The 72,089-nt window shown below is 43.6% G+C and overlaps 1 protein-coding gene across 2 annotated transcripts; it reads right to left on the bottom strand.

The window, feature by feature from the left end:
- Nucleotides 1–15,836: 15,836 nt before the first annotated feature.
- On the bottom strand, nt 15,837–41,832 carry SLC34A2 (solute carrier family 34 member 2). Of its 2 annotated transcripts, XM_082635539.1 has the most exons (14): nt 41,803–41,825; nt 39,803–40,050; nt 32,725–32,839; nt 32,487–32,621; nt 31,314–31,442; nt 29,692–29,835; nt 28,164–28,275; nt 24,336–24,531; nt 23,451–23,546; nt 22,900–23,020; nt 21,570–21,737; nt 20,068–20,184; nt 19,843–19,967; nt 15,837–18,275 (listed from the first exon to the last, which is right to left on the bottom strand). In XM_082635539.1, the coding sequence occupies exons 3-14, from the start codon at nt 32,834–32,836 to the stop codon at nt 17,670–17,672; spliced, it is 2,061 nt and encodes a 686-aa protein (XP_082491665.1). In that variant the 5' UTR covers nt 32,837–32,839; nt 39,803–40,050; nt 41,803–41,825; the 3' UTR covers nt 15,837–17,669. The 2 variants fall into 2 exon arrangements, with proteins under 2 accessions (XP_082491665.1, XP_082491664.1); XM_082635538.1 differs by lacking the exon at nt 39,803–40,050 and having other exon boundaries at nt 41,803–41,832.
- Nucleotides 41,833–72,089: the final 30,257 nt, after the last annotated feature.

The following is a 72,089-nucleotide window of genomic DNA, read 5'->3' as shown; positions in this document are numbered from 1 at the left end:
AGAGGGGGCACAGGATTTGATCAGTATCGGAAAAGGGAAATTGACAGGCTGCTGAGCCTTGTTGTGGAAGGCAAAGCAGAGGAGGGAACTGAAGACAGCTCCCAGGTTTGTGGCTTTCACTACTAGGTGAGTGAACAACAATTCTAACAGCTATGGCTTTTGGGGACAGTAGAACCTGACATCAGAAACAAAGTGCTCATTTCTGCTGAAATAAATAGTTCCATATGATTTAGGTGGAAGCCTCAGTTAGCGAATGAAGGAATGAGAACCGGGAGGTGTGAGAGGTGTTTCTACAGATTTATCAGGCAGCCTTGTGGACCTTCCATCTTGAGCTACTCTAAATAATTCTGAGATCTTCTTAGGCTGTAAATGGAAACATGTGACTCCTCAGGGTTTCACCCTATCCACCAGGATCAAGTCCAAATTCCTCAGAGAGCATGCATGCCCTTCTTTATCTGTATCTGAGCCAGCTTATCTACCCTTCCAAGCTCATCTCTCACACGCTTCCACTTATAGCCCAACCTGCTACCCTGCAGGCAATTCCTCGAAAACTTTCTAATGTCCTGTTCTGCTCCTAGCCTTTGTCTCCCTTTTCTTAGAAAGCACCTCCTTTAGTCCCTCCTCCCTTCCTCAAGTCCTTTCACCTGTCTGATGACAGGTAGCTCCAGCTTCCTTGTAGTGTTCAGATGTCACCCCTCTGGGGAGCCTTCCGCCTCCCCCTGCCCCAGCCCTAAGGCATCGGGTCCTCTCATCTACTCTACGCTTCTCCGAATCAACAAAATTGCGTGTATTTAAGCCTCTTGAGAAGCAATATAATTAAGAATATCCAAGAATATCTGTATTTCCCTACCTAAATGTGGTATTTATGCCCCAGCAGGCACATGGAAATTTGCTAGGTGGACTTAAATTTTTACAGCTATGCATTTGTTTTAATGTTCATTTAAGAAAAAATAGGACTCACACATTAAAACCATGATTTCACAAATATTGATGCTTAGGAAGAAAAAGTGGGTGGCAACGTTAATGAAATCAATGTAGAAGTTTCAGGGAGATGGAGCAAGCGTTCTAAAGGAGAGATGCTAATTCCTGAGGCTTGCAGCGATCAATCGCATTTTAATCCTTAGAACCACCCTGTGAAACAGATGTCTTCAAATTTCTGAGATAGCAGCCCACAGAGGCCAAATAACTTGCCTCAGGTCACAGGTCTTAAGGAAGGTTAGAATTTGCTCTGAGATTGGCTTGATTCCTCCTGTCCTAGCAAAACTCACATGCTGGCTTTGTCTAAGTGTCAGTTTCTCTCCCTGGGCAGCTGAAGTGCCTTGAAAGCAGGAATGTGCCTTCACTGTGTATATGGACCACGCCCAGGGCATCCCAATGCACAGCAGAAGTTAGTAAGGTTCTGTGGAAAGCACCGAGGTCTGCAGGAGTGACTGCTGGGCACCATGCGCAAAGCATTTTCACAAGCATTTGCATTTAATTCTCCCAACCCTCTCGCAAAGAAAAGGTGATTTCTTCCTTTGCCGGCTTCACAGGCGAGAGTGCTGATGATCAGAGTCTTGCCTTCAAGCTAAGAGAGGGGCAGAGTGGGATCAAACTCACCAAGCTGCCGCAGAGCCGCAGGGGACAGTCTCGTGAGGCGGGAGGTGGGAGGTGGAGAGGGGTGGTACCCTGCAGACCTAAGGCAGGTGACATTTAACCCCCAGCACATTTTTCCTTTCCAGGCTCGGAGGTCAGCAGGCCCAAGCCACAGGAACTTCCTGCCCTGGCAGTACACACAGTCACTTGGGAGGTTTCTTTGGAGTCCCAGGAACAGCCCCCTGGTTACTTAGATACTAGGAGATGAAGACTTGTTCTTGAGCAAGGAGAGACACCAGGGTCATATCCAGTTTCCTAGTTGACACACTTCCTAAGAGTCATTCAAGTTTTTCTTTTCTTTATTATATATTTTTCCTAGTGACAAAATAAGTTCAAAAAATTGGGAGAAGGCCAAAAAATATAAATACAGGCATTTCTGTTTTCTTATATATTCATATATAATGAATATATATAACTATAAATAAATATATAATATATATAATTTTCTTTATAAATGTTTCTTACAACCCAGAAATGACTGTTAGCATTTCTGTGAGTGTAGGAAAAAGGAGAAGGAGAAAGGAAGGAAGGAAGAAGGGAGGGAGGGAGGGAGAGAAAAAGAGAAGGCTTGACAAACTATATGAAAAAGCATCTTGGGGGCTTCCCTGGTGGCGCAGTGGTTGGGAGTCCGCCTGCCGATGCGGGGGACACAGGTTCGTGCCCCGGTCCGGGAGGATCCCACATGCCACGGAGTGGCTGGGTCCGTGGGCCATGGCCGTTGGGCCTGCGCGTCCAGAGCCTGTGCTCCGCAAGGGGAGAGGTCACAACAGCGAGAGGCCCGCGTACCGCAAAAAAAAAAAAAAAAAAAAAAAAGCATCTTGGGACTTCCCTGGCGGCCCAGTGGTTAAGAATCCATGCTTCCACTGCAGGGGGCAAGGGTTTGATCCCTCGTCTGGGAAGTAAAATAACACATGCCACGTACCCAAAAAGGAAAAAACATCTTAATTTTTGCCCTTTGCTGAGGGCAGAGTCCCTCCAAGTATGATTTGAGAATTACCAGCATCAGAATCACTTGGGATATTTTCTCGAAATGCAGACTCCTGGCCCCCCATCTCCTGAGCTGCAGTGTCTGGGATGGGGCCTGGGGTTCTTCATTTTAACAGGTTCTGTGAAGTTGCGAGCACTCCAGGAACAAGTGGTCCACAGAAGTCATCCTGGAGACGGAACGATGGAGGGGCTGCTTTAGTGGAGGAGAACCTCTCCAGTGCTCACGCCAGGGCCTGGCCTGGACATCTGCATTTTTGAAGGAAGAGCCCCACCGTCCTGCAGAGCCCAGGGTCACTGTGCCTGCCTTGGCTTGCCTGGATGCTCATTGATTTGGGGCTTCCTCTGTGGACACCTGAGATGCAGGGAGTTTGGAGGTCCCTGGGCCTGGACAGAGGAGGGGAAATTGAAAGGAGGCTGCGATCTGAGCAAAGAGCTTGAAGAGCACCAGGGAGCTAGGCCAGGGAACAAGCCAGACAGGTGACCAAATGAGGCTCACAGACTGAGTTGAGGTGAAAGTTTTCCTTTTTGCGTTGTGTGCACTGTGACATTTTCAAGGTTTTAGGAAAGCCTGTGACTTTAACACAGTCTTGGTGCTTTGGGAGCAGGAAGGAAAGGGTAAAGTTGACACCAAGTAAGGAAGTAGTAGCATGACCTGGGGCTATGGGCAGGAGACAGAAGGTGCAATTTGGAAGGAAAGGTGACCAGTCACAACCAAAGGTATAAGCACTGCTGGCGATCCATAGAACTTAACAGGAATGAACCAGAATTCCTGTTATCCTGGACTGAGGGTGAATTTTATTTTATTTTATTTATTTATTTTTTTTGCGGTACGCGGGCCTCTCACTGTCGTGGCCTCTCCCGTTGTGGAGCACAGGCTCCGGATGCGCAGGCTCAGCAGCCATGGCTCACGGGCCCAGCCGCTCCGCGGCATATGGGATCTTCCCGGACCGGGGCACGAACCCGTATCCCCTGCATCGGCGGGCGGACTCTCAACCACTGCGCCACCAGGGAGGCCCTGAGGGTGAATTTTAAAGGAAATGTCTGGAGAATACAGTGACACCTGTGTATCAACACACACATCCCCAAAACACACACACACACACACACAGACACACACACACCCCTTACTTCTCCCTCTCTCCAGGTGGGCCCTAGGAAAGAGGAGGTGAAAAGTAAAGTTGGCCAGCAAAGACTCATTCCTGCCCTAGGCTGGGGCCAGGCACTCACTGAGAATAGTTGGGCCATTAGAAGCCCTAGGGCCCCAGAAGCCCAGTCTGCACACTATCTGGGATTAGAGGACTTTAACCAGGTGGAAAAATTTTATCACACAGCCTGCTTGCCCTCTGGTGTCTTTTACAGCCATCTAATTGCCATCAAGTTTCAGCTTGACTCACAGGAATTTGAACCCCAATCATGCAGCTCTGAATGTCACACTCAGGTCTGGATGAACAGAGACATATTCCAGGAAGTAGTATTTCCTAAAGAGTCTTGGGGAGAGGAGGGTATGCACCTTGGTTCCCACTCTATTCCTTTCCCAACTTGCCTCTCTCTCCTGACATTGCAAACTCATCATATTTTCAACTCCAATTCTAGGGATTTTTTAATTTTCTTGTTGTGGTTTATCTTTTTATGACCATACAGTTTATGCTTATGCTAAATGGAAAGTTTAGGAAGCTATAATAAAAAAGTTGCCTGTTACCTATGCACTTTTTTCTTTAATAAAGGTTACATTGCATATAATTTTGATTCCCCATTTTTCCACTTATCTTTCTAGGCTTATTTCTGCATAGCTAATGTCATTGTTGCTATTGTGAATGATATTTCTTTGCACTTTATTTAGAAATGGCTAAAACTTTTGGAATCATGGTAAATAATTGTGGTGGTAACCTGAATCTTTGTCTTGTTTCTGATTTTAATGGGAATGCTTTTGGTGTTTAACTTTTAAGCATGATATTAATTCTTATTTATACCTGTTAGATGTTGGATGTTGAGACAGATGTTCTATATCATGAAAAGAAAGTATGTTTTCTAAATCAAACTTTATTTTTAAGAAATCAGAAATGGATATTGGAGTTTATTAAATTTTTTCAAAACTGTCTGTCGAGAGGACAGATATTGATGTGAATTTTATGAGAAGTTTTATATTAAACCTTCCTTACCTTTCTGACATAACATCATTTGGCATTTTTTATACTGCTTGGCTTATTTACTGGAGTTTTGTTTAAAATTTTTGTCTCTATATAAGAAAACATTATCTATTTTTTTAAAACTTTTTGTCTGAATTGCTTTAAAACTGAATTATGACACAACCCATAGTTTCCTCTGTTCCTTGTCCTAGAAAAATTTCTTTATTGTGGGAATTATTTATTCCTCAAATGTCTTTTTTTAAAAGAAAGTTCTTTTATAATTATTTAGCCCAGTATTTTTTTGTGGAGACAATCAACTTTTCTTTCATGGTTATTGCTTTGTTTAGGTTATCTATTTCTTGAGTCAAGTTTGGTAATTTACATTTTACTCAGGAATCATACCCTTCATAAGGATTTTCAAATGTATTAGCACTGAGTTGCATGCAGAATATAAAATTTTCTGTATCTGAAATTTTATCCACTACTCAGTACCGTGTAGAGATTTAAAATGGCAGGACCTAAGATTTAGAGGTCCTGGTTTTAAGTGCCCATTCTATTTCTTATTCCTATGATGAGCTTAGTTAGATAAGTTACTTTGACTTCTTTGATCCTGGCTCTTGAAATGTAGAAAATGAAAAATAGAGCTATTAGTATTCTGTCTTTCATAAGGATGCTGGGAGGTGAGCTGGAGAAGGTAAAGTGCTTAGCTAGTGCCTGGTACATGGGAAATAGTTGGTAAATGTGAGCTATTTTATGCATCTAATATTGGGTATTTGAGTTTTCACTCTTTTCTTTATTATAAGGCCTTTTTAATAAGCCTTATATGAAATGTTATCTATTTTATTGTTGTTTTTTTTTAAATCTAAGACTACTTACTTATCCTTTCTTTTTTCTAATTCAATTTCTTTCTCTTTTATCTTTGTATTTCCTTTCTCTGGGTTTCCTTCAAGCTACTTTGCTTTCTAACTTTTTGAATTTCCTGCTTCATTCTTGCCTGTTTAATAATGAAAGCATTTGCTACTTTGAATTTGCTTCTAATTACAGCTTTGTCAGGTCTTATAGGGTTGCTGGATACTATGCTCATTCCTGCTGGTTTCTAAATATCTTACAGTTGCATTTTGGTTTCATATTTGACAAAAGAATTACTTAGGAGAGAATTCGTAAATTTTTTTATGATTGGGTCTTTCTGTTGGTTCTAGTTATGCTACTAATATTGGTTAGAGAGTGCTCTGAATAATTTGTGCTTTGGGGAATTTATTAAAATTTATTTTGTTGAACATATATAATTAATTTCAAAATAATCTGTGAGTAATAGAGAGCTAATGTTTGTAGAAAAAGGAAGTCCAATATTTATCTATTAAATTGATCTTATTGATCATACCATTCAGACTTTTTATATCAGCACTGTCTAATAGAAATATACTGTGAGCAACATATGTGATTTAAATTTTCTAGTAGCTATGATAAAAAAGAAAAATAGGATAAATTAATATTAATTAGCATATTTTATTTAGCTTACTAAATCTAAAATATTTTAACATGTAGTCAGTATAAAATATATTGAGATATTTTACTTTTTTTTTTTCATACCAGGTCTTTAAAATCCAAGGTGTGTTTTACAGCATGTCTCAATTTGGATGCTAAACTGTCATCAGTAATTGCTCTATATTTAGATTCCATAAAATTTACAGTTGAAAAAGTAGATTCACACATTCAAATTGATCTAAACATTCTTTAAAAATCATCAATACTGAATCAAGTATCATTTAAAAAATTATATATAAATTAATTAAAATTAAATAAAATTTAAAAAATTAGTTTCCCAGTTACAGTAAGCACAAGTGCCCAGTACTTGTGGCTGCTACTTGCTGTACTGGCGAGTGCAGGACTATTTCCTTTATTTTACTTATTTTTGACCACTAGATCTATTAAACAGAGGTGTATTAAAATGTTCAACTACTTTTAAGAAATTTTTGTTAATTTTTTTAGATGTGCTAATGGTATTGTATTTTTAAAAAATTTTTATTGAGATACAATTGATATATAACATTCTATTAGTTTCATGTACAACATAATGATTCATTATATGTTTTTATTACAAAATGATCACCACAATGTCTAGTTAACATCCATCATTGTGTATATATATATATATTTTTTAAAGTTTAGGATGATCATTTTTTTTATTATTCTCCTTAAGTTGTTTTTTTGTTTGTTTGTTTGTTTGTTTTTGGGGGGGTTGTTTTGCGGTACGCAGGCCTCTCATTGTTGTGGCCTCTCCCGTTGCGGAGCACAGGCTTCAGACATGCAGGCTCAGCGGCCATAGCTCACGGGCCCAGCCGCTCCGCGGCACGTGGGATCCTCCCGGACCGGGGCACGAACCCATGTCCCCTGCATCCGCAGGCGGACTCTCAACCACTGCGCCACCAGGGAAGCCCCCCATTGTGTATATTTTTTAAGCATTCTTATCTTTTAGAAATGCATGTTGAAATGTTTATGAATGAAATTATATGATCTCTGAGCTTGATTTCGAAACAATGTGGGAAGGGAAGAAGTGGGTTGGGGTATAGGTGAAAAAATACTGGCTCTGAGCTGATAATTGTTTAAGCATAGTGAAAGGCATGTTGGAATTCATTATAATTTTCTGTTTACTTTTTTTTTTTTTTTTCTTTTTTCACGTGGGCCTCTCACTGTTGTGGCCTCTCCCATTGTGGAGCACAGGCTCCGGATGCGCAGGCTCAGCGGCCATGGCTCACGGGCCCAGCCGCTCTGCGGCATGTGGGATCTTCCTGGACCGGGGCACGAACCCGTGTCCCTTGCATCGGCAAGCGGACTCAACCACTGTGCCACCAGGGAAGCTCCTTCTGTTTACTTTTTTAAGTGATTGAAAATTTTCATTATAAAAGAAATTTTTAAAAACATTTTGGATTAAATATTTTCCCTTTATGAATTTTTTCTATCAAAAGTTTCCTGTATTTTGCTTTATGTATTTCAGTGCTATATTATTTTCTGTTTAATTTTATGATCATAACTGGGAAATTAAATAAATATAATGAGTAATATATTTTACTTTTTTTCTCCCACTGATCTTTAAAACTTGTTCAATGGAAAGTTCTTTCTTTGCTTCCTCCTAAAACCCCCCAGTTTTTCTAGTCCTTGTTAGGTTAATAAAAAAGTCTTAACGTGAAAACAACCTAAATGTCCATTGAGAGATGAATGGAGAAAGATGTGGTATATATATATGAAGGAATATTACTCAGCCATATAAAAGAATGAAATAATGCCATTGGCAGCTACATGGATGGACCTAGAGATTACCATACTAAGTGAAGTAAGTCAGAAAGAGAAAGACAAATACCATATGATATCACTTATATGTGGAATCTAAAATATGGTACAAATGAACCTATCTACTTTATCTATGCAACAGAAACAGACTCACAGACATAGAGAACAGACTTATGCTTGACAAGTGGGAGGGAGGTCCACAGAGGCATGGACTGAGAGTTTGGGACTAGCAGATGCAAGCTATTATATATAGAATAGATAAGCAACAAGGTCCTACAGTATAGCACAGGGAACTATATTCAATATCTTGTGATAAACCATAATGGAAAAGAATATGAAAAAGAATATATATAACTGAAATCACTTTGCTGTACACCAGACACTAACACAACATTGTAAATCAACTGTACTTCAATTTTTTAAAAAAAAGTTTTAGCTTAGAGAATGAACTTATGGTTACCTGGGGGGAAGGGCGGGGGGGATAGATTGGGAGTTTGGGATTGACATGTACACACTGCTATATTTAAAATAGATAACCAACAAGGACTGTATTATATATAGTAATATAAAAAATAATTAATTAAAAAAGAGGAAAAAATAAATTAACCATTAAATGATAAAAAAAGGAAACAAAAACAAAACAGAAAGCAAAACTATATGTGAATAAACATGTTTTGATATGTTTGAGCATCAAAAAAAAAAAGTATACTTCAAAATGTTGGCACCAGTTATCTAGGAAGGGGAAGGAATGAGTTCTTTTCTTCGGTTTTTCCTTTAATGTCTCTGTGTTGTTTGCTTGGGGGCACTGACTCTATATTGCTTTTGTTGATAAATGGAAAATTCAATAAGATATTTCTTATCAAAAGCACTCAAAAGAGGAAGGCCTCAAAGTGTTCCAAAAAGTTTTGTTAGAAAAAACTACGGGTCTTTTCCTCCCCTTTTAAGTGAGCTATGGTGACCTGTCAACCGTGAAACAAATGAGAACTTGTGAAGTTCTTGAGCTCACTTGCTTTGTCCTCAGGTACTGAAAGTTATTCCCTGTGATGTTGTTGAAATGATTAACCTGTATTAAGAAGGAGGGACTTTCAAACAAAGGTGAACTTCACTGCTGCCTAAACTATACCTAAAAATTTGCTTGAAGTGTTCTGAATATTGAGATTAGAAACGTCCAATCAAAAGATCCCCTACGGCAATTCCATCATGTAACCGATCCACTAGTTAGCATTCCTCTCAGTCCCAGGAGGAACCCAAAGCAGCGCCTCAAATATTGTCCTTGGTCTCTAGGGGTTTATCATGGAGATGAAAAGTCTAAATACGCATAAAAAATTAGAGAATGCAATGAGACAAAAAATGATCTTTCTGCGCAGTGTCCACTTTCAGTGCTGTAGACATTCGAAGAATGAACAAATGAATAAAGGCTGCCAGATTTGGATAAACACTACAATGAAAATGTTTGCATAACTAGAAATAAAATACAAAATAAAATTAGAATAAATAAACAAATAAAAAAGTCTTAGGATCACTTAAGTCACAAAACTAACAGGGTGGATTAAAGATGGCTGCAAATTCTTTGCAATTCTTCCTTATGGAATGGTGGAGTCTATTCCTCTCCCCTTGAATTGGGACTGGCATTGCTTTGAGCAATAGAATGTGGCAGAAGTGATGCTATATAACTGCTGAAGCAAGGCCCTATGTAAGAGATCCAGAGCTTCTTCTTCCCCAGTCTTGGTACATTCCCCTTTTGAACCAGTCATCATGTTTTGTGAAGCCCAAGCCACATGGAGAGGTCACATGAAAGAGAACTATGGCACTCTGGTTGACAGTCCCAGCTAGACTGGCAGCCAGCAGCTATGTGAGTGAGCCATCTTGGACATCATTCAACTGTCTGTCAGAGGGGACTGAAGTTATTTCTCAGACACAGCCTTTTTCTCTGCTGCCACCAGCTACTTTTTCTGACATAAGACGCGTCCCTAATTGCAGGACACTCCTCACTCGCTCTCTGAGGGTTCCATCGAAGCCACCCCACAGACCTGAGTGAGAGAGGAAGCAAGCCCATCTGGACCAGCATTCAGACAGAAGCATGTGAGGGGGGCGGAGAGCAGGAGTTAATGGTCACAGCCAACACTCCTCAGCTTCCACCTGGGCCACCAACTACTAGACCTGCTTCTACTGTAACTTGCTGCTCTATCTAAAAAAAGTCGCCTGATAATATTTTCCCTCTACCACACCTAGATTCTTAATACCTTCCTTCCTCAAGGAAGTTATCTTGAGGAGCAAAAATGAGAGTCATAAGAACAAAGAAGGAATAAGATTTCTTTACTGTTTTCAGACAGAATGAGGAGAGCCATGGGTAGGATCAAGGCAGGGGATGTACACACTCCCTGAGCAAAGCTTCCCTCTTGGCTAATTGGGACTAAAACTCCAGGGGGAAGAAACATGCATTCATTTTCGCCTCAGCCCTGGGTGTTTGGGGAGCGACTTGCTGCCTTGACTCATGATGTGTCCCACAGATACTTCACTTGAGGACCAGGGCACCTGTGAGGACTAGGGAGCTGGCCTTGGGGGTTTGATAACGCCCCATGGGGGACACCTGTGGCATTTATATCTGCCTGTAGCTGGGTTAATAAATTGGTTTAATTCCAGGGTGGAATGTTAGCAAGATTTTTCCCCCTTTGCAAAGCTAAAAGTCACGTCTTACAATCAGCTTCCTTAGTAATAAAATGGATATTTTCATCTCCATAAGTCTATCTTCTATCTTATTTTTCAATTGATTTCAAATTCTGTAAGGGACAAAAGGGACATTATTTACTAACTCCTAAGACTCCAGTGAAGAATGTAAAACTAAAACCTCAGCACTAACAGGCAGATCTCAGAACCCCTTTGGATCCTATGTAATGAACTTGGACCAAATAAGGAAGCATAATTTTATTTTATTTTATTTTATTTATTTTTTGGCTGTGCCAAGTGGCTTGCAGGATCTTAGTTCCCTGACCAGGGATCGAACCTGGGCCCCAGCACTGAGTCCTAACCACTGGACCACCAGGGAGTTTCCTGGGGAAGCATAATTTTATATCATGGCAGCATAATTTATCCTCTATTTGCAGCCAATATGTTAGCCTGTACCTGAGGAGGATGATTTATTCTAATATGACACCCCAATAACACTGAGCTGAAGCTAATGATTAAATAATGCACCATTGGTGGAACTGTAGGTCTGCCCTACCACTCCAGGCCGGACATAGGAGACATTCTCTGAAGGAATTAAACCAAAACAGACATAGTAAGAAGGGGTGCTTGAAAATGAAGTGCAGGAAAAACACTGGACTTAAGGAAAAGTCTCCGCTTTGGACAGTTGGGTTCTGTATCAGTTATCTAATGCTGTGTAACAAACAACTCCGAAACTTAGTGCCTTAAAAACAATCATGGGACTTCCCTTGTGATCCAGTGGGTAAGACTCCATGGTCCCAGTGCAGGGGCCCCAGGTTCGATCCCTGGTTGGGGAACTAGATCCCGCATGCTGCAACTAAGAAGTCTGCATGCCGCAACTAAGGCCCGTTGCAGCCTAAATAAATAATAAAATAAATACTTTAAAAAAAAATGAAGGAAATCCTAAAAAAGAAGAAAAATCATGATTTTATTTGCCCACATTATAGGTCAGCAATTTGGGATGGGCTTTTTGGGCTGCGAAGACAAAATAAATTCTCATGTAAGTATGGACTCAAACTTTTTCTTTCTTTTGTACCCTGTCTTGGGTAATCCAAGCAAACTAGAGAGTAAAAAAATCAAATATGAACTCGAGAAAACAGGGTAGCCATCCTAGGAGAGTGGCAAAGCCCAAGATGACAGTTGTTTGAAAGGCAGACAGAATCACTATTCCAGACTGAGTCAAGAGGATAAGAGTTTTTAAAAGAAAGAAACCAAAATGTAATCAGAAACTTTGGAATAATAAAGAAAAAATATTTACAGATATGACAGCACTGATGTGTTATTGAATTATTTTCAGCTCAAGAAAGAAAATAATGTTGGCTCACTATTTAGTTCTGCAATTTATCATAATCATATAATCACAATAATATAAATATTGATTATTGGTTTGGAAAATGAGCAGCAGTGGAGGGATAGTGTGAAAGCTAAATCTCATATACCAAAAAACAGGAATAGATACATTGAGAAAAAGCCATTATAATCATATGATGGTTATGGAGCAATATTCCAGAAGAAAGCACTATAAGAATTGGAAAGGGTAGCCTCTGGGGAACCAAACAGGAATATGTGGAGGGATGGGGCAAATGACAATGTCGACAGTTATAAACTCTCTCCAACTATTGGATTTTTAACAAAAATAATGTAAAAATCCTTGTAAAACAATGCCCACTACCATGTCCTTGATTGGGACTAGAAAGTGAGTCAGTCAGAGGACAATACAACAGTTTCCTAAAGGCTAAGGGTTCTTTGCATCCTGTATCCCCCCTCCCCCCACCTGCTTGTAGCCCTGTCCCTCAACTGACCCAGGTCCATTTGGAGACTCATCATATGACACTAGTCTAGCTCATGCTAATAATGAATCCAAGGCCAGTTCTGGCCTCTGTGGCTTGGGTTTGATAGTAACTTTCTTAACTTTGTATGACACTTTGGAAATACTCAAGAAAAATGCAAACAAGCGTGGGAAGTGTGTCTTGTACAACTGCCATGGGTGTTAGTCCAGTACACTTTTGAGGCATAACTATATGCCAAGCACTTAGAGTAAACCAACCCAGGGCTAAACGTTTATATACACTGCCTCATTTTAATAACCATAGGAAGCCAAGGGTTTCTGTCCCATATTCCAGAAGAAGAAACTGACATTGAGAAAGTCTAGTAGGTTTGCTAGTAAATGACACAACCAGGGATGGAACACAACTCTTCAAATGATCCCAACCTCCAATTTAGCATCACTCTGTGGTGCTGACCCAGCCCTCTGCACATGCTTCAGCTGCCCTAGAGAGTTGCTACCAACTTATAGTCTTCTTGCTCACATTCCTTAATTTAAGTCAACTTTTCCTTAACACTTTGATTGGTATGGGGTGGTGGGCAGGGCCAGCTTCTTGAGCATGCAGTCACACAGCAGGGCCTCATTCCTGGCTGAAATGCTCTGCTGTTGGGGTCCTGAAATTCTTGACAATTTTATCTTTTAATTTAGTTTTTCAAATTAAGTCCAATAGGGCAATGGAGCATGCGTGTGAGCAGAGGCAAATGGGCATGGTGTGTGCCCACAGTTCTTTGCCACTCCACTCATTTGCATAGAGCATTTGCAATGCCTTATGAGTACAGAACTCCAGTAGACACACAACAAGCGGGAGTACAGCAAGACTCAAACTACAGGCGTGTTACATCTACAACTGATCAATCAGGGGCCCCCAAGAGATCATGCTTTCCATTCAAACCAGAATTTTGTCCAAATACAACAAAAGAAATAACTAAGAAGCCCTATCACATCCTTCCTCACTCATGTTACTTTCCTGCATTAGCAATCCACTCAAGGCTGAAAATGCTGATGCAGAAGGAAAGGACAGCCAGGAGTTCTTCTCCCTTCCATTGCTTCCTTACTCATCAGTAAGGTAAGGAATGTCAGTAAAATACGCACAAACAAGAAAAGAAATTTAAAAAATTGAGTGAGTTTTGTGCAGTGTCCCTGCTGGTGGGAGCAAAATACGTGAATGAGCCACAACATATGAGTTGTGTACTTCCAGCAATACTGCATTTGAGTTAAAAAGTTCTTGCTTGTATTTAAATCTGGCACCACACAATATAAAGAGGAACCATAAAAATTCATGCTACGATCAGAAATAAATGAAAAAGAAATGAAGGAAACAATAACAGAGATCAATAAAACTAAAAGCTGGTTCTTTGAGAAGATAAACAAAATTGATAAACCATTAGCCAGACTCATCAAGGAAAAAAGGGAGAAGACTCAAATCAACAGAATTAGAAATGAAAAAGGAGAAGTAACAACTGACACTGCAGAAATACAAAGAATCATGAGGGATTACTACAAGCAACTATATGCCAATAAAATGGACAATCTGGAAGAAATAGACAAATTCTTAGAAAAACACAACCTTCTGAGACTGAACCAGGAAGAAATAGAAAGTATAAACAGACCAATCACAAGCACTGAAATTGAAACTGTGATTAAAAATCTTCCAACAAACAAGAGCTCAGGACCAGATGGCTTCACAGGCAAATTCTATCAAACATTTAGAGAAGGGCTTCCCTGGTGGCGCAGTGGTTGAGAATCTGCCTGCGGATTAAGGGGACGTGGGTTCGTGCCCCGGTCCAGGAAGATCCCACATGTCGCGGAGCGGCTGGGCCCGTGAGCCATGGCTGCTGAGCCTGAGCGTCTGGAGCCGGTGCTCCGCAACAGGAGAGGCCACAACAGTGACAGGCCCGCATAGCACAAAAAAACAAACAAAAAAAAAACCCAAAACAAAACAAACCAAAAAAACTACAATGAGGTATCACCTCACACCAGTCAGAATGGCTATCATCAAAAAATCTACAAACAATAGGGGCTTTCCTGGTGCCGCAGTGGTTGAGAGTCCGCCTGCCAATGCAGGGGACGCGGGTTCGTGACCCAGTCCGGGAAGATCCCACATGCCGCGGAGCAGCTAGGCCCATGAGCCATGGCCGCTGAGCCTGCGCGTCCGAGCCTGAGGCCACAACAGTAAGAGGCCCGCGTACCACACACACACAAAAAAATCTACAAACAATAAATGCTGGAGGGGGTGTGGAGAAAAGGGAACCCTCTTGTGCTGTTGGTGGGAATGTAAATTGATACAGCCACTATGGAGAACAGTATGGAGGTTCCTTAAAAAACTAAAAATAGAACTACCATACGACCCAGCAACACCACTACTGGGCATATACCCTGAGAAAACCGTAATTCAGAAAGTCATGTACCACAATGTTCATTGCAGCTCTATTTACCATAGCCAGGACATGGAAGCAACCTAAGTGTCCATCGACAGATGAATGGATAAAGAAGATGTGGCACATATATACAATGGAATATTACTCAGCTATGAATTATTTGTAGTGAGGCATATGGACTTAGGGTCTGTCATACAGAGTGAAGTAAGTCAGAAAGAGAAAAACAAATACCGTATGCTAACACATATATATGGAATCTAAAAAAAAAAAAAAAGAAAAAATGGTTCTGATCAACCTAGACACAGATGTAGAGAATGGACTTGAGGACACAGGAAGGGGGAAGGGAAAGCTGGGACGACGTGAGAGAGAGGCATGGACATATATACACTACGAAATTTAAAATAGATAGCTAGTGGGAAGCAGCCTGCATAGCATAGGGAGGTCAGCTCGGTGCTTTGTGACCACATAGAGGGGTGGAGTAGGGAGGGAGGGAGGGAGATGCAAGAGGGAGGGGTATGGGGATATATGTATACATATAGCTGATTCACTTTGTTATACAGCAGAAACTAACACAACATTGTAAAGCAATTATACTCCAATAAAGATCTTAAAGAAAAAAAATTCATGCTAATAATTTCTAAATTTCAACTTAGAATAGCATTAAATAGCAATTTTTAAAAACGACAAGTCAAGAGAGAAACCGTGGAAGAAAGGAAAGCTTGATATTTTTAGTACTTATGACGGCACTTTTCCCACTGGGGCTCCACAAATTATATAGCTGGTGCTGTTGGTCAGTAGTGATATTAAATGAGAAAGACCTCAAATTTTTAGGAAATAGATCCAGGAGGCCCTCATTTCCCTGTAATTGAAAGCAACCTGTTCCTTTTGGGCTTGATTATCATTTTTTATTTTTCATTTCCCACAACCAGTAAAAAAAAAAAAAAAAAAAAAATCAATGCAGGTACAAGGATCCAATTTTTAAAAATCATCGGGAGTATAAAGAAGGCCACAGCCCTGCCCAGGCTTAACTTACATATTTACAGGTCGTGTGACACGGGTGTGGCTGCAGAAGCAGTTTAAAAGGCAGGATTACAAAATATACAAAGTTGGTCTTTCTTAGTAGAAGCCAGCCTTGTTTCCAAATGAGCGCTTCATGACACAAATCACAGAACTATTTACTATATAACTTATGAAAAATGCTGTACATTGCATGAATATAAATATAGAGTATCAACGGCTCTGTTTGGGAATCCGTATCTACACAGGGAAGGTCAGGGGAAGGCTCAGTTTGGTACTACCTCTGAAAGTGATGGAGAAGCTAGGATGGGGGGAGGGCAGGGTCTGGGAGCACGTCTGCACTGACCCTTTTTCCCAGACTCGGTTGAAGCTCACTCACTCTCTGAGGAGACCTGGGGTTGTTGAGGATGAGAAGCAAGGGAAAGAGGAGGTGTACATACCACAGGGGGCTCTTGAAGGCACAGAGAAGGCATCTGGGGCAAGAAGGAGCACACTTCTTGGTCCCACAGACACACAAGGACCCCACCGCCACTTGATGACATGCCCTGGTTTCTGCCCTCAGTTTTGAGCTTTGCAGACATGGAGAGTGGGCAGAAAATCAAAGTTCTTCTATCTATGGGAGTATGGGAGGATGCTGGGAAAGAGGTTCTGGCTTCGATGGATGGACAGGTGGGTGGATGTATGGACATAAGTTGACCACCGAAAGCTGACCCGGATAGTCATCTTGCACAGGACAGAGAGAGGTACAGAGCTGTTCCATGCTCAGGTGCTTCCTGTGATTCAAGGGGGCACAGTGGAGGGGATTCAGAACCTGCATATCTTATTCCGGACTCAGCAGGGATGATTTTTATCAGCACTAAGCTTTAGCCAGAATGTCTGCCAGTTTGGTTTCTAAATTAGCCAGGTTAAGAAGCACCCGAGTCCTTTGTGGCAGATGAAACATCTCCCCCAGATGTTCCCCATTTCCCAGCTCTCATCCTCCACCTGCCAGCTCAGGGATAGGACCACTATCTTCTTATGAAGACCGGAGCTCCGGGTGAGCCAAAGCTCTGAGACCCTCTCTGTAGCTCTGATGTGGCTCCCATCCTGGAAACTTGAGGGCACAGCAGCTAAACTACTGGAACTAACCCTCCCTGCCCGGGTGAGAAAACCCTGACAGGGGACGTGGGGAGCACTGAGAAGGGGGAAGGGCCCACATCTATGGTCTTCACCCAAGTCCCCAACAATTACACCATTTCCCCTGAATCGGGCTGCTCTGGGACACGTGGGGGCAGCTGCTCTTGGTTCAAGTTGGTCTTTGGTAAAAGAGAGAAGTCTGAGCTGGATCATAATAAAGAAAAGTGTATGTGTATATGCACCTTTGACAAAGAACCTGCCATAAATTCCTCCCTTGGGGCTTTTCCTTTGCAAGGGGATGGTCTGAAAAAAAAAGTCCTACTGACCAACCCAGCTGTGTGTGGCAGCGGGTGTGATCACCTCTCTGGCCAGGTTTCACTATCTAATTCTCTTTCAGTGTTGTTCTGTGCCTTTCCAGGCCTGGAAGACCCAGGGAGCATGGGGCTGAGATGAAACTGCTGTGCGGGCTGATACGCTGGGCCAGGGAATGAGAGTCGGGATGGATGTCATTTCTCAACGGGGAATAAATGCTCCCGAGGTGGAGGAAGAGGTGGAGGTGGGGCCCTCCTCCAGCCTCCAGGCAGCTCCTACCTACAAGGCTGTGATGCTGGAAATGGTTTTGGTGCCCGAGGCATCCACCTCGGACTTGGGGACCCCGTCCTGGGCCTCTTTGTCCATGGCCATGTTAGCAAAAGCCTCGGGGGACTTAACGGGGATGTCCTGCACCTCCTGCAGGTCTTCACAGCACTTGCCGCCGCGGCAGCACTTGGGGCAGCCGCACAGCAGACAGCAGGTACGGCAGCAGCGCCTCTGGCAGCAGCCGGTGAACGTGGTGATGAGCTTGTCCCAGGGCTTCAGCGAGTGCATCCACAGCGGCAGGAAGTTCCAGTTCTGGAGCTTGTGGGGCAGGACGCGCGGGCACTGGGACTGCAGGAGCCTGAGGACCAACACCAGGAAGACCACAAAGATGATGGGCGCCCCCACACCCACCAGCACTGGCCAGCCGACCAGCGAGAGGCCAAACACTGCCAGAGGGATCAGGAAGAAGAAGGTGACCAGGTAGAAGACGGCAAACCAGCGGTACTCAGCTGAGATGCTGCCCAGCCCTTTGGCCAGGCGGATGGGCAGGCGGGTGAACGGGATTGGGTACCACAGCAAGATGCCTGAGATGTTGAAGAAAAAGTGGCACAGGGCAATCTGAAATGCAAGAGGTTGGACAGGTGAACGGGTCTGCTGCACGGTGGGGTTGGGGAGAAGATGGCGTCGTCTAGTAGCGGAGGCCTGAGTCTTCCTCATCTTCATAGCTCAGCCCAGAGTGGGACCCGTATTACCTGAGGTCCTACTACGTGTCTGGGGGGTAAGGGAGGGAGGGCGAGGGAGGGCAAGGGGGGTGACCGGCTGAATCACAGCTCATTTTTCAGGGCCTGAAGTCCTTTAGGCCAAATCTAACAATGAACTTCATGAATGTGCCCGCTGCCACCCAGTGCCTTGACCCTGCTGCTTCCAGCTGAGCAGTTAAGAGCTGGTGAGGCAGAAGGAAAGGTGTGCAAGATAGCTGGCTTTCTTGGCTCAGTGGCCCTATTTCAGGGAAGGGAGAGACAAGGAAAGATGGCTACAGTTAATAAAGATAATAGCAGCAGCAGCTGATGTTTATAGAGCGCTTACTAGGGGGGAGGCAACAAGTCCAAGCACTTTTATGGATTACTTCAATCCTCAAAAAATATCCTGAGTTGGCAACATTATCTCCACTTCATGTAGGAGGAAACTGAGGCACCACGAGGTCAAACTATTTTCCTAGAGTCACACAGGTGGGAGATGAGATTCAAACCCAGGTAGCCTGTCTCCAGAGGCCATGCACTTTGCACTTTGCTAGGTGTGCCCACCAGGTACCAAGCATGATGCTAAGGGCTTTGGACCAGCCCTGTCCGATATATTAGCCACTCTCCATTGAGATGTGGCATAAACATAAAATACACACTGGATTTCAAAGACTTAGTCCAAAAAGGAATGTAAATGATCACCATATTTTTAGATCAATTACATGTTGAAATGATAATGGGTTCAATCAAACACATTATTAAAATTAATCTCCCTGTTCCTTTTTTACCTTTCGAAACTGTGGCTACTAAAAAATTTCAGATTTCATGGGTGGTTCACATATTCTATCCTCACTCTATATTTCTATCAACAGCATGGCTTTAGACAGTGCCTCATCAGATCCTTATAATAATCCTAATGAGATAGGGATTATGGCTCCCATTTTTCAGATGAGGGAATTGATGCTCAAAGGTTAGGTCACCTAAGGGCACTTTATGTGTAAATGGTGGCACAGTGATTCAAACACCAAAGGTCATCTTGCCCAAGGTCACCTAGTTGATCCAGGCAAGGCAGGTCCCCCTGACTCTTCTCAATGCCAGGCTCAAGACACAGGTGACTTCTCAGTGCCCAGTCAGAGTTCACCAAGAGGAGGGCAAGGAGACGGGAAATGGTATCTATGCTTCCTGAATACCCTTTCTGCCTCTAGTAAAGTGGCCACCCCACCTTTGTTTAAACAACCACTGGTGATGGGAGTCTGACTACCACTCTAAAGAGGAGATGGCTTTGTTCTCAAATCTGTCTCTCCATGGCTTCTCCACATCACAGTTTTGGACATAACAGAGAAAAGCTTGGCTTGGTTTCTTGGTTAAAAACCATCTGCATACAAGACCATGGATAGGGTTGGATCCCACCCACAGAGCCCCTGCCCCATGCAGCATTTCCTGACCTGAAGCGAGCTCTTCAAAGTACTGCCTGGGCTAGCTAAGGCGGCCAAGATGGCGGTGGTGGTGGTACCGATGTTGGCGCCCAGCGTGAGTGGATACGCCCTGTCAATGGATATCACACCGATACCTGGGGGGGGGGGGTGAAAATACAAAGCCCTTAGCATCAGCCCCAGAGGATGACAGAAGATGGTAATGTCGACCGGAGGGAGACCCAGGGAGAAACTCACCGATCAGAGGGGTCATAGCAGACGTGAACACAGAGCTGCTCTGAACGATGAAGGTCATCCCCGCCCCCACAAGGATGGCCAGGTAGCCAGTCACCCAGGCAAAGGGGAAAGGGAAATCTGGAACGCAGAGGATAAGAGATGCGTCACAATCCTTCTGGGGAAGGCATGGGTTGGAGGCCCAGCTGGCATCTCCACAGGACCCAGGGTGCACGGCTGGGCCAGAGGTTGAGGTTGTGTAAAATCCTCCCCACCCCATACCAAGTCTGAAATTGCAAATTGGATTTTCAGCGTCCTTTCACCTTGCATATTCAGATGGTAGAACCAAGGATGTGGGTACGTGTTATGAAGACAAAAGTACATTTCACTGGAGTTCTAAATGCTGAACCCATCTGTTATGGACAGAATGTTTGTGTCGTTCCCCCCTCCCCCAATTCATATGTTGAAACCCTGACCCCCTAAGGTGATTGTATTAGGAAGTGAGGCCTTTGGGAGGTGATTAGGTCATGAAGTTGGAGTCCTCATGAGTGGATTAGTACCCTTATAGAAGGCAGAGCTTGCTTCCTCTCCACTCTCTCTTCCATGTGAGGACACAGTGAGAAGGCGGCCATCTGTAAACCAGTAAGTGGGTCCTCACCAGAACCCAACTGTGCTGGCACCCTGACCATGGACCTCCCAGTCTCCAAGACTGTGAGAAACAAATTTCTGTTGTTTAAGCCACCCAGCCTACAAGAATTTGCTACAGCAGCTGAATAACGACAAAGCGTTTGGAGCATTCAGACCTCTATCTTTCCTTCTGTCCTGGTCTCCCAACACTGCATACCCTCCACCTTTGTTTCCACCTAAAAGAGCAGTGAGGATATGAAGCAGCTTGGAAGCCCTACAGACCTCGCCCTCGGCACCACCAGCATAGGATCAGGCCCTGCACAGCCAGCAAGCATCCAGGGCACGGGTACTCAGCTCACCCTCGTGACAACCCGGAGAGGTAGGTATCCTCGGCCCCATTTCACAGGGAGAGTTTACAGGGTATATTTTCATTGGCCAGGACGCCATTCTCAGCAGTGGAGTCTGACTGGCTGCCTCAAAATGCTGACGTATTTATCCAGAACCACATTTTCTTCCCAAGAGTCAAAGGGAAGTAGGGACCATGATGGACTTCCGTTAACCTTCTCCTAAGGTATCGTGACAGACCCAGTAAAGTCCTGGGCAAACAGGGAACCTGCCAGGAAGGAAGGCCTATCTCACAGCTCTCTGGATTTGAGCTGGCTCTCTCTCAGGACCTTGCAAACATCTGATGGAAGCTTGCGCTTTCTCCCCAGGCTCCACCCAAGACACTAGGGAAGATTTCAAGGGTGAATGGCATCTTAACTTCCGCAACTTATCAGAGCCCAGAGAGGAACTCCATACAGAGGCCACGGCTAGAGGAGAATCAAAAGGAGCGCCCCTGGAGGGACCACAGTGACACTATCCCCTAGAAGGTCCAGAGTGGGGGGCAGTGTGCTTACCAGTGTTGATGGTCTTCTTGATGACAACAGCTACCTGCCCCCTGAGCACAGAGCCCAAGAGCTTGACAATTAGGATCAGGCAGCTACAGAGGACCAGCAGGGCGACTACCAGCAGAATGGTGCCCACAACAACATCTGGGAGGTTGAAATTCACGAAGATGTGCTGACCTGGAGAGACCATAGCATGCCCTTGTTAGGAAGGCATGGAACCCTTGACAGCCACAGATTGTTACTTATTCCCCAGCATCCTTCTGTCTCAGAGTAACAGAATCTTGGTTGTCAGCTTGACACACAGCAAGTTAGCCCAGAATAAAGACCACACTTTCCAGCCTCCCTTGCAGCTAAGTGTAGCCCTGAGGCTATGTTCTGGCCAATGGGATCTCATGAGGGTGAAGATGTAGTGAAATCCAGGGGCAGACCCAGGTTTCCAGCCCCATTCTTCTGCCTCTAAATCCCATGTTGTGTTTTACTCATGATAATGAGGATGCCTACAACAAAGTATTTGAGGAGCAAGGTGGGGTAGGATGGGCAAGTCAGAGTGGGAGCTATTGTTAATTATAAAACTCCTTGTGTTTTTTAAAAACCCCTGTGTGTCCCCATGATGATTCCAGAAAAACATGGTTATATCAATGGATATTATAGCACCTAGAACATGGGAGGTGATACGTTCACTTGATTCTGTGAGGTAAAACACAACTGGAGTATTAAGGTATATGGCTCAGAATTAATGTGGGGTGCACGGAGAGGAGGAGAAGCAAAGATGTGCAAATGGGCATATAAGGAATAAATAATTAGAAGAACTAACGTCAGGGCCATAAAAGAGTCCAGAGGCAACAGTATAGCTTCTTAAAGAACTGGAGCATCATGCAGCTCACTGCTTTGTTCAGTGCTATAGCCCTGCCATATGGGGCCTGCTGTACCATAGGGACTGATGACTTGAGGGTGAATGTGTTCTGTGTGTGCCCCACATCTCCTTCAAATCAGGCTGTCATCTCCCTAGAGGTACTGCCAAAGAGATACTGAAGCACACAGAAGGAGCACTCTGGTATCTGTTGATGAGTTCTGAATCCGTCTGGAACTGCCAGAGGAACTGAGTATCAAGTCCTAGTTCTGCCCCTTACGGGGGGACCTTGGGCCTGTCCCCTGCCCCTAAGCCTTAGTTTCCTCTGCTGTGAAAGCTCACAGCTCATTGGCCAGTGTAGGATTAGTGTTCAGTGAATCTCACTGCCCTTCTTTCCTTCATTTACTGGGGCTCCACACAGATAGGAAACACCTATCATCACCCCAGACAGCCTGTCCTGGAGGCTGATGCTCTGTGAGTTTCACTCACACTTGGCAATGTTCTCCTGGTGGGTCACGTTCTTGATGGTCCAGGTGTGCAAACCATCCGTCCAACAGAGGGAAGGAGAGGTGCAGTTGTCAGGCGAGGGGACGGTGACATTGCTCTCAGTCTGGGTGGCAAACATGAGAAATGCTATGTACAGTCCATAACACTCATTTCTGGTGGGGAATGGCAGGAAATGTGAGGCGTCAGGGGAGACCCATATCAATTCGTGCACCGTAAGCATGATGCACTGCTCCCATGGGTCCCTCCATAAATGAGAGCAAGGAGGCAGCCAGAGGTAAGCCAGGAGACATGAAAATAACAAGCCAGGAATAATGGGTCCATGATGTGGGTTGGTTCTGTCTGTCCTACTGTATAATGTCTGTCCATCTAGCATTCAAGAACTTAAGGATTCTCACTGGCTAGTTTTGATTTTTCAGGAATCCCTGATTTTTCTTTCCCCTTACCTTTTATATGCCCAATCTAAATGCAAGATCTTGCTTTATCAAGTATAGACACAAGAGTTCACCCACCCAGCAATATTCTCAGAAACTTACCATGTTGGTAAAAGTTTTACACCAAATCTTGATCATACTCTTGTTTTTGGCTGTTTCATCATTCATTGCAATTTGGTTGATAACTCTTTTATCCAGCTGAGGAAGGCAATGGACAGAAGAGAGTCAGCACGTTCTCAGAACTGATGTGGGACAGATGTTAAGCTGTTAAAAGGGGCTGAGGATGTGAACCGGACTGTGAGGGTGTGAACTGCACTGAAAGGGTGAGCTGGGACTCACTCTATCTGCACTCTCAGGGCAGAGCGCAGCACCCAGATGTCAGTGGGTGCTCAATAAATGAATGATTGTATGAACAATGAACCCGTATCTAAGAAGCATGCAGTAGATATTCATCAGATGACTGAATGACAGAAAAAAAAAACAGAAGGTAAGAGTGAAAGGGCAAGGTCCAAACTGGCCCCTTCTCCCCAAGGCAACATCCACAAAGCCTTCTTTCATTTATTTCAATAATATGGACAGACCCTAGTGAGCAGAGGGGTGAGATGGAAGGAAAGGCAGTAAACTCTTCCTCTTTGGCTGGGAGCAGGGTGCTACTTTAATCAGTGAGCCCATGGGTGCTGAGGCCAGTAGTGGGAACAAAGTGCCCAGGTGTCCAGTAGAGAGTCCTTGAGTCTAGAGAAGCGCTCACCCCCGCCACCTGCCCCCATCCTAATAAAGATGATACACTTGTTGAAATCAAGGAGATAATAAAGGCTAATTACTCCATCTCATCGGGTGTCCCTGAAGTTCTGCCTCCCTTGGCTTTTTTCAGAGGCAGCCAAAGGGCAGTTTTTACAGACCCTCATCCATCTCTTCCATCCCAGCCCAGTGAGTGGGGAGCAGGGGAGGGTGTTGGGGCCTTTCCCTCTCTGCAGAAAGACGAGTTACCTGGATAATGAGCTTCGTGAAGGGATCTGTGATAACTTTCAGAAGCTCTGGGGCATCCTCTCCATTCTTGAAGTTGAAGGTCTCCACTACCAGGTTGGTCAGGCGCTCCAGGTAACGGGTGGCAGCCTCCAGAGGCAGGAGCACCAACACAGACAGCCAGTTGAAGAAGTCATGGACGGTGGCCCCTGCAAAGGCCCTGCAGGAGGGGAACCCCATCCCGAGCCAGATTAGTCAACAAGCGACTGGGCACCATCTAGGCAGGTCATCACTTGTATCACCGGCCAGGTGCCACCTATCTGAGTGCATAGAGGTGTACAGTCTCACTTTTGTTCTCACAACAATCCCCAAAGTGAGTGGTATGAAGATCTCCATTCAGCAGATGAGGAAACTAAAGGCCAGTGAGCACGGAGGAATTGAAGACCACTGCAGGAGCACTGGGTCCAGGACCCTTGTCTCCCACTGTCCAGCAGAACCTTTCCCACCAGATCAGACAGTACAGTTTGCCCTGCTTGGGGAAAAGGGAACTAGATGTGTTTTGGCTGCAATTATTAGTTCACGGAGCACTGTTTGAGAAAACTTCATTAAGACCAGTTTCAAATCATGCATATGGAAGACGACCTTCCTTTTGGAAAGGCGGGGGCCAGTATGAAGGTTACCATCAGAGCCTTCTACACAATTGCATTCTTAACTGTAAGATCTTGAGACTTTGATCAAATATTTGAACAGTCTCTACAGAAAATAAAGCTAATATATACCACAATTTGCATCTACTGGAGAAGGTTCACTGATTCCCCCTGAATTCCATCTTACCTATCTCCAGATTAAAAAAAAACTCTATAGTTTTTTTCCCTCAATGAAAAAATGTTCCTTTAAAAAACTCTGCATGTCAAGAAATACCCAAAACAAATAGAAGATGGGACATGAGGGACAGAAGCTATTAAACATGTAGGGGGAAATGCTTAACTTCACCAATAATAAAAGAAATTTGCAATTTATTTATTTGCAAGTACAAATTTTCACATACCTTTTTTTTTTCTGAAACACTGCAGAATCATCACTTACAGAGGATACAATGATGTCATTTGGCCTGCTTTCTGTATGCATGCATCATTTAAGCATTAAGGCATCCTCTGTGTTTTTTTTTTTAAACTAACAATTAAAGTAGTACTTCTTGGTATCAGTGTGAGGATAAATGCAGACCCAGAAACAGAAGTGTAGCAGTCTTAACTTATAAAGAGGTCATCCAAATTATATTGAATATGTCTGTATTAATTTAAAAAATTTAAATAAAAGAACACTAGAATAGTTCTCATATGGAACTTGAGGACCTCTGAGGATATCTGTGGACTACTAGGGGCAGCATATGCTAAGCTGAGAAACACTGAACTTGATATAAAATATCAAATTTCAATAAGGCATGCCTTGCCTCACAATACTGGACATCCTTATGGATGCACAAGATAATTATATTATTAAACCATAGCAATAATTAGTTGGATGTTTATTAATGGCTCAGTATCAACCTGGAGGGAGGTTTCTAGTGGCATGGTTTGGAGCTCTATCCTTAGATTTATTTTGTTCTATCATTTCATCTAAGTCACAAATAAAAATGTAGAATATGTGTTAAACAAAGATCAATGATAATCTGGAGATGAAAACAAGTATGTTGCATACAGAAATATCCAAAACAACCTCTAAACCATCTCCTCTTAAGATTTGATTTTTATGTCATCAGATGTCTATTCTACCCACTACCCCACCTGTTTGCAGTCATGTACTGACCCCCGGTAGATCACTCCTCCTCATTTTTGTCACTCTCTCCAGTAACACTGCTGTCTTTTTTTTTTTTTCTGCTTTATAACAAAGTGAATCAGTCATACATATACATCTGTTCCCACATCCCTTCCCTCTTGTGTCTCCCTCCCTCACATACCATTTTAACTAATATTTTACAAAGTTAACTTATTCTTCCTGGAGAGGGTGATTTAAGACATTTTCATACACTGCTGATGCAAAGTGATACAAATATTTCTTTGTAGTTTGGCAAAATGTTTAAGGAGCCTTATAGGTGTGTCTGATACAGTAATCTATCCAGGAAAAAATAACCAGGAAAGAATGATACACATTTCCAAAGATGTTACTGAAAGCAATCTATTTAAATATCCCAAACAGGGGGTGAGCTAGGCCAATTATATTCCTATGTGCAGGCACTTTCACAGATCATATATTTACACATCCAGAGGTAAAAATTAGCGTAACAGTGAAAAGAACCCAAAATTTCCAATAAGAAAACCTGGATCGAGTCCCAGCTATGCCCCTCAGTGAAGTTACTTAACCTCTTTGTGTTCCTATATTAATAAAATGGGGCATAGAAAAGTCTGCTTAGCTTCTTGAGAAGATCAAATTAGCAAACACCCTGGGTAATGTGTATTATTATTTAGACCTCAGAACATTTCATCAGGGTCCAGACTTTAGCCATGGTTGAGGGAAAATGAATGTCTCTGAGGACATCCACTGCCACCCATGGATGAGGGATGGTGTTAGCTGACCCCCAGCCAGCCAGTCATCTGTCTGATGCCAAGATGTCTCATGATGTCTGATGCCACAGTTGAAGTATAGTTGGTGTACAATATTATATTAGCTACAGGTGTTCAATACAGTGATTCACAATTTTTCAAGGTTATACTCCATTTATAGCTCTTATAAAATATTGGCTATATTCCCCACAATACATCCTTGCAGCTTATTTTATATCTAATAGTTTGTACCTCTTACTCCCCTACTCCTATCTTGCCCCTCCCCCTTCCCTTTCCCCACTGGTAACCACTAGTTTGTTCTCATATCTGTGAATCTGCTTCTTTTTTGTTATATTCACTAGTTTGTTGTATTTTTTAGATTTCACATATAAGTGATATCATATAGTATTTGTCTTTCTTTGTCTGACTTATTTCACTTAGCAAAATGCCCTCCAAGTCCATCCATATTGCTGCAAATGACAAAATCTCTTTCTTTTTTTGTGGCTGAGTAGTATTCCATTGTGTGTGTGTGCACGCGCGCGTGTGTGTGTGCATCACTCTTCCATTCACCTCTTGATGGACACTTAAGTTGCTTCCATATCTTGGTAAATAATGATGCTATGACCATTGTGGGGCATGTATTTTTTCAATTTAGAGTGTCTGGTTTTTTTGGATGGGGACTGCTTCTCTATTTTAACAAGCTGTGGAAAAAGCCCATCACCAGTTAGAAGAGAGGCTGGGAAATGTGCTTAATTTTTGCATGAAACTTTGGAAGAAAAGGGTTTCCTTTGCCTGTATTTATCCTGCCCCGTTTTTAGATCTTACACATTCACAAAGGCTCTATGTTGCCTTTTATTGGCATGTGAGTGAAGAAGAAAAAGTGGCACGGGTTGAGCTGGCCAAAAATGGAAGCTTTAGGAGGTAATAATGATTTCTAACTGAGACAGTAAATCCTATTCTAACTGGCCTTGTTTTACACCACAGGTCAAGCTTCTAGCTCAAGCTTCTAGCTAGGACTTGTATTCAGGCAGCCCTGACTGTGTGCCAAGCACCTTGATAAGCATTTATCTGCATGATTGTGTTAACTCCTTTAGACAACACAGCAGTGATAGATACTATTATCCCAGCCCTGCATATCAGGGAACTGAGTTTAATCAACTGATAAGTATGTGATCCCAACCCCAGCCATACTCCACTGTGTCTATTTCTAAAGAGGTCTAGGGATAAGAAACATGCTCTAACGTTTAACGGTCGTTAGGACAACCTGGTCAATCCCAATGGGTGGTGCAAAGGCTGATGCTGAGCCTCCTACCTTCTGAACTCACTCCGGTCTCCTGCCTGCATGAGCGCCACAATGGTGTTGGTGATGGAGGTGCCAATGTTGGCCCCCATGATAATGGGGACGGCAGCCTGCACATTCAGCACTGGAGGGTGGAAAAGAGTAAGTTATCAAGTTAGTAAGTTGAGGAAGGCAGCTCGGCCATGTTCCTGGTGTGGCCCAAGGCAAGCTGATCACATTCAGGCTGGCAATCCCCTAAAGCATCAGTTCTTAACCTCTTTAGGGTCTGCACCTCGCTGTGAATCTGACAAAAGCGTGGACAGCTCACTATAGAAATATGCACATGTACCAAAAAATTAAAAATAAAAAAATAAGTAAAAAATTTTACTTTCTGTAAAATATTGTTCAGTTTCAATTTCTAATTCCTATGGATTAAAAATAAAATCAAACAGTGTGAAATAAAAAAAAAATTTCAGCACTTAATTACAGGGAATTCAGAGTCTCCATATAGCCCTTTTGTGGACCCCAGTTTAAAAGTTTCTTTCTAAATTCCTCTGTCCTCCCTATTACAGATGCAAGGGTAGCTTAAAAGAGACCTTACAATGTGTAAGGACTTGTATATTTATTATGGCAAATTTATGGCAGTATAATTTCTTTTTCTAACAAAGTTAATATATTGTCACATGTTCTAACATATGAAAGTATTTTGGAGAAGTAATGAATAACTTTTTCTAATTTGGACCCCGAAAGTTCTAGTTAATTTTAGCTAAAATGATGGTTTGGGCTGAAAATTAACCAGTTCAAACTGGTCCACCCCAGAGGGTCTGTCTCAACTTAGCCAGGGCAAATGTTGAACAGGTTCAAGTCAGCTCCCCGAACTCAGTTGCCCCAAAGCCAGTGTGTGATGTGATTACACGGTTTTATTCTTAGCCCTGACAGCGGTGATGGAAATGTTCTAAATCTATGTGGTCCAATATGGCAGCTGCTAGCCACATATGACTACTGATCCCTTCAAATATAGCTCTCGCAGCTGAGCAGCTGAATTTAAGGTTAAATAAAATGAAATAGGGGGCTTCCCTGGTGGCGCAGTGGTTGAGAGCCCGCCTGCCGATGCAGGGGACATGGGTTCGTGCCCCAGTCCGGGAAGATCCCACATGCCGCGGAACGGCTAGGCCCACGAGCCATGGCTGCTGAGCCTGCATGTCTGGAGCCTGTGCTCTGCAACAGGAGAGGCCACAACAGTGAGAGGCCCGCATACCGCAAATAATAATAATAATAATAATAAATAAAATGAAATAGCCACATGTAGCTAGTGGCTGCTGGACAGGATAACACAGTTCTAGAGAATTCAGAATTGAGTCTTCAAGCTTTGGGGCCAATTTTCAGACTCAGTTATGGGAAGGGAAACAGGAGACTGCCTATGATCTAAGCAGAACACATCATAGTTAGACAAGAAGGTAATGGTGATAAGCCTGGACACATTCAGAGTAAATCCCAGCCTCCCCAGCTGAACAGGGAAATGCCTGAAATGTTATCTGGGCTCATGGGTTCTTGGACTCACATGAGGAGGCCACCATGCTGACGACAATGGACGAGGAGGTACTGGAACTCTGCACCAGGACAGTCACTAGCACCCCGATCACCAGCCCCGCCACAGGGTTGGACATGATGGAGTTGTTGCTGAAGAACTGCCCGGCCACCTTTCCTGAAAAACAAACCCATGGCCACGTGATGGGGGTTAGGTGGGTGCTGACTAACAGAAGTCTCGGTCAAGACCAGCTGGCCATAGGTACCAGCCTCCAGACTTATCTTGGGCATCTTGCTTCCTCGGGCTTCTCCCCAGTGCTTCTCTGATGCCCTGACTCTGACTCTGTGACCTAGTTCCCCATCCACCCCTGTTCCTCTTGTCCCTTCACCCTACACCCTCCCATCCTTCAACCACTTTCATCAGCAAGTCCCCCTCTAGTCTTCTCTTTCCATGAACCTGGCCTCAACTCTGTACTTGGCCCGATGAGTGCCAGTGCAACTCCTGATGTCCTCATTCTTGTCTCTGGGATGTATTCCCAATTCAGAAGATTTACCCAAGTGAATCTTCTCATTCTTTTCTATCTACCTTCTTAGACCCCAGCCCTTAGCCCCAGCCTATAATTGAATTCTGGCAGTGTCCTTTTTGAGAATGTGCCTCTAGGACCATCAATCCACCCTCCAATACATTTTTTAAAAAAGACTGAGGCCCAGAGAATGGAGAGTGGAATGACTTGTCTGAGATAGAGTGCAAATCCCCTTACTGATGCTGCCTTGGACCAGGGGGACCAGAGTGGCATCCAGCAAGTCGGTCTGCTCCTCACACTTTCCCAGTTCTCCCAGGTCACAAAGATGAGTTCTCAAGAAAGGCACCAAAGGGTGCAGAAACCTATGGTCTTCCATGTCACTGGATCTGAGTTTAAATCCCACTATGGCAATTATGGCTGTGAAACTCAGTGCAGGGCGGTGACCTTCTTGAGCCTTGGCCTTTTCCTCTGTAAGTGGGAAGGACTTTTGGGATGGAATGTTTAAGACAATGCCCCTGGAAGTGCCTACCTCAGTAGGCATTCAAAGTGTTGGCTCTTACTGTTGCCGCCCATCAGGGATACACAGGTGACCAAATGTATGGTGATTACATTCCAGGTCCCCTCACCCTCCATAGCCACACTCAGTTGTGGGAGGTGTTTAGGCAACTGCTCTGAATGCAGATCCCCTAGCACAGGACCCCTATCCTTCTCCAGCAAAGGGCCAGCTTTGATTTTTAGCAGTGGCTTTAGCCTAAGAATACTTTTATTCAATAATCCCCTTAGGTGGGGAAGCCCAAAGACAGTAGGGATCCCTCAGATGAACCTTTAGGTCAAACAGCTTCCTGTCCAGTGTTCATAGACAAACACACGGAGCTGATCACTTGGGCTTGGCTCTAGCCCTGGCTCTGGTCTAAGGCACTTCAGCCAGCGAGTCATAGCTCTTTCATGGGCCTCAGTTTTCCTTTCTGTAAAATGGGGGCATGACTTCACAAGATGATCTGAGGTGGCTTCCAGTCCTAAAATACTCCAGGAGGCTGCAGCTGGAGAGGGCCTGCTGGAGTTGTGACTTTCCAAACCAAATTCAATGAGAACACCGCCCCCAACCCAGACTTTTGACCTCTTCCATCCATACCTCCAACCAGCTGGAAGGCACTGCTGAGGACATCCAAGGAGCACACGAAGAAGTAGAGAAATACCAGAAGTAAAATAAATTTCCCAATCCCTTGGAAGACACAGAGAATCTTCCCTTTGGTGTCTCTCTCTGGGGGGAGGGGAAAAGGCATGGAGGCTTTTAGTGTCTGCAACACTGAGAAGTTTGACAATGAGCTCGGAACTCCCCCACCTCCCCTCCCAGCCAGGCAGCTGTAATCTTATGGATCACAAGACCTAGAGATAGGTTGTGTCCACGGCTGCAGTTTTCAAAGCAATTACCACTGTACTCCATTTAATTGAAACCTGTGGTGAAATGTCTCTAAAGCATTTGGCTCTGGGAGGAGGGGTCAGTGGGCCCTGGGGCACACACAGGCCAAGCAGGGCACATGCTTGTGCTGGGCTGAACCAGGGTCACTGATAAGCCGTTAAGAGCACTTGCCCCTTGCTAAGGGTGGGGTCAGAGATAATGGCTGTCCTAAGCACCTTCAGAACCGCACAGAATACTTTCTACAAAGTGGCCGCAAGGCAGCCATCACAGCCTCCATCTGGGAGGGCTTGGGCCCTCATACATCCTGGAAGGCTACCTCCTTGGTGGCTGTTTTCGACACTCACTTGTAAAGTGGTTCTCACCTCCTCCCAGCTCCTTTACCCTCCCAGCTGTCTGATCCGCACAGACCTCACACCCTGCCTGGAAAAGAAGTACAGCATTTGCTTGCACCCCAGCTGTTCTGTCTGTATAGTCTGTCTTCTGCAAGCCTTCCCTGATGCCCACATTTAGGTGAGGGGACTCCTCTCCCCCAACCCCCGGGGCTCTCAGAGGCAGGGCCTCATCTATTTACTGCTGCATCTGCAGCACTGGACAGTACCTGGGTTCAGCACAAAATGGATTATAAAGAGCAGCACAGGGTCTGGCCTGGTTATAACCCCAGTGCCGGCCCACATTTGTTGAATGAATGAATGAAAGAACAAAAACATCCCCCGGTCATCACAGGATGCTTGACTCTTAACCTGGGTGGCATCCCCTAGCCAGGACCTTTGCTTAAACAATGGAAGGGAGAGGCTGACATGAAGGAGGTGACGCTGTGAAGCTAGTAGCCTCAATCCCTTGCCGACGGGCAGCCCCTTCCCGCCTGCCCCAGCTGGCCTCATTTACCTGACCACTTGATCCCTGTGTCCTGAAGCTCGGGCAGGTTCCAGGGGTCTTCCACCTCTGTGGGCTCCTCTATCAGTGCCGTGGTGGAATAAGAGGGCAGAAGTTCAATCTTGGTGACAGAGGTGTTGGTGTCATCTGCCCAAACAAGCAGTGAAGACCATGAGGAACGAGGAACCAAGCCTGGGTCTCCTGGTGTCCTCCCAGGGGGCCAGCCCAGGGCTGGAGGGGTGGCACTTACTTTTGCCAGTCTCCTTGCCTTTTGCGGGTGTGGTGGACTGCTGACCGGCGGCCCCTTCGATGTATTTATCAGAGTTAGACTGGGCATTTTCCAACTCAGGCCAAGGAGCCATGGTCTGTGGATGGGAAAACAGCTTACAGAACTAGCCACTGAAAGGAGGCACACTCAGTTTCTGTGACAAGAAGGTCCAGTGGTTGCAAAGATTTGGGGGAGTTAAGGGATTTCGTCCTTATACCTTCTGAGTATGGACCCTTAAGCACCATATTTCACACCTCTGTAGGCCTCCCTCAATCACTCACCCAGGCTGTCACTAAGTCAAACCACTGTTTCCAATTTTTCCAAAGCCACAAATCTATATACATCAGTTGATCTTCCTTTGATTGCTCTAATGTCTGTCTTGGCCTCTGTCTTGACTCTCTCCCTTAGTCTGAAAGGGAACACGGACCCATTCATCTTCATCAACTTGTGGTACCACCAAGTCCTCACAACGCTCCAATGGTCTCCCCACCTGCTGCTCATTAAGGGACAAGTTCAACTGCAGATCTGTGCCAAACCTCATCCAGTGGACTTAACGTCTATGTATACGCTCATACACATTCTACCTGCTTTACCTGCTACTGGGTCTTCTATGAGAAGCATGACACATTAGATCTGGTTCAAATCCCACAGGAGCCGCTTCTCAGTGGGTGTGTGTTCAGGCAAGTCCCTTTATGCCTCTGAGCGATCTATAAAATGGGGACAGTTCTTCATGCTTTGCAGGGTTATGAGATTAATAGTGATGCCTAAAAAGTGCCCGGTAAATAGTAGCAATGATTACTAGGCTATGCTGCCTGAATTAACGACCCTTTGTCAGAACTACATTCTTCCCAGCCTTTGATAGAGACTTCCTCATAACCCATTTTCTCAACAAAGGCTTTCTCGGTTCCATGGAGAGGAAGCCTGGCTCCCCGACAAGCCAGGACGCCCACTACTCGCAGTCCTTGTCCTGACACATCAGACAATGCAGCCCAAAGGACTGGAACGAACAATTCACAGGAAAGGAAGTGCAAGTGGCTAAAATACTTATTACAGAATAGGAGTTCAGCCTCATCAGCGACCCAAGATATGCAAACCAAAACAGTGAGATAACTTTCAACTATCAAATTAGCAAAAAATAAATAAAAATTTAAGTGTAATATGTCACTCTGGAGAAGATGCAGTGAAATAAGCACAGCTGAAGCTCTGGAAAGCAGTTGGCGAAATGCCTCAAATGCCCTACACTTTTCAAACATCTCTGACCCGATAATTTCACTTCTAGGAATTAAGAATCTAGGAAAAATGGATAACTAATAAGAACCTGCTATATAAAAAAATAAATAAAATTTAAAAAAAAAAGAAGAAACTAGGAACATTTTTTTTTCCTCAGAAAATCAAAACTACCTGCCTTGCTCTGATCATCTCTTTCGAGAGGGTTTCCCAGAACCTTTGTCTATTCGTTTCCTTTCCTATTTTTCTTCAATAGATCTATTTCCTGCCTACCAGAATGTAAGCTCTACCAAGAAAGGGGGCTTTGTCTTACTCATAACTGCATCCTCAGCGTCTACAGCTCTGCCTGGGACATTGACAGTGCCCAATAAATATTGGTTGATGAATGAATGTGATGCAGGCCAAAATGCACTATAATTTACAGAGTGAAAAATAAAAACAGGAAACTATTGTATTAAGTATGGTACATCCATGCAGCGTAATAGCATGCCATTAAAAATGCTATAAAGAACCAGCAAAACAAACCAAAAACAAAAAAACAAAAAACCCAGGAAAATGCTTTAGATGAATTGTGAATAAAAGGCACATTTATGTCCCATTCACAGTATGATCTCAATAAGGAACCAGCAATGTTCCATGGGGTTCAGAGAGGGTGATAGGATTGTCTGTGATTATTTTCTTCTATCTGAACTTTCCATATTCTTTTAAGAGATGCAGCCTAACCCCAAACCCACAAAGGTAAAATGGCTCAGGACACCTGTATTGTTACTGTCACTCATACTGACAAAGCTAGAAGTTAAAAGAAGCTGATTCTGTGAGTCCCCATCATGAGAGGATTTCATGAATTTGTTTGGCCCAGGGAAATTTTCGACTTTCCCCACGCAGCTGCAGTGCACGGCACATACTTCTGTGATCACAGGGAACATCCTGCAGTCACTGGCTTCCAGGAAGGCATAGGCCAGGTTTTTCCTTTCAGCTTAAGAAGCACCCAGCACAGGGCCTGACACACAACAGGACTCGTGCACTTTCTGAGCAGGATGCTGGGACCTGCCTTGCCAGCAAAAGCCAATACTTATCGAGCCAGGCTGTGCCCCACCTCACTGCCACACATTCGGGGAGGTGTTTTTATTCTCCCATGATACAGATGAAGAAACTCAAGCACAAGGAGACTTATAACTTGCCCAAGGTCCCTCATGGTAGAGCCTTGGACACAGGTCAGTTTGAATCCAGAGTCTCCTGAAGCCACTCAGGCATGTGTCCTACCGGTGTGACTCACCTGGCACTCCATCACACATTACTGCAATACCTTTTAATTGATTTCTGATAACAACAACTCTCACTTTAATGAGTACCAAAGAGGTGCCAGGGGCTGTGCTGGTGCTTGACACATATTATGTCATTTAGTCTTTAGGCAAGAAAGGGGTGGTGAGCACTGCCATTTACAAATGGGAAAAAACTGGAGCTCCAAGACATTTCAGCAACTTGTTCAAAGTCACCCAGTAGGTGAGTGACAGAGCCAGTTTTTAAACACAGCTCTCCACCTGTCAGTGAGGCTATGGGCCATATCCCCAATATCCTTGGCTGTGACAGACATATCTTCCTGGAGCACTGCTTTAACCCACACAATTGGGGCAAGGGAATGTTAAATAATGTGACCAGTAGATGATTTACATTTGACTAATCCTATGAAGGGTTATTGTGATGATCAAGTGTGTCATGTTTTAAAAGCTCTCAGAACAGTGACTGACATAGTGTAAACCTTGTGTGATTATCAAGGATCATACTAAAATGAGCATGGACATATTATAGTACAAAATGCAAGATGTATAATTAAAAATTAAGGAAAGAAAACAGAGCACAAAAAACTGCTTTGAGCTTGCAACTGGCTGTTCTGGGCTTACTCACAGACCTCCAAGGATTTAAATATCTGCCTTTCTGCTCTTGGGGGCATTCTGAAGGAAAAATTTGGAAATTGCCACCTTCTACCATCTTTCTCTCTCTTATAATCTTAATTCACCCTAGGGTTGTTCTCCTATCATTTATGCACACTTATACTGCCTTCTCAACTAGAATTTAAGTTTTAGAGGGCAGAAACCCTGTTAGGATTTTCCTCCCAGCATTCAGTAGACTACACATAGTAGGTACTGTACATTTGTGAATGGAGGAGTCAACATATAGCGTTTGCTGAGGGAAACCCTAGAAGGTTTGCTGTGTCCTAGACCCACATTGATCATGACCAGGAAACAAATCAAGCCTGAATCTTACTGATGAGTGCTGTTCCTCATCACCATATGCAAGTTGGGTTGGCCAAGATCTGCTGGATGGAGCAACTGTATCAAGAAGCTGCAACCAGGATGTCACAGCAGTACCACCTGGGAAATTCGCATCAGCAGTAAGGTGTTATTATTTAAACTGTTTCTGGTGACTGGATTTCTGACTGATCAGAATCATTTTCTTTTAAGAAGTGAACAAAGCGTCTAGCGAACTCAGAAACAGACACAGACACGTCTATGGTCTGACATCCAAGTAATTCACAATAATACAAGCAACAGAATGGGCAGACACCCATTTCCACTGAACTGGACAGAAAGGAGTAGAATATGGCTGTAAGGGATCCCACAAGCTAGGGCACCTTGAATACTTCCTCTGTGCGAGCCCTGTGCTGGCTTCCTTCCCTTCCAGGTCCTGGGTCCTCATTTACTATTAATCAGCATCACCAAGAACCAAAGGCAACTTTCTAATGAAATTCTCTACTCTTCCTTCCTGGAAATCTTGCTTCCCCTACTCCAAGTTCAGCCATCTGTCAGAAGCCCAAATCCCCTTTACAAATTTTCCCTGATGAAGCAATCATTTCTCCTCATCCAGGTCAGTAGGCCCTCCTTATCCTTGGCTTCTGCATCTATGGATTCAACCAACCACAGATGGAAAACATTCAGTGGAAAAAACATATTCCAGAAAGTTCCAAAAAGCAAGAGCTGAATTTCCAGCACACAGGCAACTATTTCCACAGTGTTTACGTTGTATTTACAACTATTTACATAGCATTTACACTGTATTAGGTATTATAAATAATCTGTCTAGAGATGAGTTAAAGTATATGGGAGGATCGCATTGGTTATGTGCGAATATTACACCATTTTATACACGGGACTCTGGGAAAGTCCTGGAATCAATTCCCGCAGACACCGAGGGACCATTGTTCTTCATTTCCTGGTACATTCATCTACTCCACCATCACTCACTGGGCTTTCACTGTGCTAGTCGCCTGCAGGTAAGGAGAGGAGGTGCAGGTCCACACACCGAAGCACTGTCCCCCAGAGGGGCAGGCAACCAGGAGTCATCTAACTCAGCCCAGGACATTCTGAGGCAGCTGCCCCACCTTCGCCGGCTCCCAGCCCTCCCCCCCCCGCACCCCCGCACCACACACACACACACACCCCCCCCGCCCCGGCTCAAGTTGCTCTTCTCAGGACCTGGCAAGTGGGGAAATGCAGGCCACCTGGCACCCAACCATTGCATTAGGCAGCGTGGCTGTGGAGCCCCATTCCCCCTGACTCCCCAGCCAGCAAAGCCCCAATGCTCCAAGTAGGCTCACCCTGCAGATTTGGAGTAAAGGAGAGCTTGGAGCAAACGGCCCATGATTAGTCCCGAGACTAGACAGCTGTTCAGTACGCTGATACCCTAGCGCTTGTCACATAGCACTGGGAGAGAGAGAACCATGCAGTAGGTGAGGGCCTTGCAGAGCCCTGTGACTCACTGTGTGTGACCCTGAGCCTCGGTTTCATCATCTCAAAAATGGGGAGAATACTCACTGAGCTGTTGTGAGACTAATTGATTAATGAGTGTAGGTGAGGCCCCGAGCAGAGTGCCTGGCAGAGTGAACACTCAGAACTTTGTGAAATGAATTGCATCCCAAACAATGAACAGCCTCAACTCCACTTTGCCCCAGAGCATAAGTTCTTCATCTCAGTGCACAGCTGAGTGGACCTCGGTAAATATTTGTGCTGACAAATGAATCCAAAGCACCTAAGAAAAAAGGATCTAACGTTTGTTTTGCCATGGGGAGTGTCCTATGTGGTCTGTGACCTCATTAAATCTTATAATAAGGAAGTCTTCTTTCCAGTTTACAAAGAAACTGAGGCACAGAAAAATTTCAAAAGTCCCACAGTGAGATTTCCCTGGTGGTCCAGTGGTTAAGACTCTGCGCTCCCAATGAAGGGAGTGTGGGTTCGATCCCTGCTGAGGGAACTAAGGACTCACATGCCCCATGGCAAGGCCGAAAAAAAAAAAAAGTCCACAGCTACCTAGGGACAGTCAGGATTTCAACCCAGGACTGCTGGTTCCAAAGCCGGAGAGGTTTTCAATAGAACTCTCAGCCACGTGCCAAGACAGGAAGGAGCAGTTATGCTCTGGGCCGCATCAGAGCAGCAAGGCGCCTCAGGTCCAGGCTCAATGGGGGCTCTGAAGGTGTCTGAGATAGCTGGCTGGGCCCACACCTCTGCAGGGGTCACTCTTGCCTAGTCATTCAGACAGATGGAAATGCCAGCTAAGATGCTCTAACAGCAGGCTGCTGATTCCCTACAAAAGCTCAGGCATACCAGAGGCCTGAATTCGGCATATGCCAAGACTTTTAGTAGGCACTGGCCAGACAGATGTAGCCTGAATCTGAGGCCACTACTCCCAGGGGTGTGGCAGACACTAGCCTGTCTGGAACCCGATTCCCTTGGGAAGGGGTTTGGGGGCCCGAGGGGTCCTTGGAGCCTGTGTTCCCCTCCAAAGGCTTTCTCCCATCCCTATTCCTCGGATTCAGCTGTTCCCTCTCCCCGCCTTCCCCCAAGGTTGTACTCTAGCACTCTCCTGCTACCTGCCAAAAGCAGAGAAGGGTAAAGTCACCCCTTTTGGCAGTTTGGTACTAATACCCAGAAGAGTGTTTTTTATTGCCCAGGCACAAGATTAGTGACTATGACTGCACATCTGTTCCCTTGCCCCCGCCCCAAGCTCCTCCCTATAATTTGAGCTGGCTGTATTGATAACTCTTTTGGCTCAATTTCCTGCATCCACATGTGTACCCAATGCCAAGAGGAACTCTTGTAGGCCAAGGAAAATAAACTGCTCAGCCTTCTCAGACCTGGGCAGCAGGGAAATGTAGGGCACCTGGAAGTCACCCAACCCCTATGGTCTGCATTGTTTGAGCCTCTCCAACCAGGACCTGTTCTGGGGCCACCTGCGATCCGAACAGCAGCAGCTCAAGGCCATCTGAAGAAGTGGGGAGAGGAGGAAGGAGGCACGGGGCATCCTCCTGCTGAGAGACCTCAATACGCAGGCATTTTCCCACCGGGCTGTGGCCTCCACAAGCACAGGGAGAATGACCTTGAGCTCCCAGCACGCAGGACAGTGCAGACAGTGTCTGCCAGCCAAATACTTATTGAGTGATTTGTGCCAGGCACTGCAGTAAGCCCTGTTCACAAATTAACCTGTTTAATCTCACAAGCACTTGATGTATTCCTGTCCATTTGCTTGAAGTATTTATACCTTAGTACCAATGTTATCCCCATTCTACAGAAAAGGAAACCGAGGCACAAAGAAATGAATTGCTTCAAATCGCACTAAGCCTTCAGAGACAACTCAAGCTTGGGTATTCTGACTCCAATGTTCTCAAGAAATATTACCTTATACTTTGAAAGAATGACCAAGACTTCAGAAATTCCCAAGAGGGCAGTGGTTACTTTCCTTCAGCTTCCTCTAGCCATCACAAAGCAAAATAATCCCCAGAGAACACGGTGGTGGAGGGGGGGAAGCATGTGAGACAGAGAATCAATTGGCTCAGTTTTACCTTGATGAATGGCTTTAGACTTTGGAAGATATGCACTAATAGGATTTTAAAAAGATGTTTAGGGCTTCCCTGGTGGCGCAGTGGTTGAGAGTCCGCCTGCCAGTGCAGGGGATGCGGGTTCGTGCCCCGGTCCGGGAAGATCCCACATGCCGTGGAGCGTTAGGCCCGTGAGCCACGGCCGCTGGGCCTGGGCGTCCGGAGCCTGTGCTCCGCAACGGGAGAGGCCACGACAGTGAGAGGCCCGCATACTGCAAAAAAAAAAAAAAAAAAGATGTTTACCCTGCTGCTTTAACCTAAGGCCCTCTTACCAAACCACACCCTCCCTCACAGTGTGCTTTCAATCTGTATTTATGATATTTTAAAATAAATCCTGCAATTAACTTTAACCATATCAATTATTTTGTAATTTTGGGGGGCAGAGGTTTAAAAGGGCTAATTTATAAAAGATAAGCATCTATAAACATCTTGCAATCTTTTTGCAGCCTTCTTTCTGTACTGTTTTGCATTTTTAAATTCACTGGGATGAATTAATTCTCTGGGATGCCCTGACTACTCCCAGCTGATACTGCCTTTCTGTCCCCAGGGTGGAGTTGGGGGGAAGGCAGGAGGAAGGTGGGGTGGAAGGTAGCTAAAAATGAAAATTTTATTCTAAATCACTGATCCTGAGAAGATGTTTTCTTCATTAAAGTGAATTCAGGCTACATTTATGTCTGACTCGTGTCTAACAGCAATAACCCAGACATCCATCCTCCCGCCACTGGGGACTTGTTTCAGTGAAACAGTTGAGTGACAGGGTGGATTTTGGAGGGTGGATTTTGGACACCCAAACCTTTACAGAGCATGCAGTTCTCAAAGTTACAAAAATAGAGAAGAGATCGTTATCAGCTAGTTGGCCTGGCACGGGCGAGAGATTCAAACACACTTAACAATCCGAAACAATGGTTACTGCCATGAGGCACAACTTTTTCAAGAACACTCAACTGACAACAGGTTAAAGAATTCCAGCACAGGGGCCAGGAAAGGAAAAAGTCAAACAGGGCTGGAGCAAGCAGAGCTAACACAAATCTCTTGGTGAACCTAAACAGGCAGGAAGAGGGGATTCTAAGTGATGAAATCCACAAGCCACCTCCGTGAAACCAACAAGTTTGAGAAAGTTGCCTCCTCATTAAGGGAAAAGGAGAGACTCTCTTCACCTCAGTACCAGCTACCCAGGGCATCTGAAGACTGAATTAACTCCACTCCACATGCCTCCCTTTCTGACCTGGAGGTGCTTGAGCTCCCCAACACAACCACACCTTGCACACATCTCCCCAGCCCGCCAGCCTGGTACCTTGACTCCGAAAACACTGAAAAATTGTGGGCTCTGTTTTCCAAAGACAAGCGGAAGATTGTCTGATGCTGCCTGCCCTGATGGGACCAGCAAACCAGGACTGTATCTTGCAAGTCACTTTAGATAAATAACCCTGCAAACCAGAACAGTAGCACGTGGAAGTCACACTGGGGGAGGGACGGCATCACCGGACAGCCACCCAAACCTGGAATTTTCAACGAAGAAAAGACAGCAGAAAAGGCAGACCATTCTGTTCCCCTTCTTGTAAAGAGGGAGAAACTGAGGTCCAGGGGCACACAGGGACCTCCCTCAGATCACACAGCTAGTTAATGACCAAAAAGAGAACCCACTAGTCCTGATTCCTACGGGGTAGGAATCCCCAAACATCTATTATTTTAGAATCCCCAAGTATGCCACTACTAAGAGTGTAGTCATAGGAGTTGAAACAATAACAACAGCGGCAACAATAAGTAGAAACAGTAAGAAGAAAAAGAAAAATCTGAAAATTTGGGGGAGGTTGTTTTTCTCTTCCAAGCCCAAAGCCAGCGAAGTTCCTTGAGGTCAGGATAGAGGGAGATCTAAAAGAATTAAGTAAATTAAAAGTGAATTAAGGTTCTTTCAAGAGCCAGAAGGGAGGAGGAAGCGCCCTGATCCCAGCGGCGGTACTCACCCGCACTCTCTGCGCAGGTAATGGACCGGAGCAGGCACCCAGGTGGAGCGCGGCGCGCTGATATATATCAGGAAGGTGTTGCGCAAAAAGGCCGGCGGCCGCTGCAGTCATCACGCCCCTCACACATTCCAGGACCGCCTGCGGCCGCCGCCGGGGCACTACTTACCCGCCGGCTTAATGAGCCCATCGTGACCTCGCCCGCTGCGCCGAGGAAAAGAGGCGGCCGGGCTGCGGGGGAAAAACCTCAGACGGTCCCCCGCTCCCGAAAGGCGGCCAATGTCCCCGCGCCCAGAGCCCCCGGCTGCTGCACGCCCGCCCCGCCCCGTCGCAGGCCGCCCGAGATCCCAGCCAAGGCGGTTTAGGGGGTCTCCGTGTCCCCGGCTTCATCCTCCCCAAGAACCTGAACCTTCTAGTTTAGCTCCTCTAAGGCTGAAGAGGTCAGAGACGTTGAGACATAGATAGAAGCCAACTGGAAACTCAGGGACAAATCTTTCCAAACAAAGCCAGGATTGTTCGCCTTATCAGGCTCCAGGATGCTTTCTGCCCTCGTAGCTCGGAGTCAGTAGTCAGACACTTGGCCAGCTGGAACCCTGGGCCTGCGACAGGTCGGTGCTGGCTTAGCCAGGCTGAGAAAGGCGAGGAGGGCTGATCTCACCGCCAGAACGTCCTGCCTGCCTGTCCCGGCTTTGGCAAACCGTGGCCCTTATTTCACCTTCCGCTGTGCCCTGTATTCCCTGTGTGACCACACATGTTCCTCCATCCTGGCTTTGAGAAGACCTGTCCCAGGGAGAGCCCATCACGACGCTTACCAAAGCAGCAGCTCATTTATGTGCGGAGAAAACACTTCCTCCAGGGCCCACACAATGCCTTCCTTGCGGTAAGAGTGGTTCCCTTTCCAGCTGAGGTTAGAGGGGCTAGCGAGCATGACATAGGATTACTAAGGATTTGCTGAGCCGGGGTCAAACTTGGGTTTTATTCCAATACCCAGGCACTCTCCCACTGCCAACTGGTCCTGGTTTTACATCTGAGGAAAGGGAGGCTTAGCAAGTTTACGAGTTGCCCAGTAGCCCACAGCTAATAGTGGAAGTGCCCCATTGGAACTAGGTTGGTTTCATTCCAAAACCAAGAGTTCTCCCCATAAGTTCTCACCATAAGGGGGAAGAAGCCAGGGGTGCTGCTTCCAGGAATCCACAGAGCGAGGATCTCCCTGAGGCTGAGAAGTCAGTGGTTACACACACTAACTCTGGGGTCAAACTGCCTGAGACCAGTTTCCTGTTCTGCCCCTTGCTTTTTCCCTGCCTTCATTTGCTTGTCTATAAAATGGAAATAATGAACCCTCTCTGTGAAAATGAGCTAAAATATTTATAGCACATAGAACAGTACTTGGCATATGAAGTGTCCTCAGTACATGTTAACTGTTAAAAGTTTCACTGGGAACCTCTCGTGCTGGGAGATGAGTGGGAAGCTTTGATTAGACTCATCTGGAACCTTGGGACTCTGAGGTCATTCTCCACAGACTCAAATGCTGGTCACATCAGTCCAAGGGCTGAGACATGTTGCTTGGAGAGTGGGCACTGGAAATCCAATCAGGTCAGCCTGTTCTTATTAGAGGGATAATGATTTTGCCAGTGGGTGCTGGTCTTAAAAGCCGGCCCTTGGAGACAGTGAGCAAGCAGCACCTTTCCAGGGAGTGACTTCTAAAACAGACTCCACCAGTGATAGGCGCTGGCAGGTGCTCACTGGGCTCAGCTCCGCCTCCAGCCCTAGGCAGGCTGCAGATTCGTCTGGGGGGGGGGGGCGGGGGGTGTTCCCTTAATTCCCTTCCCAATTAGGGCAGGCCTTAATTGGACATTCATCCCGCTGGGCCTCCCCCAGTAACTGGGGGTTTTATATGGGGTATGGATCTAACTGTGTTCCCATTGCCTTCATATCACTCCCAACAAGGAGCTGACAGGCTGGAATTTCAAAAACTTGGAGAAGGTCTCAGGTCTCCCTTTTATGTTCCAGTTGAAAAGGCAAAATGCTGTTTCAATCAGGAGGCTTTTTTTTTTTTTAATGGGAAGGGATTTCATTTATAGATCAGGGATGATATCGGTTTGATTCTAGTTTGGGATTGTAGGGTTTTTGTATTACTTTGTACAGTGAAGAGAAAGGGTGGATGGTGTATGTGCATATAACTCTAGAATCTGTCCCTTTAGCGGAACATATTTTCCTATCTTCATTCCAAATCTGATACTATCACCATTTAGCATTTTAAAGTACAGCCTATATTTACCCGTAAACTTCTAAACTACTTTCCTTCAGCATAACTTGTTTGCCTGCTGTTGTCCTATAAAGTAGAATTGACTGAATTCCACGATATTATTAAGGTGGATCTGAGGCCCACCTAGAGACCACATAGTGTCTTGCCCAAAGCTACAACACTCTGAACTAATATATGTCCACATCCCTTACTGAGTCTCTGGGGCCAGATGTATTTCAGAATTTAGGAATTTACATTTTTAGAAAGATGCAGATACTCTAATGGGACCTGGGAAGCATCCTGTAATCAAACTTGTTGATATTTTTACTGTAAAAATGTATAAATATTGGTAGTAAGTGGAATAAATTTGATTTTATACATCAGGCTAGGGCATTAAATGGGTTTTTAAACTGCAGATTAGAGATCATGACTTTTTTTGGGGGGGGCCACAGCTAAGTATTTTACATTTATTTATAATATTTTACATATGTAGGGTAATTTACATTATCTATACATGTGTTCCATTTATCTATACTTTTATTATAAACATTTTAATTTTTTTTTAATTTTTTTTATTTTTTTGGTTGCACTGCACGGTTTGTAGGATCTCAGTTCCCCGACCAGGGATCAAACCCATGCCCCCTGCAGGGGAAACGTGGAGTCCTAACCACTGGACCAAGAGGGAATTCCCCATAAGCATTTTTAAGCATGCAGAAAAGTGGAAATATTTTTACACTGAACACCTATATACATACTACCTAGATTTAGTAATAAATATTTTACTATACTACTTGCTTTCATTACATATCTGTCCATCTATCAATTCTTCTATTAGTCCACTATTTTTGCTTAATTTTTCATCAGTTTACTTCAGCTATAAATTCTTCAGCATGCATATTATTAACCAGAGTTCACTATTTCTTTCTGGTTTATTTTCTAGGTAAAATTTATGGAAATGAATGTGAATTGTATATTTTGACAAATACGTATGCTTGTGAAACTCAAACTCCTATCAAGATATAGAGTATTTCTACCATCCTAAGAAATCCCCTCATACCTCTTCCCAATCAATAAATCTAAACTTTCCCTCCCCAAAAGGCATGACACTTACAACTATTTTCCACCAGAGATTAGTTTTTCCTGTTCTCAAACTCCAAAAAAAGGGAGTTGTAGAATATGTGCTCTCTTGTGAAAGACTTGATTCATTCAGCCTAATGTGGTGTGTATTAGTAGCTTTTTTACTTTTTAAATTGAGGTATAATTGACATATAACATTATATTCGTTTCAGGTGTACAACACAATGATTCACTATTTGCATAAAAAGTGAAATGACCACTACAATAAGTCTGGCTAACATCCATCTCCATACATAGTTACAAGATTTTTTTCTTATGATGAGGACTTTTAAGGTCCTTTATTGAGTGCTTACTGTGTGCAATTACTGTTGTAAACATTTTACAAAGTCATTAATCCTTATAATATTATGAGCTAGATATAAAGGCAGGGAAACGGGGCCCCAGAGAAGTCAAACAGCTTACCCTAATGTTATAGGACTAGTAGGTGGCAGAATTAAGGTCTTAACCCAGTTAACCAATTTCAACCACAGAATCAGCAAAGTTTTTTGCTACTTTCTTACCTCATTTTCCTTATACTATACGGATATTTGGTTGCCCAGAGGACTTGTGTGATGAAAGGGATGAAATAAGACAGAGAACCCAGAAACACATATGGATACTTGCTTTACAACAATATCACTGCAGAGCAGTAGGGTAAAGAAAATCTGCAATAAATGGATATCCAAATGGGAACAAATGAAATACTCTCCACCTATACACCCACACCCTGCCTCCGCCACACAAGAATATATCTAGAGGTAAAAGGCAAAACAATAGGACTTCTAGAAGACAAAATAGGTAAATAGTCATGAACTCAAGGTAGGAAAAGACTTCTTCAGTAGAACACAGGATGCATTAACCATAAAGAAAAAGATATTTTGAGAGAGTGAAAAGGCCAACCAGAGTCAACAGAAAGATTTGGAACACATATAACTGACTAAAAGCTTATTCCAAAATATGTAAAGAATGCCTGTATATCAAGAAAAAAGAATCCAATTGAAAAATGATCAAGAATTCCCTGGCAGCCCAGTGGTTAGGACTCCATGTGTCCACTGCAGGGGGCGCAGGTTTGATCCCTGGTCAGGGAACGAAGATCCTGCAAGCCGCGTGGCGCAGCCAAAAAAAAAGAAAAATGGTCAAAACTACAACAGGGACTTCACAAATGAAGATAGTTAATAAACACATTAAAGGTTTATTTATCACAATTGAGGGGAATGCAAATTGAACCATGGTGAGATTTAAACCCAGTATATATACGTCCACTCCCAGGCCTCTGCCCAAGAGAAAGGTGCACCTATGTTCACCAAAAGGCATACACAAAATAGCCCATAAAATGGCTTGGATGTCCATTTCCATTCATAGAATGGAATATTAACTGTGAAACACTCCTACAATGAAATACTATTAGGAAATTGCCATTTTTTGTAGTCAAAAGTTATCAAATAATATGCCTCAATGAAAATGAACAATTTATTGTTCCATGGAACTAAATGGATAAGTCTCATCTTACAAACATAATGTTAAGTTAAAGAACTAAAGGTTCGGGACGTCCCTGGTGGTGCAGTGGCTAAGAATCCACCTGCCAATGCAGGGGACACGAGTTTGAGCCCTGGTCCGGGAAGATCCCACATGCCGCGGAGCAACTAAGCTCGTGTGCCACAACTACTGAGCCTGCGCTCTAGAGCCCGCAAGCCACAACTACTGAGCCCATGTGCCACAACTACTGAAGCTCGCATGCCTAGAGCCCGTGCCCCACAACAAGAGAAGCCACCGCAATGAGAAGCCCGCGCACCACAACGAAGAGTAGCCCCCACTCGCCACAACTAGAGAAAGCCCGCGCGCAGCAACGAAGACCCAACACAGCCGTAAATAAATAAATAAATTTATTTAAAAAAAAAACTAAAGGTTCATACTGTTTGATTCTACTTATAGAAAATTCCCAAACCAGCCAATACTAAATCTTAGTGTTCAATAATGCATGTGTTAAGTGGTAAAACTCTGAAGAAAAGAAGCATAGACTGGAAATTCCCTGGTGGTCCAGTGGTTAGGACTTGGTCCTTCCACTGCAGGGGGCATGGGTTTGATCCCTGGTCAGGGAACTAAGATCCCACAAGCTGCGCAGCACTGCCAAAAAAAGAAGTCAGGTAATGGTCACTTTGGTGGGAAGGAGGGAGTAAGAGTGAAGGAACATTGGGGGATTTCTGAGGTGTTGACAATCTCCTTCTTGGTTGTAGCTGTTTGTTTTGTGATAAATCCTTGAGTTATACTAATCCTGTGTATCTTTTTCTATGAATATGTCACAATTAAAATTTTCATTGGTATTAGGGAGGAAAGCAGGGAAGAGGGTACGTTCTGAGTTATGTCACTGAGTTGAATCCTTTTAAAGCCAGTAAGTTTGAGCCACTTACTGGCTATGCCACATAAATGTTTAATCATCAGCAGAGCTAGTACTTTTATGTGGCTTGCTCTGTCCAGGATGCTTAACCAATTGTTGGTTCATCAATTGGCCCCATAAACAGAGGGCAGGGAGAGACCAAAGAGGCAGCCACTTCAGATTGATAGGTGGCAGGTTTAATAAGCTACGGAACTCACATATGAGGCTTGTCTTGGGCAGCTGCAGGACAAGTAGATTTCTGCAGCCACCTGCCAGAATCTTAAAAGTTTATATGGAAGCCTTAAATGGGCTCAGTCCCATATACCACCCAGATGGTCTCAACAACACTTTACTCTCCCAAGGCTGTGTCCTTGGAACAGTTCCCACCATGGGAACAGTTGGCAGAATGTACATTCCAAGGACAGGGGAAGGGATGAGGAGCCTCCAATTGCCTGGGTCCAGCTCGTGGGTCAAATGGCGGTCACGTCCTCTCTATTACCCCCTCTAACGCCAATTATGTGATAAACTTTTAAAACAGAACATACAGACTTTCCTGCCGGGAGCAAACTGAATATAACAACCTCCTCATGGCTTATTGATTTATGATCATTTTACGAAATCCAATGACAATCCCATAACTCCTTAAGCACTTCAGAGCTGTTTTTATATCCTAAATAGGTCCAGACTGCTACTGCGCTTTAAAATTTTTCCTGTGTGCATATGTGTATCTGTGTGTATATATCTGTATGTATATGTGTGTGTATATATATATACACACACACATATATATACTTTAAAAAAAATTTTTATAAATTCATTTATTTACTTATCTTTTTATTTTTGGCTGCGTTGGGTCTTCCTTGCTGTGCATGGGCTTCCTCTAGATGCGGCAGCTTCTCTTGATGAGGAGCACAGACTCTAGGCACACGGGCTTCCTTAGTTGTGGCACATGGGCTCAGTAGTTGTGGCTTGCAGGCTGTAGAGCATAGGCTGAGTAGATGTGGCGCACGGGCTTAGCTGCTCCGCGGCATGTGGGATCTTCCCAAACCAGGGCTCGAACCCATGTCCCCTGCATTAGCAGGTGGATTCTTAACCACTGCGCCACCAGGGAAGTCCCTATATATACATTTTTGGTAATTTTTCTGCTTCTTCCTTTGCAGCATGATGTTGGCAATTAGGCCATTCACAGGCACTTTCTGAGTTATCACTATAACTACATGTAGCAGTAACCGCCCTACTTTATCATCATCATCATCCATCATTATTACATTGCTATTTCTAACCTGTTGTGGAATAAGAAAATAGCTCACCTCATCTATTTATCTGTTCCACTAACAGTCAATGAAACCGTGTGCAAGCAAGAGTGAGTAAGCCTGAAAGTTCTATTCATATTCATCTTTTGCTACCTAGACTTAATAACATTTACTTAGGATAATCAGAAAACTTTCCCTTACGTATTGATACTTACTGGGCTGGGTTCTAAATAGCAGAGGCCAAAAAATAAATAAATACTTGAGGCCATTGGCACTAAACTCCCATTTTATTTATTTATTTATTTATTTATTAACATCTTTATTGGAGTGTAATTGCTTTACAATGGTCTGTTAGTTTCTGCTTTATAACAAAGTGAATCAGTTATACATATACATATATCCACATATCTCTTCCCTCTTGTGTCTCCCTCCCTCCCACCCTCCCTATCCCACCCATCTAGGTGGTCACAAAGCACCGAGCTGATCTCCCTGTGCTATGCGGCTGCTTCCCACTAGCTATCTATTTTACATTTGGTACTGTATATATGTCCATGCCACTCTCTCACTTTGTCTCAGTTTACCCTTCCCCCTCCCCGTGTCCTAAAGACCATTCTCTAGTAGGTCTGTGTCTTTATTCCTGTCTTGCCCTTAGGTTCTTCATGACCTTTTTTTTTTTTAGATTCCATATGTACGTGTTAGCATACGGTATTTGTTTTTCTCTTTCTGACTTACTTCACTCTGTATGACAGACTCTAAGTCCATACACCTCACTACAAATAACTCAGTTTCGTTCCTTTTTATGGCTGAGTAATATTCCATTGTATATATGTGCCACATCTTCTTTATCCATTCATCTGTCGATGGACACTTAGATTGCTTCCATGTTCTGGCTATTGTAAATAGAGCTGCAATGAATATTGTCGTACATGACTCTTTCTGAATTATGGTTTTCTCAGGTATATGCCCAGTAGTGGGATTGCTGGGTCGTATGGTAGTTCTATTTTTAGTTTTTTAAGGAACCTCCATACTATTTTTAGTTTTTTAAGGAACCTCCAGAGCTGCTGAGGGATTGGAATTGGGGTCCAAATTGCTCCCTAAATATTTCACTTTTGACTTAAACATTTTTTAACCAAGAGGATTTTAAGTTTAGAATAGGGAATTCCCTGATACAGAAACTAACACACCATTGTAAAGTGTGGCTGTAACAGAGTGGCTGTATCCAGAGTGGCTGTATCAATTTACATTCCCACCAACAGTGCAAGAGGGTTCCCTTTCCCTTTTCTCCACACCCTCTCCAGCATTTATTGTTTGTAGATTTTTTGATGATGGCCATTCTGACTGATGTGAGGTGCTACCTCATTGTAGTTTTGATTTGCATTTCTCTAATAATTAATGATGCTGAGCATTCTTTCATGTGTTTGTTGGTCATCTGTATATCTTCTTTGGAGAAATGTCTATTTAGGTCTTCTGCCCATTTTTGGATTGGGTTGTTTGTTTTTTTGATATTCAGCTGCATGAGTTGCTTGCATGTTTTGGAGATTAATCCTTTGTCAGTTGCTTCATTTGCAATTATTTTCTCCCATTCTGAGGGTTGTCTTTTGGTCTTGTTTATGGTTTCCTTAGCTGTGCAAAAGCTTTTAAGTTTCATTAGGTCCCATTTGCTTATTTTTGTTTTTATTTCCATTCCTCTCAGAGGTGGGTCAAAAAGGATCTTGCTGTGATTTATGTCACAGAGTGTTCTGCCTATGTTTTCCTCTAAGAGTTTGATAGTGTCTGGCCTTATATTTAGGTCTTTAATCCATTTTGAGTTTATTTTTGTGTATGGTGTTAGGGAGTGTTCTAATTTCATTCTTTTACATGTAGCTGTCCAGTTTTCCCAACACCACTTGTTGAAGAGGCTGTCTTTTCTCCATTGTATATTCTTGCATCCTTTACCAAAGATAGGGTGACCGTATGTGCGTGGGTTTATCTCTGGGCTTTCTATTCTGTTCCACTGATCTATATTTCTGTTTTTGTTCCAGTACCATACTGTCTTGATTACTGTAGCTTTGTAGTATAGTCTGAAGTCAGGAAGCCTGATTCCTCCAGCTCCGTTTTTCTTTCTCAATATTGCTTTGACTATTCGGGGTGTTTTGTGTTTCCATACAAATTGTGAAATTTTTTGTTCTAGTTATGCGAAAAGTGCACGTGGTAGTTTGATAGGGATTGCATTGAATCTGTAGATTGCTTTGAGTAGTAGAGTCATTTTCACAATGTTGATTCTTCCAATCCAAGAACATGGTATATCTCTCCATCTATTTGTATCATCTTTAATTTCTTTCATCAGTGTCTTATAATTTTCTGCATAGAGGTCTTTTGTCTCCTTAGGTAGGTTTATTCCTAGGTATTTTATTTTTTGTTGCAATGGTAAATGGGAGTGTTTCCTTAATTTCTCTTTCAGATTTTTCATCATTAATGTAAATGAATGCAAGAGATTTCTGCATATTAATTTTGTATCCTGCTACTTTACCAAATTCATTGATTAGCTCTAGTAGTTTTCTAGTAGCATCTTTAGGATTCTCTACGTATAGTATCATGTCATCTACAAACAGTGACAGCTTTACTTCTTCTTTTCCAATTTGGATTCCTTTTATTTCTTTTACTTCTCTGATTGCCGTGGCTAAAACTTCCAAAACTAAGTTGAATAATAGTGGTGAGAGTGAGTAACTTTGTCTTGTTCCTGACCTTAGTGGAAATGGTTTCAGTTTTTCACCATTGAGAATGATGTTGGCTGTGGGTTTGTCATATGTGGCCTTTATTATGTTGAGGAAAGTTCCCTCTATGCCTACTTTCTGCAGGGTTTTTATCATAAATGAGTGTTGAATTTTGTCAAAAGCTTTCTCTGCATCTATGGAGATGATCATATGGTTTTTCTCCTTCAATTTGTTAATATGGTGTATCACACTGATTGATTTGCGTATATTGAAGAATCCTTGCATTCCTGGGATAAACCCCACTTGATCATGGTGTATGATCCTTTTAATGTGCTGTTGGATTCTGTTTGCTAGTATTTTGTTGAGGATTTTTGCATCTATATTCATCAGTGATATTGGCCTGTAGTTTTCTTTTTCTGTGACATCTTTGTCTTGTTTTGGTATCAGGGTGATGGTGGCCTCGTAGAATGAGTTTGGGAGTGTTCCTCCCTCTGCTATATTTTGGAAGAGTCTGAGAAGGATAGGTGTTAGCTCTTGTCTAAATGTTTGATAGAATTCGTCTGTGAAGCCATCTGGTCCTGGGCTTTTGCTTGTTGGAAGATTTTTAATCACAGTTTCAGTTTCAGTGCTTGTGATTGGTCTGTTTATACTTTCTATTTCTTCCTGGTTCTGTCTTGGAAGGTTGTGCATTTCTAAGAATTTGTCCATTTCTTCCAGGTTGTCCATTTTATGGGCATATAGTTGCTTGTAGTATTCTCTCATGATCCTTTGTATTTCTGCAGTGTCAGTTGTTACTTCTCCATTTTCATTTCTAATTCTATTGATTTGAGTCTTCTCCCTTTTTTTCTTTATAGTCTGGCGAATGGTTTATCAATTTTGTTTATCTTCTCAAAGAACCAGCTTTTAGTTTTATTGATCTTTGCTATCATTTCCTTCATTTCTTTTTCATTTATTTCTGATCTGATCTTTATGATTTCTTTCCTTCTGCTAACTTTGGCGACTAAACTCCCATTTTAAAAGGACATACCATATCAGGAATAAGTCTACCAAGTTGGTGCCAATCTGGACAAGTATGTATGTGTGTGTGTGTGTATATATATATATATATATATATATATATATATATACACACAGAGACACAGACACACACACACACAGACACACACACACATACACACACTCTTAGCCTCATAGCCTGGGTGGTGGCCGGGAGACCAGTTTGGAGAAAGAGATGGCTTTCCTGACATTCTGGCCTTCTTTCTGCTTCCAACACTCATTCCTACCCCAGGGCCTTTGCTCTTGCCATCCCCTTTGCTGGGAACATTCTCCCAGATTTTCGCAAGGACACTCCACCTTATCATTCAGGTCTCAGAGACCTTCTCTGTTTCTATGAGCATTTCCTTCTTCCACAACCATTGTCACCCTATTTTTATTTCCTTCACAGATTATTGTATGCCTTCTTTTTTTCAACAGCAGACCTTCAAAGAGATAGCTTTTTCCTGGGCTGAGGGATTGGAATTGGGGTCCAAATTGCTCCCTAAATATTTTACTTTTGACTTAAACATTTTTTAACCAAGAGGATTTGAAGTTTAGAATAGGGAATTCCCTGATCCAGTAGTTAGGACTCCTTGCTTTCAATGCCAGTGCCCGGGTTCAATCCCTGGTCAGGGAACTAAGATCCCGCAAGCCACGTGGCACGGCCAAAAAAAAGAGTTTAGAATATATAATTTTTGATCACATTTGAACTTTAGCCTGAATGCCATCCAGGAGGGTTTCATCTCCCTTCTATTCTCCGTTGATTCTGGGACCAAGAGGCCTGGTTGGAGATGCCAAAGGAAGAGATGTGAGTGATTCCCAAGCACCCCACCCACACAGAAAGATCTGCTAACAGGGCTTTAAGGCATCTCATATTCCCATCATGTGTATTACACCCTTCAGAAAATGAAATGTATAGAACCCAATGTGGGTGGAGCTATGGGGACAAAAAGGGGGCGTATGTATTATCTTAGGAGACAATGCTGACAGTGTGACAGTAGTGCTTAAAAATGGTCTTTGGGGCTTCCCTGGTGGCGCAGTGGTTAAGAATCTCCCTGCCAATGCAGGGAACATGCGTTCAAGCCCTGCTCTGGGAAGATCCCCCATGCTGCAGAGCAACTAAACCCATGTGCCACAACTACTGAGCCCATGTGCCACTACTACTGAAGCCCATGCACCTAGAGCCTGTGCTCCGCAACAAGAGAAGCCACCGCAATGAGAAGCCTGCGCACCGTAACAAAGAGTAACCCCCGCTTGCCACAACTAGAGAAAGCCTGTGCACAACAACGAAGACCCAACACAGCCATAAATAAATAAATAAATAAATAAATAAATAAAATTTTAAAAATGGTCTTCTAGGTATCCCTTGGTGGTCCAGTGGTTAGGACTCCATGCTTCCACTGCAGGGAGCATGGGTTCAATCCCTGGACCTGCAAGCTGTGTGGCATGGCCAAAAATAAATAAATAAATAGATTAATTAATTAATTTTTAAAAAATGGTCTCCTACTCTGCTTTAGCTCCTAGGCCTCATGACTTTTCCCCAAAGCATTATGTATTTAGATGTTCCTAAAGATAATGTTTATGGTGACAAATAATTGGAAACCATTTAAATGAATGTATAATGACTTCAAACTTCACAACCTTTTTCACATCGACATCTGTTATAATGCTGTAATATAGTCTAGACGCTGTATTTACATACATAACGAAATCCTTATATCCAGCCAACTGTGAGCCATTGGGGTACTACTGAAAAAGCAGAGAATAACTACGGAGAGAAAAAGATTGGAAGATTGGAAGATCTCAGCTTTAGCAGAGATCACCTGAGGATTTAATAATTTATTCTTATGGATATATATATCCATATACACTAATTTTGAAATTAGGAATAAAAGTTTAATTTTTATCCATCATCCATCCATTTATTCTGTCACTCATTGACATGGACAAGTCACCTAATCTGAACCTCTGTTTTCTTACCTGTTAAATGGGGGCAACATTTAGACCTGCCTTACCTAACTCATAGATGATGAAAATTTAGTAAGATAACATAAGGAAAGGGCTTTGTAACTGTAAAGAGTTACACAAATGTATGATAGTTGGACTGTTTCAACATCATATACACATATACAAATATTGTTATGTTCAATAGGTAGAAAACAGGGGAGTCCCTCTACATCCCCAATAACCTCTACCAAACGTGTACTTGTGCATTGACAAGGATTGGAAGTGCATTTGGAACATTTTTATCAGTTACATGCCCTTGGCTTTACCTGAAAAGCTGCTGAAATGCATAATAAATTATAATAACACAAACTCTAGCCCTTTGGGCACCTATTCTCATGCATATAACAACCCAACCTGAGGTTATGTTAAGGGGAAGCCTGGCCTGTGCCGAAATGATGCTGTCCTATCTCTTCCTTCTGAAATGCATCCTGCTTTCACCCACCCTGTTACCTACCTCACACTTTACCAGCTAACAGAGAAAGGCTTTCAGACTTTTTTGCCCATAAGTAGTGTCCTCTCCCACTGTTTCCTTCTGGAAAGATTTATTTCCTAGAAATCCAGCAGCCTCCCCAAATGTCCCTGCTTTCCAGCAAACCCCTCCCACCCCAATGTCCCTGCCTTTGGAGGAGGAAGACACACCAGGGGTAAGACATCTTATCTTTAAAGAGTGCTGCTGTTTTTAGAGGTCATCAGTCCCGCTTAGCTGTTTAAGGACACAGATAAAGTGCCTGAGCACAGAGTGGGACAGGAGTCACTCCCTCAGGGGCAGGCCCCAGGCAGGGATAAGACAGGTGTGTTCTGTGCTAGCCTGGACAGGGAACGCCCAGGCTGGGGCTCGGCTCCAGATTCTGCATGAGAGACAGGCACTGGTACTGCCAGATCTTTGGACTTTCCTGGAGAGGCCAGTTTTTCATGTGAAATTTACCACTAAAAATAAAAAAGATAATAATAATAAAACTGGGCAGGCCAAACAAAGCAGGTCTATGGACTGCCAATTCACTTTTCATCCTGATGCCAGAATATGTTCTCAGGTGTTCAGACCTTGGCCCAGTGCCCTTTCCCCTTTCCACCAGTCATGTATATGGCTTGTCTTCTGAGCCCCCAGGTACTTCTTCCTGCTGGTTTCCTAATCCACTCAGTGGGGCTGGTATTCTTGAAAGTGGCAGAAAGAGGCTCCCGAGAGGCGACAGTGACACTCTTGCCCAGGAGACAGCTGTGCCATGAGAGATGGGCACCCAGGAGCCAGACTCTCATTTCTCTTCCTCGGCTCAGTGCCCTGCCCTCTGAGTCACCAGGCCTGGGAAAACCAAGGCACTCAGACTGATAGGAGAACCAACCCCTGGCCTTTGCCCTGTTCATCCCCAACATTAGGAAGCTGCCAGTGACTGAAACAAGAAAAGAAGGGGATGGCAAATATGCCTGTTTGACTCACAGCTGTCCAAACTGGGCCTGGAGAGAAGGCAGCTGCATTCTGAGCCTGTCTGCTCGGGCACCAACCCCAGAGGGCAGTACACAAGCAGCTTGGCGCTGTCCTGGCCGCAGCCATTGCAAGAAAAAGGTCTAAAGTGGATTGTACCATAAAAGCCTGAAAAAATGGCTCCAAAAATAACACCTGAACAAAACCACTTAGAGCTTCTGTATCCATTAGGAGCTTCTTCAGGGCCTGTGACAGAGTTGATAATTTTAGAATTGTTCAGCCAGGCCCACTGACAGGGTATCTATCCCCTCCGATGCAGCCAGAATTCAGGAAATGTCAAAAAATGTGCTACATAGTTGTGAGAAAGCACTAGACTTCGAAGAATCAGGTTTAAATGGGGAATGGTTAAAGGAACAGAAGACAGACTGACATAACTATAGGCTGTTCTCAACTTTGCATAAATATGTGTATAAATATGCAGAGAAAAATTCTGGAAAGCAATGCACAAAAATGTTCAGAGTGGCTATCTCTGATAGTGGGAATGAGTGAGTTTATTTTCTATCTCTTTGTATGCTGCTCCAAAAAGGATTTAAGGAAACCTACAAATAAACAAAGGAAAATTGATTCAGAAATAAGGGGGAAAGAACAGGCAAAGAGAAATGTGGGGAAGTAAGATTCAGGCAGGAAAAAAGGCAGGTGCTATGTATTAAGTGGAACCATATGAAATTGCCATTTTTGTAAATCAAAGATCTTCCCCAATCTCATGGGGTTCAACTTAACACAAAATGCAGATCTATACTCGCTGGAGCGAAGGCAACTTTAGCTCTTAGTTTCCTAGTCACCAACTAGAAGGGGAAAAGAACACTAGTTAAAAAACCTATGGTGGGACTTCCCTGGTGGTGCAATGGGTAAGAATCCTCCTGCCAATGCAGGGGACACAGGTTTGAGCCCTGGTCTGGGAAGATCCCACATGCCACGGAGTAACTAAGCCCGTGCACCACAACTACTGAGCCTGTGCTCTAGAGCCCACAAGCCACAAGTACTGAGCCTGTGTGCCACAAGTACTGAGCCTGTGTGCCACAACTACTGAAGCCCGTGTGCCTAGAGTCCATGCTCCGCAACAAGAGAAGCCACCACAATGAGAAGCCTGCGCACCGCAATGAAGAGTAGCCCCTGCTTGCCGCAACTAGAGAAAGCCTGCACGCAGCAACGAGGACCCAACGCAGCCAAAAATAAACAAACAAACAAACAAACAAAACCTATGGCATTCATCAGGTAAAAGCAAACTAGATGTGCAAGACTTTCCTTCTATAGTTTCCAAGACCGTATTTTCCTTTTGTAACCAGAGATTTTTAAAGTAAATGCTTTTTAAAGAAATTGGTGCTGGACCTGAGGCCTCCATCCCTGAGTTCTCAGATTTGGGGCAATGTCACTCCATCTCTTAACAAGAAGATAATGTCTACTCGACCCACTCCAAAGGCGGTTTTGAGTATTCAAATAAAATGATGTTCAATAAGATTCAAATAAGATGTGAAATTAATCAAGAAGCCTTGCAGAATTGGTAATGGCACCACTTATTAAGTGCTTGCAATAGTCAGATACTGTGCTGGTGCCTAGTAACAAATAAGCTCTAGAGAGTTATAGTCACAGATGTAACAGACTCACACCTTATGAAACTGGTGAATGTAAAGTGCCTTGCATGTCTGACACACAGGATATCAACCACAGTAATGATTGTTAGTATTAATACTTCTAAGAGATTTGGATGCTTTGCTTGAGTATAACTAACAGGTCCTAAGTTTGCAGTACTTTACATATTTTATAAGTTGTTTAGTAAATTAATGAATATCAAGTATTATCATAGTGCCTAATACATAGTAGGGACTCAGGGAAAAACTATTATTCCATTTATTTCTTGTTAAGGTCTGTTACAACTAGAAGCAAAGTCCAGATCTCAAAACCTGGCCTCTCTTGCTCTCAAACCCTTCTTACCACACTATACACACATTCTGAACACATAGTAGGTACAGTATATAATTATCAGTTTAGTGAGTCAGGCCTCAGTACCTTGAGCTTTCTTTTTTTTTTTTTCTTACCTTGAATCCATTTTTTAAGTTGTAAATGTTCCCTTAAAATTCCCTGCTACCCTCTTTTGTTTCACTGCTATTTAATTTATCATAACCAATTTCTCCTCCCACCTCTCCTAGGGGGACAAATTATTCTGCATTTTATTTTCCTCTGGAATTTGAGGTCTCCTCTGACACTTCTCTCTGGCCAACAGAGAGACTGGGATCCTCCCACAGCAGCCAGTCAAGAAGCCTTTAGGGAGCACCTACTATGTGTCAGGCTCTATATGAAGGCCTAGTCCCTGCGCTCATAGAGCTTACAGCAGTGGATTGTCATGAAGACTAATTTAACTGATGCATGTACAGTGCCAAATACAAAGCTTGGCATACAGTAGGACTCCATTGTGCTTCTTATCTTTATTTATTTATTTATTTATTTATTTATTTTTGCAGTACGCGGGCCTCTCACTGTTGTGGCCTCTCCCGCTGTGGAGCACAGGCTCTGGACGCGCAGGCTCAGCGGCCATGGCTCACGGGCCTAGCCGCTCCGCGGCATGTGGGATCTTCCCAGACCGGGGCACGAACCCATGTCCCCTGCATCGGCAGGCGGATTCTCAACCACTGCGCCACCAGGGAAGCCCGCTTCTTATCTTTAGTTCTGGGTGGGGAGCCTCTTTGTTCCAAGCCCCAAATCTAGTCCTCATGCATTATCTCATTTCATACTCACAGTGACTCAATTATTAATTGTTTATGCACTAGAGAAGAAAAATCCAGTTTGCCTAACTCCAAAGCTTATGCTTCTGTCCAGGGCCTGGCACAGGGGGAAGCATGAAGCACTTAAAGTACAAAACTCAAGGAGGGACTCACGCTCATGTTCAAGTGCAGACATTTCCATTCTCTCCAGGACCCCAAAAGTTTACTGATACCTGAATCGTCTTCCACCTGGTAAGATTCTAGCTTGGAGGTTTTCTGTGAAATTAACATGTTCTTTCTCTACCCCTAGACTTACATTCCTTCTTCCTGCCTTCTTTCCCCCCTCCCTCCCTCCCTTTCTTCCTTCCTTCCTTTCTTTCTTTCTCTTTCCCTTCTTCCCTTTCTTCCTCTCCTTCTCCTTCCCCTTTCTCCTTCTTCCTTTTCTCTTCTTTTCTTTTTTTTTTGTTTACCCCAACCCAGCTCAGAGTTGGCCTCTGTCCTGCTCCAAAACCATAGCAAAGAGGCCTATCCGTACCTGGTTTTCTGGCAGCACAAATCTCTGAGCCAGTGGCTTCTAAAGAGAAAGGCTGCTCCATGCACTGGGCTAACTTGAATTTAAATCACAGGGCAGCAGTCTAACAGCAGGACCAGACAAGGCTCCAAGAGCCAAGGATGTTTCATACTTTCCAAGGTATTAAAGCAAGAGTCAGGCCAGCTGGCAGGAGAGACCAGAGAACTCAAAATAGCTCCTCATCATTTTAACAGTAGTTCCTAAAGTGTGGTTCCCAGACTAGCAGCATCCAAAGCACTGGGACCTTTTCGGCAATGCAGCTTCTCAGCCCCACCCCAGATTTTCTGATGGGAAAGTCAGGAGATGTGGCTCAACAGTCATACAGGTGATTCTGGTATGCACATAATTTGGAGAACGGCTAGCTTGTAAGATAGAGCCCAAAGTCTGCTGTAGCAGAACCTCCATGGCTCTGCCCACACCTCCAGCCTCATCTCTTTTCTCCCCTTGTCACCTCCTCCAGAAAGCTCTCCCAGGGACGGGCAAACACTGTGCCTTACTAGTCTTTGTGTCCCTGGTGCCTAAGAATAGGATCTGGTTCTCAGTCAATATTGTTGAATAATAAAATCAAAGCAGACATGAGAAAGTGGGCCTCAGGGTAGAGTTTCCATAGAAGTGCAACAACTCCCCGAACCAAAACCCTGGCCGATAGCCAATGCCACAGCCAGGTGAGTCTTCAGTGAAAAAGCTCAGATGTAACAGAAGGTCTCAGAATAATGAACTGACCCACTTATTTCCTCCTAAAAGCAGCAGCCACTACTCAGCTTCAGCTGATTGTTGCTATTGGGAGTGAGGACCAGTGTTGCTATGTCTCTCACGTCTCAGAAACCAGAAATTAAGACCTTTAGCTAAAATTTCAGAATTTTTTAGGTTGGTTCAAATTTTAAAAAAAGCAAAACCCTCCAAAAACTCAACTGGAGGAGCCAAACAAAATACATCTCAGGCCAAATGCAGCATACTAGCTGCTGGCTAGCTCACTATCTCTGCCTGGCATCACTGTTAAGTTCTTTCTAGAACTTAAGTTCTTAATGACAATAGAATATAGTGCATGAGGGCAGATTCTCTTACTCATTGCTGTGTCCCCCAAACCTGGAGGGGTGCCTGGCTCAGAGTAGAACTAAATTGACATTTGTGGAATGAATGAATGACAGAGAGGACAGCCCTATGCCATCAATGTCATGGCCCGTCTCTGTGCCAGTTCCCCTTTTATCAGACTCTGGCTCATCTCAGGAAGGAAGGTCCCCAAGAGCCCACCTGATCGCAGACATCACATTCCTGCCTCGACTCTCCAAAACACCAGTGCCTTTCCACTACTAATGACGATGTGGTTGCCCCTGGCTCTCTCCCATCACAGAATGCAGAAGGTGAGGAGGGGCTCCTTGCCCCTGTGATGTGTCCATGTTTGTACTGGGCAATCCCAGAGGATTTTATCCTGGGAACAGCCAGCCGCTAGTTACCAGGAACAATAAAGCCTCTTTGTCCTTATAGGAACTCAGTAAAATTGAGATCTTTTCCCTCCCTTGCTAGAGGCTTTATAACCCCTGAGAAAGGACAAGGAAGTTTGCCATTTTTAACTGCTACCGTTGGCTGTTATTTCATCCTTTCTGATCTGCTGGAGGTGGGACTCTTGAATGTAACTCAGAAAAAAGCTGTGGGCAGCCACAGTGGAGCAAACAAAATCTAGTCTCATCTTGTTTCAGGAAGTGAGCCTCTTCTAATTTGGGGTCACAGCACAAGTCACGCAGTCCCTGCCCTTAATGGTAATCTGGCCAAATTTCAATTCCTTCCAGAAACTTCCAAAGTAACCCCTTCTGATCCATGCACTGTGGTACCTACTGAGCCCTCTCACAGAGAACCTGTCAAAGCATTTTCCTCTCTCCCAGGAATTTAAGGCACCATCCTGTGTATAACTCCATGGAAACCTTTGTTCAGATAAAATTGCAGTACTGCAATCATCTCAGCAATTTACAGCTAACACAGAAGCACAGAATATTTAAGTTGGAACAAAACTTAGAAATCGTCCATTCCAGTGATTTTTTTTTTCTGTGCAAACAGATAAAAGAGATAAAAGCAGAACTGCATGATCTGATCCCCCAGCCTCCCATGCTCTTTCCTCCTCCCAATCTCCCTTCAGCCTTAATAACCTGGGGGGTGGTGGGGGGGACAGGGGTGCATTTGGGAGGGAGCTCTGTGAAACCCCTGGGATTTCCAAGTTGCAGTTTGAAAACCTGAATCAGTCCTCATATTCAGAAAAAAAGAAGAAAAAAACCACACACATGTATTGAAGATTTCTGATACAAAAGGAATCTACGGTTGCGTGAAAATTGTGAAATTTCAAAAAACGGAGGGAAGTTACTATCAATGAATAGTCACTATGACAGTTTGGGTACATTTCCTTCCAGTTTTTTTATTTTCCTACACACAGAGGGGTTTTTTTGTTTGTTTGTTTTTGTTTTTTGCCTGGGGCTGTGTGCCACCAGATTGAGGGCACCTTTTCCCAATTCATATGAAAAAGTGAGGCAGGACTAGGGCCTGTGTTGGAGGTCCACAAACCTCCGGCGTGCCAGGCTCAGTCCACAGATCTGGCTTCATTCTCTTTGTAACCACAATCACCCTTTTTGGTGACCTCACTATTTACCACGGATGAGCATAAGCGGCAGATTCAGGGCCCTAGGGAGAGATTTTGATAGGAAAGCAGATACTAAGCCCCAAGTGAGACCAGAGCTAAAGCCACCACATGGGCATCCAAGCATTCAGCCACAGGTCGGGGGAGGAAGGTGGGCAGCATTCCAGTGACAGGCTGCAGACCACCAGAGGGCTTTCTCATTTTCTGTTGAGCAAGTGAGCGGGGATCCCTAATCCCCTACCTCACCCTCAGATGATACTGTTTTTAATCTTGATGAGAAAATGGAGGCCCTCAGAACAGACCTTCCCATGCCTCCACCAAATTAACTCATCTCCCTGAATTTGTACCCATATACTCTGCATTCTCTCTTTGTCCATGGCCGAGCTCTCCTGGCTCCTATCCCAGACAACCCTTTACTAGATCCTCTCCCCTGTCACCTGCTCCAGGACAACTTTCCTGAAAGTGCCCCGAGCCCCACCTGCCTCATTTAGTTCTTTCCTCAGTGGGGATTTTCCCCATTGGCACACACATGGGAATCTTTCCCATTGGCATACAACTTGCTGGGTTTTCTGCCATCTTTCGAAACCATCCTCCTCCTTGACCTCACATCCCTCTCTTAGCTACCATCCCATTTCTCTTGCTCCTCTTTTAGCAAAATTCCTTGAGTCATCCACATTCTGTCTTTACTTCTTTCCTCCATCCCATTCTCTCTTGAACCCATTCTAACAAGGCTTTGGTCCCCAGTATGCCACTAAAAGAGCTTTATCAAGATCACCATCACCTTCCATGTTGCTAATCCCATGTTCAGTGCTTGGTCATCTTAACCTTGTGATAGCATTTTTGAGGCACATGAACCCTGTCTCTGACTCGAATGTTTGACTGCTTAGTTTCCTTCTTAATATTCCTCCTACATCATGACCAGTCATTCCTTCTCATGAGTCGCTTGTTGGAGTCCTTTCCTGACCTTTACATGTCAAAGTGTCCCAGGGGTCAGTCCTCAATTCTCTTCCACTCAGCCCTTGGATCGATGACCTTCAAACTTTTGACCATGACTCACAGTAAGAAATACATTTTATATCCTGACCCAGTTTGTGCATGTACTCTAACACAACTGAAATAAAATATTTCACAAAACAATGACCAACCTTACTATGTACAACAAAGTGTGAAATTTTTTATTATCTATTTTCTTTTTTTTAAAATGCTGGTCAGGACCACCTTTAGGTCACAGTTCATGCCGTTGTCATTAAATGCCTTTAAATGCCATCTCTATGCTGACAACTCCCAAATACATTATCTCCTCCCTGGACCTACCTGAGCTTCAGACATGAATTTCCAACAGCCTCTCAACAGTTCCCATTATAGGCATATCTCGCCAGGCTTTCAAACTTGACCTGACCTAAACTACACTCCTGACTCCCCCAGTCTTCCTCATCTCAGTAATGGGTCACTCAACTGCTCAGATCTAAAACTTTATAGCATAAAATTTAAAAAGACATAATACCTATCCTTCCCAAATTATTTTTTAAAACTGAAGAGGAAGGAATGTTTCCAAACTCATTCTATGAGGCCAGCATTACCCTGATACCAAAATTAGACAAAGACACCACAAAAAAAAAAGAAAGAAAATTGCATGCCAATATCCCTGATAAAAATAGATGCAAAAATCCTCAACAAAATATTAGCAAACTGAATTCAACAGCACATTAAAAGGATTATACACCATGATCACATGGGATTTATTTCAGGGCTGTAAGGATGATTCAATATTCACAAATCAACATGATACATCACATTAACAAAACAAAGGATAAAAATCATATTATCATCTCAATGTATGCAGAAAAAGCATTTGAAAAAATTCAACATCCACTGATGATAAAAACTTTCAATAAAGTGAGTATAGAGGGAACACACCTCAACATAATAAAGGCCATTTATGACAAACCCACAGGTAACATCATACTCAATGGTGAAAAGTTGGAAGCTTTTCCTCTGAGATCAGGAACAATACAAGGATGATCAGCTCACCACTTTTATGCAACATAGTATTGGAAGTCCTAGCTACAGCAATCAAACAAGAAAAATAAATAAAAGACATTCAAATTGGAAGGGAAGAAGCAAAACTATCACTATTGGCAGATGATATGATGCTATATATAGGAAACCCTAAAGACTCCACCAAAAAACTATTAGACCTAATAAGTGAATTCAGTAAAGTTGCAGGATACAAAATTAATATACACACCTTGCTGTACATCTGACACTAACACAACATTGTTAATCAACTATACTCCAAAATAAAATAAAATAAAAATTAATATACAGAAATATGTTGCATTTCTATACACAGATAATAAACTATCAGAAAGAGAAATTAAGAAAACAATAGCATTTACAATTGCATCAAAAAGAATAAAATACCTAGGAATAAATTTAACCAAGGAGTAAAAGACCTGTACTCTTAAAACTGTAAGACATTGATGAAAGAAATTGAAGACAACATAAATAAATGGAAAGATAGTCCATACTCATGTTAAAATGTTTATATTACCCAAAATAATCTACAGATTCAAAGTAATCTCTGTAAAAATACCCATGGCATTTTCCAGAGAACTAGATCAAATAATTCTAAAATTTGTATGTAACCACAAAAGACCCCAAATAACAAAAGCAATCTTGAAAAAGAATAACAAAGCTGGAACCATTATACTCCCTGATTCCAAACTATACTACAAAGCTACTGTAATCAAAACAGCATAGTACTGGCACAAAAATAGACACATAGATCAATGGAACAGAATAGAGAGCCCAGAAGTAAACCTACACTTTTATGGTCAATTAATCTATGGCAAAGGAGCCAAGAATATACAATGGGGAAAAAACAGTGTCTTCAATAAATGATGCTGGGAAAACTAGACAGCCGCATGTAAAGAATGAAATTAGACCACCTTCTTACACCATATACAGAAAGAAACTCAAAATGGAATAAAGACTTAAATGTTAAGACCTGAAAACATAAGAACTTTAGAAGACAACATAGGCAGTAAGCTCTTTGACACTGGTCTTAGCTGTATCTTTTTGGATCTGTCTCCTCAGGCAAGGGCGACAAAAGCAAAAATAAACAAATTGGACTACAGCAAACTAAAAAGCTTTTTGCACAACAAGGAAACATCAATAAAATGAAAAGGCAATCCACTGAATGGGAGAAGATATTTGCAAATGACATGTCCAATAAGGGGGATAATATCCAAAATATATAAAGAACTCATACAGCTCAATATATTAAAAAAAAAAAAAAAACCTCGAAGGCAATCACTTCTCACCATTCCTGTTACCAGGCTAGCCTACCCATCTTCTTCTCTCACTGGATTATTTCTAGTGTCTTAATGGGCTTTCTGGGTCTGCTCCAATCCCTCTACAGTCTATTCTCCAATACAGCAGCCAAAGAAATTTTGACATGAACTAGTTCATGTCCTTTCCTACTCGAGCCTTCCTGTGTCTCCCCATCCCACTTACAACACAATCTAAAGTCTTCCCAGAAAGAAAGGAAGCTACAGGCCAATATCACTCTTTAACATAGATGCAAAAATCCTCAACAAAGTACTAGCAAACAAAATCCAACAGCACATTAAAAGGATCATACATTATGATCAAGTGGGGTTTATCCCAGGAATGCAAGGATTCTTCATTATACACAAATCAATCAACATGATACACCATATTAACAAATTGAAGGAGAAAAACCATCTGATCATCTCCATAGATGCAGAGAAAGCTTTCGACCAATTTCAACACCCATTTATGATAAAAACCCTCCAAAAAGTAGGCATAGAGGGAACTTACCTCTACATAATAAAGACCATATATGACAAACCCACAGCCAACATCGTCCTCAATGGTGAAAAACTGAAACCATTTCCACTAAGATCAGGAACAAGACAAGGTTGCCCACTCTCACCACTATTATTCAACTTAGTTTTGGAAGTTTTAACCAAAGCAATCAGAGATGAAAAAGAAATAAAAGGAATCCAAATCGGAAAAGAAGTAAAACTATCACTGTTTGCAGATGACGTGATACTATACATAGAGAATCTTAAAGATGCTACCAGAGGGCTTCCCTGGTGGTGCAGTGGTTGAGAGTCCACCTGCCGATGCAGGGGACACGGGTTTATGCCCCGGTCTGGGAAGATCCCACATGCCGCGGAGCAGCTGGGCCCGTGAGCCATGGCTGCTGAGCCTGCGCACCCGGAGCCTGTGCTCCACAACACAAGAGGCTACAACAGTAAGAGGCCCGCGTACAGCAAAAAAAAAAAAAAAAAAAAAAAAAAAAGATGCTACCAGAAAATTACTAGAGCTAATCAATGAATCTGGTAAAGAAGCAGGATACAAAATTAATGCACAGAAATCTCTTGCATTCCTCTATACTAATGATGAAAAATCTGAAAGTGAAATTAAGAAAACACTCCCATTTACCATTGCAACAAAAGGAATAAAATATCTAGTAATAAACCTACTTAAGGAGACAAAAGAACTGTATGCAGAAAATTATAAGACACTGAGGAAAGAAATTAAAGATGATACAAATAGATGGAGAGATATACCATGTTCTTGGATTGGAAGAATCAACATTGTGAAAATGACTCTACTACCCAAAGCAATCTACAGATTCAATGCAATCCCTATCAAACTACCACGTGCACTTTTCGCATAACTAGAACAAAAAATTTCACAATTTGTATGGAAACACAAAACACCCCGAATAGTCAAAGCAATATTGAGAAAGGAAAACGGAGCTGGAGGAATCATGCTCCCTGACTTCATACTATAGTACAAAGCTACAGTAATCAAGACAGTATGGTACTGGCACAAAAACAGAAATATAGATCAATGGAACAGGATAGAAAGCCCATAGATAAACCCACGCACATATGGTCACCTTATCTTTGATAAAGAAGGCAAGAATATACAGTGGAGAAAAGGCAGCCTCTTCAATAAGTGGTGTTGGGAAAACTGGACAGCTACATGTAAAAGAATGAAATTAGAACACTACCTAACACCATACACAAAAATAAACTCAAAATGGATTAAAGACCTAAATATAAGGCCAGACACTATCAAACTCTTAGAGGAAAACATAGACAGAACACTCTGTGACATAAATCACAGCAAGATCCTTTTTGACCCACCTCCTAGAGAAATGGAAATAAAAACAAAAATAAACAAATGGGACCTAATGAAACTTAAAAGCTTTTGCACTGCTAAGGAAACCATAAACATGATGAAAACACAACCCTCAGAATGGGAGAAAATATTTGCCAATGAAGCAACTGACAAAGGATTAATCTCCAAAACATGCAAGCAACTCATGCAGCTGAATATCAAAAAAACAAAAAACCCAATCCAAAAATGGGCAGAAGACCTAGACATTTCTCCAAAGAAGATATACAGATTGCCAACAAACACATGAAAGAATGCTCAACATCATTAATCATTAGAGAAATGCAAATCAAAACTGCAATGAGATATCATCTCACACCAGTCAGAATGGCCATCATCAAAAAAAATCTACAAACGGGCTTCCCTGGTGGCGCAGTGGTTGAGAATCTGCCTGCCAATTCAGGGGACACAGGTTCGAGCCCTTGTCTGGGAAGATCCCACATGCCGCGGAGCAGCTGGGCCCGTGAGCCACAACTACTGAGCCTGCGCGTCTGGAGCCTGTGCTCCTCAACAAGAGAGGCCGCGACAGTGAGAGGCCCGCGCACCGCAGTGAGGGGTGGCCCCCGCTTACCACAACTAGAGAAAGCCCTCGCACAGACACGAAGACCCAACACAGCCCAAAATAAATAAATTTAAAAAAAAATCTACAAACAATAAATGCTGGAGAGGGTGTGGAGAAAAGGGAACACTCTTGCACTGTTGGTGGGAATGTAAATTGATACAGCCACTATGGAGAACAGTATGGAGGTTCCTTAAAAAACTAAGAATAGAACTACCATACGACCCAGCCATCCCACTATTGGGCATAAGCCCTGAGAAAACCATAAGTCAAAAAGAGTCACGTACGAAAATGTTCATTGCAGCTCTATTTACAATAGCCAGGAGATGGAAGCAACCTAAGTGTCCATCATCGGATGAATGGATAAAGAAGATGTGGCACATACATACAATGGAATATTACTCAGCCATAAAAAGAAATGAAATTGAGTTATTTGTAGTGAGGCGGATGGACCTAGAGTCTGTCATACAGAGTGAAGTAAGTCAGAAAGAGAAAAACAAATACTGTATGCTAACACATATATATGGAATCTAAGTAAAAAAAAAAAAAAAAGGTCATGATGTACCTAGGGGTAAGATGGGATTAAAGACAGAGACCTACTAGAACATGGACTTGAGGATATGGGAAGGGGGAAGGGTAAGTTGTGACAAAGTGAGAGAGTGGCATGGACATATATACACTACCAAACGTAAAATAGATAGCTAGTGGGAAGCATCCGCATAGCACAGGGAAATCAGCTAGGTGCTCTGTGACCACCTAGAGGGGTAGGATAGGGAGGGTGGGAGGGAGGGAGGCAGATGCAAGAGGGAAGAGATATGGGGACATATGTATATGTATAACTGATTCATTTTGTTATAAAGCAGAAACTGACACACCATTGTAAAGCAATTATACTCTAATAAAGATGTTAAAAAAAATAAAATAAGTAATAAAGTCTTCCCAGGCCCTCCACATATGGCTGGTCTAACCTCATTTCCTTCACTCCAGCCACATCAGCCCTCCGGTTGTTCTGTAAACTTGGATATGTTCCTACCCCAGGGCCACTGACCTTGCTGATCCCTCTTCCTGCATGGCACAGGTATTGTACAACTTGCTTCCTTGCTTCACTCAGATCTCTGCTCAAATATTATCTCCTCTGAAAAAGCTTCCCTGACCACTTGGGGGCTATTTAACCCATTATTTTGTCTTGTTTTCCATTTCTTCATGCTCATCACCACATAACATTGTTGTATATTTTTTACTTTTTCCATTGTCTATAGACCATAAGTTCCATGAGGGAGGGTTTATCTTGTTCACTGGGTCTAGTAAATTCCTGATACCCAATAGGAATCTGATGAATTTTATTGAAACAAATGATATTCAAATGACTCCATTCCAAGTAGGTCAATGTAGGAGTGGCCACTGGAGGATGATAGGGAGTAGTAGGCCTACAGGCGCAATGGCTAGAGCTTGCCCTGCCCTAAAATATTCATGCCAAGAGAAGCTTACATGCAAACAAAGCTAATCTAACAAAAAATGCCACTGTGATGACAAAACCAGAATCCTTCAACAGGCTACCAAGGGAGGGGCAGGGGTTAAATTTTAAAACTCAGAGAATGTTAGAGTTGGAATCTTTAAGATCTTTGAGACCTTCCTCATTAAACAAATGTAAATATGGTTATTTGGGCACCATTGACATGGAAATGAGATGGCCTACAGTGATGTTAGTAGAATAGTTACCATGCTCTACAGAAGCTTTGATTTTCTTATTTTTCCCTTTATTATGTTGTGGCAACCTGATGTTCAAAACTTTAGTGACTTGTCCAGGGTAACTGCAATTTGGGGCCAAGCCAGGGAAGGTCAAGTATTTTCTGAACCTAGCACAGGGGTCATCTTTCTACCTGAAATAGGAATTCTTTATGAGGCCCTGTAGAGGTTATGTGGATTGAATTGTTGAAACACAGAAAAGCGCTTGGCAACTGTGGAGAAGAGCAGATCTGGAGGAAACTTCAGTCAGGAAGGAGGGGCAAGGTGATGGCCCTTGGCTTACCCATCCCACCCTGCACCAGATGGTATATTAGTATAAATCTTCTACTTTGAAACAAAGCTGGCTTTTGCTGAGATTTATGTACTTGAAGGCAAGACAATTTCATAACTTCAGATTCAATGAGGTTTCCTATTCTTAAGCTGCCCTCTGCCTACTGGGAGAATCTGAGCTGATATATAACTTAAACATGGCACTGGATTAGGGGAGCTTGCAAAGGTTACTTAGGCACCACTGGCATGGAAATGAGATGGCCTACGGAGATGTTAGTAGAACAGTTATCACGCTCTACAGAAGCTTTGATTTTCTTAATTTTCCCTTTTTATGTTGTGAGCATTTTTCTTTGTCATTAAATTTTCTTTGAAGTTATTGAGGCCACAACTTGCAGATGCCTCTTCCCAATCTTGCTGAGAGCTTCCCCTCCCTCTCCAGACTGCCCTGCATCTTGCAAAAAGAGAGCTGTGTATGGGGAGCTAGGTGGTTCTCTCCTGCATTAATAGGGTCTTGTGAGTGCTTCCCTAAGGATGAGGTGGCCTTGAACACCCTAAGGAGGACTATCCTCCCCTCCTATCCTAAATCTCCAAAAGCACGTGGGGTGGGGAAAGGAGGTAAGGAGGTCATGTAATTCTGGAGGCAATGCCAGGGGCATCCCCAAGGCTCCAAGTCACACAAGGCCCTTCCCACACATTGCCTGGGGGAGGTGGGGCAGGAGCATCTGCTGAGTAAATAGAATAACCCTGAGGCTCTTGAAATCACCATATTTGCCAAGAGTGGACTAACATATGATGGCCCAGGGTTTGGATTTATCTCATTTAATCTTCATAATCGACTTATAAACTTGATCCCATCCACATTTTGCAGAGTACCTAAAATCACACAGCTAGTAATGGCAAAGCACAGGAACCCAGCATACCAAAACCTATTGCTTTGCATCTCTAAACTTTGTGACAAACACAGGACTCATCATTTAATTTTCATAACCTAAGCAGTCCAGTCATTTAATCTCCATCTTACAGATGAAGAGCTTGGGCTCAGAGAGGCTTCCATATTTTGCCCAAAGTTACAAAGTTAGTTTCTGGTCCAATCAGAATTCAGACCCAGATTAACTACTGTTCCAATGGGACACAAGCTCTTGAACAGGTGTCCCCCGGTGAGGAGCTCAGTGACAGACGAGAACACCACTGCTATTCTAAGCACAGGGACTCTCCCCTTTGCTCTACTTCCTCCGTGATGGATCACTCTGACTTCCTTCATCACGATCTGCCAAGCATGGGGCCCCCTGACATCCCAACCTCCTCCACCGACCCAGAGACCAGCTCTGCTCACCCAGGACTTAAGCAAACTAAGCACACTGTGGTTCTAGGTCCCTGGGAACCCACAGCTGTCTTCGTAAAGGAAGGATGCAATTGGAAAGAGCTGGAAACTGCTGCCGCCTGAGAAAGAGGAAGATATTAGGTATTACACAGGGTAAGCCAAGATGTAGCCTAGCCTTCAGCCTCTCTACATCTACTCTACTCAGCTCCCACCTCAGCGTTCAACAGCCCCACTCGTGCCAGCTCCCCCCCTAAACACAGTTGGAAGAGGAGATGCTACTGGCACGGAGTGGGTAGAGTCTAGGTTTGCTGCTAAACAGCCTGCACTGCACAGCCCCCCGTGAAGAATGATCCAGCCACAAACATGATTAGTGCCAAGGTTGAAAAATCCCAGGCTAGAGTGTTTCTGTTTTCTTCAAAATGAATGGAGACTGCTACTCTGCAATTTATGCCCTAATTCTCTGTTCCATCTACTATGTGGCACTGGTCTCTACTCTTGTTTAGGAGGCTCATAGTGTAAAGATTAATGAATTGCTCACTTCAAGAGACATAGGAGGGGGCTTCCCTGGTGGCGCAGTGGTTGAGAGTCCGCCTGCCGATGCAGGGGACACGGGTTCGTGCCCCGATCCCGGAAGATCCCACATGCCGCGGAGCAGCTGGGCCCGTGAGCCATGGCCGCGGAGCCTGTGTGTCCGGAGCCTGTGCTCCGCAACGGGAGAGGCCACAGCAGTGAGAGGCCCGCGTACAGCAAAAAAAAAAAAAAAAAAAAAAAGAGACATAGGAGGGACTTCCCTGGTGGTGCAGTGGTTAAGAATCTGCCTGCCAATGCAGGGGACATGGGTTCCATCCCTGGTCCAGGAAGATCCCATGTGCCATGGAGCAACAAAGCCCATGTGCCACAACTACTGAGCTCGCGTGCTGCAACTACTGAAGCCTGCGTGCCTAGACCCCACGCTCAGCAACAAGAGAAGCCACCGCAATGAGAAGCCCGCACACAGCAATGAAGAGTAGCCCCCGCTCGCTGCAACTAGAGAAAGCCCACGCGCAGCAACGAAGACCCAATGCAGCCAAAAATAAGTAAG

The sequence above is a fragment of the Mesoplodon mirus genome (genome assembly GCF_964341445.2).
Source record: "Mesoplodon mirus genome assembly, chromosome: 2".
Lineage (NCBI taxonomy): Eukaryota > Metazoa > Chordata > Mammalia > Artiodactyla > Ziphiidae > Mesoplodon > Mesoplodon mirus.
This window is presented reverse-complemented; position numbering and strand designations above follow the sequence as displayed.

Bases quoted from the DNA above. Each gene is read 5' to 3' on its own strand.
- SLC34A2 (XM_082635538.1), bottom strand. From the start codon at position 32,836: ATGGCTCCTTGGCCTGAGTTGGAAAATGCCCAGTCTAACTCTGATAAA. The intron at 23,547-24,335 runs GTAACTCGTCTT...TGCCTTCCTCAG, and splicing joins TCACGAAGCTCATTATCCAG to CTGGATAAAAGAGTTATCAA. The intron at 21,738-22,899 runs GTGAGTGAAACT...TGGTCTCTCCAG, and splicing joins CCAGGAGAACATTGCCAAGT to GTCAGCACATCTTCGTGAAT.